Source organism: Muntiacus reevesi, chromosome X (assembly GCF_963930625.1).
Source record: "Muntiacus reevesi chromosome X, mMunRee1.1, whole genome shotgun sequence".
Taxonomy (NCBI): domain Eukaryota; kingdom Metazoa; phylum Chordata; class Mammalia; order Artiodactyla; family Cervidae; genus Muntiacus; species Muntiacus reevesi.
In genome coordinates this window covers 79,334,924-79,407,012 of record NC_089271.1, presented here as the reverse complement: position 1 = coordinate 79,407,012, position 72,089 = coordinate 79,334,924, and the positions used below count along the sequence as shown (strand labels likewise).

Below are 72,089 nucleotides of genomic sequence, written 5' to 3'. Positions count from 1 at the left end.
TTAATGGTTGTTAAGTGTGTGGTTATTTGTTCTGAAGCAATATGACTAATATTAAACTTAATAAAATAATTGAATTAAATTTTTAATAATGCTGACTTTTGGTACTGAGCATTTCTGTGCTGTTTTTTGGAAAGAGTTAAATATTTTACTCATGTACTAAAATAGAATCTATGAACTTCAGCATAATACTGTTTAACACAGTATCTATACTACATGGCCATAAATAAACAAACATCGCATATTCAATCCTAACCAAACTTCTCTGCTACAATATACCTTCTATTCAGAATCTTGTAATACATAAGAAGAAAGATTGGGTAACTCTTTTTCATAAAAACTTAAGCTGCACCAGGAGAGAATATTATGCTGTACTTTTCAATATTACAGTAATTTTTCTCTATTAACTCAAGTTTTACCCAGTTATTTCTGAAATATAGTGTGTGATTTTAGAAAGATCTCTAATTCTTATTAAAGGCAGTGCTCCATAAAAATATATTAAAAGTAAAGATGTTTACATTATTCAGATCATTCTTTCCTTGATGTAGTTTGCTTATTGTAACTAGAATAAATGAAAATCAAGAAGTACCATCAGACTTTCTGAATGTAGCATATTGTAGCATCCTTCTACTCTAAAATAACTCTTTTACTATGCTGTGCTTAGTTGCTCAGTCCTGTCTGACTCCTAGTGACCCCGTGGACTGTAGCCCACCAAGGTCCACTGTCCATGGGATTCTACAGGCAAGAATACTGAAGTGGGTTGCCATGACCTCCCCCAGGGGGTCTACTGAACCCAGTGATCGTATCCAGGTCTCCCACATTGCAGGCATATTCTTTACCTTCTGAACCACTAGAGAAGCCCAAGAATAGTGTAGTGGGTAGCTTATTCCTTCTCCAGGGAGACTTCCTGACCCAGGAATGGAATGAGGGTCTCCTGAATTGCAGGCAGATTCTTTATCAACTAAGCTACCAGGGAAGTCCAATATTTTACTGGGAATACATTTTTGTAGAAACTGAACAAACTTTTTTTTTTCTTTCTGTTACTGCTTAAAGGTAAGTTTTAAAAAGAAAAACTATTGAAGCAGAAGTAACTGAAAACAGAAAAATCAGTAATTTTGATATATTAGAATTTCTTAAAACATTAGAAACCTCTAAGAATACGTCTAATATCACCATCTTATGAAACCTAATTTCCAGAGTCTTTAGCTAAGGTTTTTGTTTATTTGTTTTTGTCTTGTTTTGCTTCCTATTGCATTTTAGAGTTTGTTTCCAAGACACAAAACACATTTTAATTTTCTTCACTGTGCTCTACTTCTTTTCATCTAAATGCCCTTTATCATCAAACTTATCTCTTTAATTGAATGTTTGGATAGCAAGAGTATAAATCTGAACATCACCCTTCCCTTCATTCACTATTCCTTTTTTTCTCAGTATAGATGAGTCAGGATTTACTGCTTCACAAAAATGGGTTTGTTCTAACCATGTAATTGCACACAGATAAAGCAAACAAGTATGAAATATTATTCACTTATGTCTTATGAACTCAGAAGGGAATTATGAGAAACAAAATTTTATTTAGAATCAGTGAGATATGGGTTTGAATCTTTTCTCACAGCCATACTAATTGTGTAACTTTGAAAATGAACTTAATTACTATTAGCTCTGTTAATGTATATTTTGTGAATTTTAAATCAGAAAACCTATGAAAAAATGATTACATATTAAAAAGCATCATTATTTTATATAATAACATATATATATATGTCACATATCATACATCATATAATTAAAGAACTGTGCTTCACATTTAATAGAGTATGTCCCTCTTTTATTTCCTGTGACTCTATCAGCTGCATCTCAAGCTATCTTTTCCTCCTTAATTTGTCCATCAAGGGATATTTCTCATAGAGTGTTCCTTATGAAGTCTATCCTGATTATAGTATTTATATGTTCTTTTAGATATCCTTTTCTGTTTCTATACTACTGAACATAGTATAAGCAAGTGGTTATTTCCCTGGGTTACCTATATACTCTTTCCTGTTACTTATTGTACAGTAGCAATCAAAATACTCATGGTAATCAGTGCCAATCATCCCCTCAATTTAGTAACTCCTTTCTTTGTCTGCTAATGTGCCAGTAATAAGAGCCTAAACAGAAAATCTTCAAGTTAAGAATGTAAGAGTGCTCCCCAGTCCCTCCAGGAAATAGGAATACTAATACAGAATGTATCAACAGGAAAAACAAACTCCACAAGTGGATTATCAGAGATAATATTGAGAAGAACCAATCCTGCCACTATCCATTATTTCTTAGACTGTATTTTTGGGGAGCATATTATCATATTTTAGTCATTGGTTAAGTGTATCTATCACATTCTGGGTCACAGTACACCAAATATAAAGGATTGTTCCAAAATTGTCATATTAGCTGAGATTCTAGTAGGCTATCACATTATTTGATTCAATTTTCTGTTTCTAGTAATACATAGTAATTCTAGGTGTCAAATACTTGTAAGACTGAATCATTCTTCACTCCAGGGTAGAAAAAATTTAATGTAATCAATCATCTTCCAAGTAGCTTTCTTACCTCCTTGAGGGAGAGTATCATAACAAGTACATGGATTTGATCTCTATTGCTGGCAAGTTTAATACTCAATACTAGAAAAAGCTATCAGATTTCGAAAATGGAAGCCAAAATTCTTTGGCTAAGCATAGCCTCCATTCCTTTAGAAGAATTTGCCACCCTGAAATATGTTGTTTTGGCATAAAAATTATTTTCATCTGAAGGCAATTGAGAAGGAAGAGGCACAAAATAAGCTCTCTGGCCTCTCCTTATTTGTCTAATTAGTCACTCACTCATGCCTGACCCTTTGAGATCCCATGGATGGTAGCCCTCCAGGTTCCTCTGTCCATTCAGTTTTCCAGGCAAGATATATGGAGTGGATTGCCATTCCCTTTTCCAGGAGATCCTCACGACACAGGGATGGAATCTGGGTCTCCCACATTGCAGGCAGATTGTTTAACATCTAAAAGCAAGGCAAATTTTCAAAGGGGTTTAATTTATCCTCTCAAGCTGGAAGGACAAAAATTAATCACCAGAGACACCTTTAGATCCTATCATCCTGAAGATGGAACCATAGGAATCTATATAACAAAGTTTTCTAACTAACCTTTGTCTCTGTCCTTGGAAGCTGAAAATTTTTTTCCTCTGTTCTGCCCTTTTTCTACAAATTTATTATTCTCTGTTGAAGATGCTATATAAGCCAGTGCTTTAAGCCAGTTTTTGCGTTGTTCGTTTTCCCCTGGGTATGTCCCACATATGGGCTTCCTAGGTGGCTTGGCTGTAAAGAATCCACCTGCCAATGAAAGAGACGTGGGTTTGATCCCTGGGTCGGGAAGATCCCCTGGAGAAGGGCATGGTAACCAACCCACTCCAGTATTCTTGCCTGGGAAATCCCATGGAGAGAGAAGCCTGGCAGGTTAGAGTCCATGTAGTCTCAAAGAGTCGGATGCAACTGAAGTGACTTAGTATGCTTGTAGGTACTTCCTGTACCTGGATGGAAGTTTCCTTCTTTGGCTTTGGAAAGATTTCAATCATAATTTTTCAAATATATTTTCAATAACCTTCTCTATCTTTCCTCCTTCTGGGGTCCCTGTAATGTGAATGTTGGCTCTCATGTAACTCCAGAGATCTTGAATGTTGCACTTGATTTTATTTTTTTTTTATTTGTCTACTTGCTGCTTTGATTGGGTGATTTCCATTATTATGTCTTACAGATCACTTATGTGTTTGTGTCATTTTGTTTGCTATTCATTGCTTCTTGAGTGCTTTTTATATAGATACTGGATTATTTATTTTTATTGTCTTCTTTATATTTTCTAGTTCCTTGTTAAAATGGTCTATGTTTTGATCAATTCTCTTCTCTAATTCAGTTGGCATTTCTATTACCAATATTTTGAATTATTTTTCTAGTCAGTTGTTTGTTTCTGTTGTATTATTTACTTTGTCAGGCATTTTTTATGCTCTTTCAATTGAAAATAGTTCCTCTGCCCTTTCGTTTTACTTAGTTTTCTCTGTTTATATGAATTTACATAAAGCAGCTACCTATTTTGGTCTCAAAGTGATGTTCTTGTGTGAGAGCATCTCTATATAGAATGCTTTTGTGGGGAGGCTGGATTTGATGAAGTCAGTCACATCTTTCCTCAGTGTGTGTTGGTCATTATCACCTTGGTGTGATACAGGAACTAGAGCCTGCATAGAATGTGAGGCAGGACTTCCTCTCTTCTCAGTGGCCATCACCACCCTGTCAGGCAGTAGTGGTAATTCTGGAAGCTGTTCTCATCTCATAAGCATTGATCTCCCTTTCTTTGACCAATTCTTAATACGATCTTCTTCATACAATTATAGCAAAGATCCAAATGATGCATCAAAAGGAACTGCAAAAAGCAATCTTTTATGGAATTTCCCAAATCATAAAACTGTTTATTTTTACATTTCTGTTAAAACTGTAAAAAATAAAACTGCAGATTGAAGTTGAAGAAACATTATGAGTCCTTTTAATTTATCTGGCAGTTTGCTAAAATTGTAGGTGTTATATAAATCTGCATGTGTTTGTACTGGGTCATATCTGGAGAATTGGCCCTAATTAAAAAGAGTAAATTCTACTTCCTGCTATTTTTAAGAACAATTGGCTCTTTCTAAGTTTTTACAAGGGCTTCCCCAGTGGCTCAGTGTTAAAAGAATCCATCCACAATGCAGGAGTCACAGGTTTAATCCCTGGGTAAGGAAGACCCCCTGGAGGAGGGCATGGCAGCCCACTCCAGTATTCTCGCCTGCAGAATCCCATGGACAGAGGAGACTGGAAGGCTACAGTCTACAGGGTCACAAAGATTCTGACACGACTGCAGTGACATAGCACAGATGCATGCAAGACTTTACAATATTCCCACAGAGCAAGGAAGCTTATATGTATATATGTTATAGACATATATTCCTATTATAATTTGAGACATGAAAGTTTGAGAATAAAGATTTCTAATTTGATGAATTTTACTCATGAATTGAATTTTTATTCAGCGGCAGAGAATTTCTAGGAGTATGGTTACCTACACACAAATCAAATCCTAAAGTGTAAGCTATTTCATTGATTATAGAGTAAATCATTCAGTAGCTCCTTAAGGTAATCTGATTATATGCCACATTCATTGTCCTTCTTTTCATAATTATGCTGCCCATAAGATCTAATCTTTGAGACTGAGTTACAGAAACTATTCTGATTGTGAATACCTCAATCTGTACTCTGCCTGGGTAAAGCAATGTCCATTTCAGTGATGCACTTAATCTTGCTATTTTGGGACAAGGGGTTAATTCCCATGCTTATTTTTTTCCTGATGCTCCTCAATCAAAATTGTCATGGCTTTAAAGTGTATGTTAGAAAGAAAGCAACCTAATAAGATTATTTCAAACAGAATGTACCTTTATGTTGTTTTGCCAGGAATATGTGTAATCTGAATGTTTTTACCAAAAAGGATAATATTTTTAGGTGAAATGAAAACATTTTTAAAGCTTATGGAGATTCTAGGAGAATAACAGAAAAAGGAAGGATCGAAATTTCTTCCAGTATTTTTCAAATCACCCCAAGTAAATGGCTGCATACTCTTCCAATATGAATAAAGTGATACAAATATGCTACAGTTAATGCAGTTATTCTTCAGGAAAATCTTTTAAGTGCAAAGGAAAAATAGCATTATCTAAATGAGGGAAAAATCCACACGTCAGGATGACAGGAAGGCAGAGTGCAGAGACAAATCAATCGTGACGCTAATAATGCTTAAACCTCAGGACCTCTCACATGTTTAGGGCGATTCTAAAAAGTTGGGAAGGGATGGTTAATGAATATTAATGTGGTCATACATTTCTGTAAAAGCTATAATAAACAAACATTATAATTTCAGTTGGTTAATATCTCTGTAGCATTCCACTTTCACTTTCCCTCCACCACACAACCAGTTGGCTGGCACTGAAATAGACATGGACAATTTGGGAATCTTTCTATGGATAGTTGACATGAGATAGTTTAGATTTAATAGGATCTATTTCTGTGATTTGCAGTCATTTTTATGCATGGTTAATTTATTACCAACTGTCCTAATACAAGAACAACTTTCAGAATATACCTATGGGCAGTGAATCAATGTTCCTGGTGTCATCACAGAGCAAGGTGTTCTAAAGTTATATGAATATATCTTACACCACTGAAAGTATGGGAACTGTAGAATTTAAAAGCTAGTAAAATGCAAGATTATGTGTGATGTCACATATTTGTTGGATTCCAATATATCAATTAAGCCTTTGTATCTGAGGTATTTTGCCTGCATGAAGTCTGGTAGTCTCAGGTAAAACGGCAAGAAGAACATACTAAAATATCAAGAAAGGAAAAACTTTTACTCAAAGTAATGAAGTTTTTTGATTTGTAAATAATTTAATTAAAATGGAGGAGAGGATCATATAAGCATAATGGATAAAGGTACACTTCTTCCTCCTTTTGAATAAAATACTACCTGACACAAGTAAGAATCTGTAACACTAAAATGAAGATTAAAAGACTACAATAAAAGTTTAACCAAAATAATAAACCATCCTAAAAGTTTACTTGGTGTTACCAAAAACAAGGTGTTTTTTTTTAATTATGCATATATATGCATATATATATATATATATATAAGTGTAGTTTACTTATAATGTTTCAGGTGCATAGCAAGGAGATTCAATTATACACAATAAACATATAATATTTTTGAAATTATTTTCCATCATAGGTTATTACAAGATATTGACTATAGTTCCCTGTGATATACCAAAAACCTTTGTTGCTTGTTGCATATTTATTTTTTAATTAGTGATCTAGCATTCTATTCATACTAAGTCAAACAAATGGAGTTAAATTATCATAGTTATTTTAGTTAGGTGAAAATTCATAGTTTTCTAAAACATATTTATTATATAAATATATATGTATATGTATACAAAAGTTTTTCTATTACACTTGATGAAGACTTGAGAATGCACATCAAAAGAGAAAAAAAAAGTAGAGATGGAGAAATTGGAAAACATAAACTAAAATAAATGGGAGCACTGAATATGAAACATAAAAAGTGAAACAAACTAGATAAAAGATCATCATATAGTCCAGTTGTTTTTGAAAATGACTGCTCATTAGAAACATATCTGGATACCTGCAAAAAAAAAAGCAATACCTGAGTATTTTTATTTTTCAAAAAAATTCAAGATAATGTTGATATGCATCTGGATTTTAAAAAGTGATTACAGGTTTGTCTGTTTGATCCACTGGAGAAGGGAATGGCAAACCACTTCAGTATTCTTGCCTTGAGAACCCCATGAACAGTATGAAAAGGTAAAATGATAGGATATTGAAAGAGGAACTCTCCAGGTCAGTAGATGCCCAATATGCTACTGGAGATCAGTGGAGAAATAACTCCAGAAGGAATGAAGGGATGGAGCAAAGCAAAAACAATACCCAGTTGTGGATGGGACTGGTGATAGATACCCATGAGGTAAAGAGCAATATTGCATAGGAACCTGGACTTTTAGGTCCATAAATCAAGGCAAATTGGAAGTGGTCAAACAGGAGATGGCAAGAGTGAATGTCAACATTCTAGGAATCAGGGAACTAAAATAGACTGGAATGGGTGAATTTAACTCAGATGACTATTATATCTACTACTGTGGGCAGAAATACCTTAGAAGAAATGGAGTAGCCATCATGGTCAACAAAAGAGTGCAAAATGCATTTGAATGCAATCTCAAAAACTACAGAATGATCTCTGTTCGTTTCTAAGGCAAACCATTCAATATCACGGTAATCCAAGCCTATGCCCCAACCAGTAATGCTGAAGAAGCTGAAATTGAATGTTTCTATTAAGACCTACAAGACCTTGTAGAACTAACACCCAAAAAAGGTGCCCTTTTCATTATAGGAAACTGGAATGCAAAAGTAGGAAGTCAATAAACAACTGGAGTAACAGGCAAATTTGGCCTTGGAGTATGGAATGAAGCAAGAAAAAGGCTAATAGAGTTTTGCCAAGAGAATGCACTGGTCATAGCAAACACCCTCTTCCAACAACCCAAGACAAGACTCTACACATGGACATCACCAGATGGTCAACACCAAAATCAGATTGATTATAATCTTTGCAGCCAAAGATGGAGAAGCTCTATACTGTCAGCAAAAACAAGACCGAGAGTTCACTATGGCTCAGATTGTGAACAGCTTATTGCCAAATTCAGACTTAAACTGAAGAAAGTAGGGAAATCCACTAGACCATTCAGGTATGACCTAAATCAAATCCCTTATGGCTATACAGTGGAAGTGAGAAATAGATTTAAGGGAATAGATCTGATAGACCAGGTGCCTGATGAACTATGGACGGAGCTTCATGATATTGTACAGGAGACAGGGATCAAGACCATCCCCATGGAAAAGAAGTGCAAACAGGCAAAATGACTGGCTGAGGAGGCCTTACAAATAGCTGTGAAAAGAAGAGGGAAAGAAAATGCCCCAGTGCAAGTGAGATGTGGAGGGCATGTTGGGACAGGGTTGGTGGCTGCCTGTCAGGTGGAGGTGTGTGGAAGGCAAGCAGGGATGGAGCCTAGGGCGGGGGAGGGAGAAGAGTACCGAATAGAGTGATGGCCCCTAGGGGCTCCCAGTTTGGGGTGCTCAGGACGAGTCTTTGTGCCCTGCTGAACACTGAGCTCAGGGACCCAGGGACAAAGGTCTCTGCCAGCCCTCCCCTACCCAGAAGTCTGGAGCCAAAAGTCTGTTGTCAGAGGAGATAGTGGCCCTAATGATCCATCAGAGCTGCTTGGTCTTTTTGGGGCTCACTGCATCTTTCATCCACACACAGACTCTTCTAGAAGCTGGATGATCATGGATGTTATTTGCATATCACCTTGGTCCCCTGGCGCTGGACCAAGCCCTCTGGGGGACTGGGCCCATGTCCATCTTCATACTCCCCCTTCTAGGCAAGGCACCTGCCTCCAACAGGATGTGGAGATTCTTTAAAAAACTGGAAATAGAACTGCCATATGACCCAGCAATCCCACTCCTGGGCATACACACTGAGGAAAGAAGATCTGAAAGAGACATGTGTACCCCAATGTTCATCACAGCACTGTTTATAATAGCCGGGACATGGAAGCAACCTAGATGTCCATCAGCAGATGAATGGATAAGGAAGCTATGGTACATTTACACTATGGAATATTACTCAGCCATTAAAAAGAATTCATTTGAATCAGTTCTAATGAGATGGATGAAACTGGAGCCCATTATACAGAGTGAAGTAAGCCAGAAAGATAAAGATCAATACAGTATACTAACACATATTTATGGAATTTAAAAAGATGGCAATGATAACCCTATATGCAAAACAGAAAAAGAGACACAGATGTACATAACAGACTTTTGGAGTCTGTGGGAGAAGGCGAGGGTGGGATGTTCTGAGAGAATAGCATTGAAATAAGTATACTATCAAGGGTGAAACAGATCACCAGCCCATGTTGGATGCATGAGACAAGTGCTCAGGGCTGGTGCACTGGGAAGACCCAGAGGGATGAGATGGATAGGGAGGTGGGAGGGGATTGGGATGGAGAACACATGTAAATCCATGGCTGATTCATATCAATATATGGCAAAAACCACTACAATATTGTAAAGTATTTAGCCTCCAACTAATAAAAATAAGTGAAAAAAAAAAAAAAAGAAATACACTTAGAAAAATATTAAAAAAATAAAGAAAGAAAAGAAGAGAAGTGAAAAGCAAAGGAGAAAAGGAAAGATATTCCCATTTGAATGCAGCGTTCCAAAGAATAGCAAGGGGAGATAAGAAAGCCTTCTTCAGTGATCAATACAAAGAAATAGAGGAGAACAACAGAATGGGAAAGACTAGAGATCTCTTCAAGAAAATTAGAGATACCAAGGGAACATTTCAAGCAAAGATGGGTTCGATAAAGGACAGAAATGGTATGGACCTAACAGAAGCAGAATATATTAAGAAGAGGTGGCAAGAATACACAGAACTGTACAAAAAAGATGTTCACAAGCCAGGTAATCATGATGGTGTGATCACTCACCTAGAGCCAGACATCCTGCAAGGTGAAGTCAAGTGGGCCTTAGAAAGCATCACTACAAACAAAGCTAGTGGAGGTGATGGAATTCCAGTTGAACTATTTCAAATCCTGAAAGATGATGCTGTGAAAGTGCTGCACTCAATATGCCAGCAAATTTGGAAAACTCAGTAGCGGTCACAGGACTGGAAAAGTCAGTTTTCATTCCAATTCCAAAGAAAGGCAATACCAGAGAATGCTCAAACTACCACACAATTGCACTCATCTCACACACTAGTAAAGTCATGCTCAAAATTCTCCAAGCCAGGCTTCAGCAACACGTGAACTGCGAACTTCCAGATGTTCAAGCTGATTTTAGAAAAGGCAGAGGAGCCAGAGATCAAATTGCCAATATCCACTGGATCATCGATAAAGCAAGAGAGTTCCAGAGAAACATCCATTTCTGCCTTATTGACCATGCCAAAGCCTTTGACTGTGTGGATCACAATAAACTGTGGAAAATTTTGAAAGAGATAGGAATACAGACCTGCCTCTTCAGAAACCTATATGCAGGTCAGGAAGCAACAGTTAGCACTGGACATGGAGCAACAGACTGGTTCCCAATAGGAAAAGGAGTACTTCAAGGCTGTATATTATCACCTTGCTTATTTAACTTATATGCAGAGTACACCATGAGAAACGCTGGACTGGAAGAAACACAAGTTGAAATCAAGATTGCCGGGAGAAATATCAATAACCTCAGATATGCAGATGACAACACTCCTATGGCAGCAAGTGAAGAGGAACTAAAAAGTCTCTTGATGAAAGTGAAAGGGGAGAGTGAAAAAAATGTCTTAAAGTTCAACATTCAGAAAACTAAGATCATGGCATCTGGTCCCATCTCTTTATGGGAAATCGATGGGGAAACAGTGTCAGGCTTTATTTATTTATTTATTTGGACTCCAAAAACACTGCAGATGGTGACTGCAGCCATGAAATTAAAAGACACTTACTCCTAGAAAGGAAAGTTATGACCAACCTAGTTAGTATATTAAAAAGCAGAGACATTACTTTGCCAACAAAGGTTCGTCTAGTCAAGACTGGTTTTTCCAGTGGTCATGTATGCACATGAGAGTTGGACTTGAAGAAAGCTGAGTGCCAAAGAATTGATGCTTTTGATACGTAGTGTTGGAGAAGACTCTTGAGAGTCCCTTGGACTGCAAGGAGATTCAACCAGTCCATCCTAAAAAAGATCAGTTCTGGGTGTTCATTAGAAGGACTGATGCTGAAGCTGAAACTCCAGTACTTTGGCCACCTCATGCGAAGAGTTGACTCATTGGAAAAGGCTCTGATGCTGGGAGGGATTGGGGGCAGGAGGATAAGGGGACAACAGAGGATGAGATGGTTGGATGGCATCACTGATTTGCTGGTCATGAGTTTGAGTAAACTCCGGGAGTTGTTGATGGACAGGGAGGCCTGGCGTGCTGCGATTCATGGGGTCGCAAAGAGTTGGACAGGACTGAGCGACTGAACTGAACTGAACTGAATTGAACCTGGTGATATAGAGTTCTATTAATTTTCATTTGGACAGTCATGATGCAATGGTATTAAGTGAGCAATGGTTACCTAATCACAATAGCAAAAGATGTTTATCAGTTTCTACAGTCAGTAGCCAGGCATAAAAATAAAGATAATTATAATTGCTAGCCATAATGGGAACACAATTAACTTAACAATTTAAAATAATTACATGCAATTTGGGAGAGTGGCTTGTCAGGCAGAGTGATGTGGTAAGTGGAACTTCATACATGCACATGTTTTCATTCAACCAGTCAGTCAATGTCTTTTCATTGGTGCATTTAATTCATTTATATTTAAGGTGACTTTCCATACGTTTTATCCTATTACTATTTTCTTGGTTTGGGTTTATTTTCTTTAGGTATTTATCTTCTCTTGGGCTTCTCTGGTGGCTCAGTTGGTAAAGAATCAGCCTGCAATGTGGGAGACCTAGGTTTGATCCCTGAGTTGAGAAGATAACCTGGAGAAGGGAACGGATACCCACTCTAGTATTCTGTCCTGGAGAACTCCATAGACTGTAGAGTCCATGGGATTGCAAAGAGTTGGACATGACTTGTTTCCTGCCTAACGAAGTACCTATATCATTTGTTGTAAAGCTGGTTTGTGGGTGCTGCATTCTCTTAAAATTTGCTGTCTCAGTTCAGCTCAGTCTCTCAGATGTGTCCAACTCTTTTTGACCCCATGGACTGCAGCATACCAGGCTTCCCTGTCCATCATCAATTTCCAGATCTTGCTCAAACTCAAGTCCATTGAGTCGGTGATGACATCCAACCATCCCATCCTGTCGTCCTCATCTTCTCCTGCTTTCAATCTTTCCCAGAATCAGGGTCTTTTCCAATGAGTCAGTCAGTTCTTTGCACAAGGTGGTCAGAGTAGAGAAGTTTCAGCTTCAGCATGAGTTCTTCCAATGAACTCCCAGGACTGATTTCTTCTAGGATTGACTGGTTGAATCTTCTTGCAGTCCAAATGATTCTTAAAGAGCCTTCTTCAACACCACAGTTCAAAAGCATCAATTCTTCAGTGCTCAACCTTCTTTATAGTTCAACTGTCACATCCATACATGAACACTGGAAAAACCATAGCTTTGACTAGAGGTAACTTTGCCGACAAAGTAACATCTGCTTTTTAGTATGCTGTCTACATTGGTCATAGATTTTCTTCCAAGGAACAGAAATCTTTTAATTTCATGGCTGCAATCAGCATCTGCAGTGATTTTTGACCCCAAGAAAATAAAGTCTGTCACTGTTTACATTGTTTCCCCATCTATTCGCTATGAAGTGATGGGACTGGATGCCATGATCTTCGTTTTTTGAATGTTGAGTTTTAAGCCAACTTTTTCACTCCTCTTTCACTTCCATCAAGAGGCTCTTTAATTCTTCTTTACTTTCTGCCATAAGGGTGTTGTCATCTGCATATCTGAGACTATATTTCTCCCTGCAGTCATGATTCCAGCTTGTGCTTCATTCAGTCTTGCATTTTTCATAATGGAGTCTGCACATAAGTAAATAAGCAGGGTGACAATATACAGCCTTGACATACACCTTTCCCAATTTGGAACCAGTTTTGCCATGTCCGGTTCTAACTGTTGCTTCTTGTGCATGCAGATTTCTCAGGAAGCAGGTCAGGTGGTCTGGTATTCCCATATCTAAGAATTTCCCACAGTTTGTTGTGATCAAAGACTTCAGTGTAGTCAATAAAACAGAAGTCGATGCTTTTCTGGAACTTTCTCGCTTTTTCAATATTCCAGCAGATTTTGAAACTTGATCTCTGGTTCCTCTGCCTTTGTGAAATCCAGCTTGAACGTCTGGAAGTTCTCAATTCACATATTGTTGAAGTATGGCTTGGAGAATTTTGAGAATTATGTTGCCAGTGTGTGAGATGAGTGCAGTTGTGTGGTAGTTTGAACATTCTTGGCTATTCCTTTTCTTTGGGATTGCAATGAAAACTGACCTTTTCCAGTCCTGTGGCCATTGCTGAGTTTTCCAGATTTGTTGGCATATTGTGTACAGCACTTTCATAGCATCATCTTTAGGATTTGAAATAGCTCAACTGGAATTCCATCACCTCCACTCACTTTCTTCATAGTGATGCTTCCTAAGGCCCCCTTGACTTTGCATTCTGGGATGTCTGGCTCTAGGTAAGTGATCACACCATCGTGGTTATCTGGGTCATGAAGATCTTTTTTGCTTGTCTGGAAAGCTTTTGATTTCACCATCAAATCTGAAGGAGGAGTCTTGCTGGATACAATATTCTTGGTTGTGGGTTCTCCCCTTTCATCACTTTAAATATATCCTGCTATTCCTTTCTGGCTTGTAAAGTTTCTGTAGAGAAATCAGCTGCTATCCTGGTGGGAGTTCCCTTATATGTTATTTGTCACTTTTTCCCTTGTTGCTTATAATATTTTATCTCTGTATTTAATTTCTGTCAACTTGATTACTATGTGTCTCAGTGTGTCCCTCCTTGAATTTATCCTGCTGGGACTCTCTCTACTTCCTAGATTTCGTTGACTTTTTCCTTTCCCATATTAAAGAAGTTTTCAGCTATTATTTCTTTAAATAATTTCTCTGGTCCTTTATCTCTCTCTTCTCCTCCTGGAACCCCTATAATATGAATGTTGGTGAATTTAATGTTGTCTCAGAGGTTTCTTAGGCTGTCTTCATTTATTTTCATTATTTTTCAATATACTGGGACAGAGATTTCCACCATTCCGTCCTCCAGGTCATTTATTTATTTTTCTGTCTCAGTTATTCTGCTGTTGATTCCTTTTAGTGTATTATTCATCTCTGTTTGTTTGTTCTTTAGTTCTTCTATGTATTTGGTAAACATTTCTTGCATCTTCTCAATCTTTGCCTCCATTTTTTTCCCTGCGATCCTGGATCATCTTCACTCCCATTATTCTGAATTATTTTTCCTGAAGGTTGTCTATATCCACTCCATTTAGCTCTTTTTCTGGGATATTATCTTGTCCCTTCATCTGGGACATAATTTTCTTTTTTTTCATCATGATTAACTTTCTGTATTATGTTTTTTGTTTTAGCCGCTGTAAGACAGTGCTTCTTCTTGCTTCTTCTGTCTGCTCTTTGATGGATGAGGCTAAAAGGCTTGTGTAAAATTCTTGAAGGGAGGGAATGCTGTTGGGAAAAACTGGGTCTTGCTCTGGTGGGTAGGACCTTGATCAGTAGTTTTAATCCAAGTATCTGCAGATGGGTGGGTTGCACAATCTCCCTGGTAGTTGTTTGGCCTGATGCAACCCAACCCTGGGGTCTATGGGCTCTATGGTAGGTTTAATGGTGAATACCAAGAGGGTTTATGCCAAGGGGGTCCTTCCAGTGCCCCATCCCTGTGATGAGCACCTGCGCACCCATGCGTCCACAGGAGGTCCTCCAACACTAGCAGGTAGATTTGGTTCAGTCTCCTGTGGGGTCACTGCTCATTTGCTCTGGGTCTTGGTGTACACAAAATTTTGCTTGTTCCTTCCAAAACTGGAGTCTCTTTCCCTCAGTCCTCTGGAAATATAATCAAATCCTGCTGGCCCTCAAGGCCAGATTTCCTGGGGATTCCCCGTCCCTTTAGTGGATCCCCAGGCTGGGAAGCCTGACATGGGGCTCAGAACCTTCAGAGTTGTTTGAGAATTTGTTTGGTATTGCTCTTTTCCAGTGTGTAGGTTACCCATCCCATGGGTTTTGGGTTTGGTTTTATCATGATTGTGCCCCCTCCTACCGTCTTGCTGAAGCTTCTTCTTTGTCTTTGGATGTAGGATATCTTTTTAGGTGGGTTCCAGTGTCATCCTGTCAATGATTGTTCAACAGCTAGTTGCAATTTTGGTATTCTCACAGGAGAAAATGAGCACATGTCCTTCTACTCTGCCATCTTGAACCCCCAAAACAAGTCTGGAATCTGAAGGAAATATTTATAAAATGCAAATAATGTGCAGTTAGTGTTGATCAACCGTACCAGAGGAATGCTGATTTGTCTTTCTAATCTCTATAAAGAAAATATTATTAAATAACTCTCAGAGATAGTGAAGGATGGGGAAGCCTGGTGCACTGCAGTCCATAGGATCTCAAACAGTCAGACAGAACTTAGCGACCAAACAACAACATAGGAAGGGCCACTCAGAGAATTATTTTTTCTTTTCCTGAATGTTGTGATATTTGTGGTATTTACAGGTTTTTTTTGTAATTTGTAATTTCTTGTTTTCTTTCTTCATCCTATATAAATATTAATTTTTATATTTATTTTTTTAGTAATTTTGCATTCTTTCTCTTAAACTGGACTATGAAAATATATACTCTCAAGCCCTTCAAAATCTTGATCCTCTTTGACAGAATTACATTCTAGATGGAGAAGAGATGAATACTGACTTGGCTTTACTCTGCTGTTAGTTTGGTTTTTGACCTTACCCAGTTTATTGAATTTAACTGGGACTTCTTTACACAGTCATCAAAGTCATGCCATTGTTTTGAAGGATTCTGTTCTTGCTGACAATAGAAAATTTTACCAGTACTTCAGTGCCCCTGGAAGACAGTGAAGGTTAAAGGAATCTCCTGACAAAATATTTATTTTGGAAAATGGTTTACTGCAAATAACCACTTTCATGCATATGACTTAAATAAGTCTCAAGATGATCCTTGTTCATTCCATGGCAAGGTTAAACTCAGACCCTCAAGTTCCCATCCTTTGCTTCTTTTTTTTCCCCCCAACTCCCTCCAGTCTTTAGTTTCTCAAAATATTTGCCCATTCTTTCAGTGAATGATATTAAAGTTGGTTTCTTTTCTTTTCTTTTCAACTTTTTAAATTTATATTAGAGTATAGACAGTTGACATTGTTGTGATAATTTCTGCTACACAGTGAAGTAACTTTGCCTCTTAAATGATGATTAGTTGATCTATCTTATATACACAAGTCAATCAAAACAGTGTATTCATAGCCTAATATATGGTTAAGTTTCTCTTCACTTTCTTTCAGGCCTTGCATTTTGGCCCACAATCAGCCTGAGCCAGCATAAAGTCCTTCCTGAAAATAGTCTGACCTCAGCTAAAATATTTACCCATCTGTTATCCAGCCATGCCACCTTTTCCTCCAATTTGATCTAAATCCAGTTCTTTCTAGCCTTGTTTATTGTTCTTTATAAAAGAAAGTCTTTTTTTGCCTAACTCTTGAGAGGACCTTATGATCACAGCATCATCCCTCTTGCCACAGTCCTTCTCCACCTATCACAGAAGTCCTCCCCACACACATTTCAATAATCTTCTTGAATAAAACTCTCTTTTTACTCAACCTGCTTTTCTTTAATTTGGCGACGCAAAAAAAAAAAAAAAAAAAAAAAAAGAAAGAAAGAAAAGAAAAGAAAGAAAAAAAACAAAAAAATGTATATATATATGCTTGTTAAAGAGTTAAAGAAATGAAGCCAGCATATTATCTGTAAACCCCAAACTCTGTTCTTTCTATAGGTGAAACTATTGAATCAGTTTTCAGTATGGAAGTTCTTTTAAAACCCATATTTAATCACTTTTTAAAATTTATTTATTTATTTATTTATTTATTTATTTTAATTGGAGGCTAATTACTTTACAATATTGTGGTGTTTTTTGCCATACATTCATATGAATCAGCCATGGGTGTATATCTGTTCCCCATATGTAATCACTTTTATGTACTGAAAAAGCCCCATTTGCAGCTGAGTATTATATGAAGCCAATGATCCAATGAATATCCATCAAAATACAATACATTACTCCAAGAAAAGTTCTCCTGAACTGTAAATACTGTGAAGCCTTTATTACACTATTCATGTCTAACTAACATAACATTTGAGAACAGATAGTGAGCTTTTTAAAGACAAAATTCATTTCTTGATAAGGTTTAAATTAAAGAAATAATTTCAGGGATATAATGTTATTCTTGTGAAATTCCCTAGGGATTCTGTAAATAGCATTTCCGACAGCAAATGCTTTTAAAAGCCCCAAGGACCCCTGAGAAGTCAGATCACAAAATTTCCAAAAATATATTAAAACCAACGTTTAATACTTTAGTGTGAGAAGTATATTTTTAACTAGATACTTTTAGATATCTTCTCTGCATGCCATCCACAAAGTGTTTACACCATCTACAGTAACCATGATTGAAAGGTGTTAAAGCCAGTGTGTGAGCAGTCAAAAATAGCTTATGATGCAAATTTTTTAAAAGAAAAATCCAACTTTATTTTCCTATGAAGAATTTATATGCAGTATTAATCTTTTTTGGAAAATACACAGAGACACTGCTTCTTTCTTTCCCCCATGTTTATGAGCATTTGTGTCTACTAGATCAAGAGCTATTTATGGGCAGAAACTAATTCTAATTTCTCTCTGTGACACATCATTGACTAGAGACTGATTAACATTTGTAACAGAAGGACAATGTATTTTATTTCTGTGTATTCATTCTCCCCTTATTTCTCTCTTCATCTCTGTGACCTTTTATTCTTGCGTCTTTTCTTTGTAAATTGTTCCCTAGACACACTGAAGTGCTCATATAAGCAAGTACTTAAAAACAAAACAAAACAAAAAAACACAAAATAAATAATCATGCATTCATCAATGAGTAAAATATAGGATGGACTAGTACATCTAAGAATCCCTGGATGTCCCTCTCCAAAGATCCCCCTTCTGCACCTTCAGCTATAGCATTACTATAAATTTTGCTTTATCCAAGAACCCACCTCCCAGTGCAGGAGACATGAATTGTGGGCTCAGTCCATGGGTCAGGAAGATACCCTGGAGGAAGAAATGACAGCCTACTCCAATATTCTTGTCTGGAGAATCCCATGGACAGAGGAGCCTGACAGCTTACGGTCTATAGGGTTCCAAAGAGTCAGACACGACTGAAGCAACTTAGCACACAATATTACCATAAATTTTGTATTATTCCTTGTTTTTCTTCATAGTTCTTTCACATATAAATGTATCCTTTAACCGTATATTGTTTTGTTTTGCTTACTTTTGTAGTTTCATAAATAAAATAATACTGTATTTATATTATTTTGTTGGGCCTCCCCAATAGCTCAGCAGGTAAAGAAAAGTGAAGTGAAAGTCACTCAGCCATGTGATTCTTTGCGACCCCATGGAATATACAGTCCATGGAATTATCCAGGCCAGAATACAGGAGTGGATAGCTTTTCCCTTCTCCAGCAGATCTTCCCAACCCAGAGATGAAACTGAGGTCTCCCTCATTGCAGGTGTGTTCTTTACCAGCTAAGCCATAAGGGGAGCACAGTAATACTGGAGTGGGTAGCCTATCCCTTCTCCAGCAGATCTTCCAGACAGAGAAATTGATCCAAGGTATCATGCATTGTAGGCAGATTCTTTACCAATTTAGTTATAAGGGAAGCAAGTAAAGGATTCACCTGTAATACAGGAAATGCAGGAGATGTGAGTTCAATCCCTGGTTAGGGAAGATCCCTGGAGGAGGCAATGGCAATGCACTCCAGTACTCTTGCCTGAAAAATCCCATGGACAGAGGAGCCTGGTGGGCTACACTCCATGGGGTTGCAAAGAGTCAGACACTACTGAGGCAACTTAGCACGACACAGCACAGAAAAATATCTATTTCTGTGTCCTTGACTAGGCCTTTGACTGTGTCAATCCCAAAAAGCTGGAAAATTCTTAAAGAGATAGGAGTACTAGACCACCTTACCTGTCTCTGGAGAAACCTGTGTGCAGGTCAAGAAGCAACAGTTAGAACAGGACATGAACAACTGACTGGTTCAAAATTGGGAAAATAATAAGTCAAGGCTGTATATTGTCACCCTGCTTATTTAACTTCTATGCAGAGTACATCATGTGAAATGCCAGGCTGGATGAAGCTCAAGCTGGAATCAAGATTGTTGGGAGAATTATCAGCAACCTCAGATATGTAGATGATTCCACTCTAATGACAGAAAGTTAATAGGAACTAAAAAGTCTCTTGATGAGGGTGACAGAGGAGAATGAAAAAGCTGACTTGAAATTCAACATTCAAACTGCTAAGATCATGGCATCCAATCTCATCACTTTATGGCAAAGAGAGGGGAAAACTTAGAAGCAGTGACAGACTTTATTTTGTTGAGTTCCAAAATCACTGCAGATGGTGACTGCAGCTATGAAATTAAAAGACGCTCCTTGGAAGGAAAACTGTGATGATCCTAGACAGCATGTTAAAAAGCAGAGACTTCACTTTGTCAAGAAAGGTCCATATAGTCAAACCTATGCTTTTTCCAGTGGTCATGCATTTATGTGAGAGATGGACTATAAAGAAGGCTGAGTGCCACAGAATTGATGTTTTTGAATTTTGGTGCTAGAAGAGACTCTTTAGATTCTCTCAGACAGGAAGAAGATCAAACCAGTCAATCCTAAAGGAAATCTGTCCTGAATATTCATTGGAAGGACTGAAGTTGAAGTGAAGTGAAAGTCACTCAGTCTGGTCCGATTCTTTGTGACTCCATGGAGTATGCAGTCCGTGGTATTCTCCAGACCAGAATACTGGAGTGGGTAGCCTTTCCCTTCTCCAGGGGATCTTCCCAATCCAGGGATCAAACACTGCAGGCTGATTCTTTACCAGCTGAGCCACAAGGAAAACACAAGAATACCAGAGCCTATTCCTTCTCCAGTGGATCTTCTCAACCCAGGAATTGAACAGGGGTCTCCTGCATTTCAGGTGGATTCTTTACCAGCTGAACTATCATGAAAGCCATTGAAGCTGAAGCTCAAGTGCTTTGGCCACCTGATGCAGAGAGCCAACTCATTGGAAAAGACCCTGATGCTGGAAAAGTTTGAAGGCAAAAGGAGAAGTGGATGCCACAAGATGAGATGGTTATATAGCATCACTGGCTCAATGAACATGAATTTGAGGAAACTCCAGGAGAGAATGGACCACAGAGGAGCCTGGTGTGCTATAGTCCATGAGGTCACAGAGTTAGACATGATTTAGCAACTGAACAACAACATCAACAACAAACCAAATAAACACAGTGCTATAGAAAAAGATCATGGTAAGATGGATGTGCCCAGAAACTGAATGAGTACAATTTTAAATATGATGGTCAACTTCTTCAGTAACAACAACAATAACAACAAAATATGGTGGTCAAGGTGCATTTCTTTAAGGAGGAATTATTTGACAATGACTTAAAGAAACTAAATAAATTTCATAAGGATACCCGATAGGGAAATTTTCCAGTTACAGTAAATAGTCAGATAAGTATCCTATTGGACAGTGTGTACCTGATGACATATTGAAGGAAAAACAAAGATGCAAATATGGTTAGAGGTAAAGTGAATAAAGGAAAGAGGAGTAATAGGTGGGTTTAGAGAGCTAATAAGACTTTGGCATTTACACTGACTGATATGATTAGCAATTACACAGTTTCTCTGGAAGTGTAACATGATCTGACATAGTTTTTAAAATACTATTCAGGTCGCTATGTAGACAACAGAATGTAGTGAGCTAAAAGATGAAGTTTTAAGACCAGTTAGTACTAAACTACCAAGAGTCAATTAGAAAGATAATATACACATAAGTTATTAATATTAATAATCCTTTGGCTGATAATTTGTTGGAAATATAAACGTTCTGGTTGCCACTTTATTTTTTATTATGCTATTTTAAATTTAAGACTCAATTTAGGCCCCATTACCCTGACAATGGTCTCTGGAATGGATATGGCCATCTAGTGATTTGTTGTACAGTGCAGGGTCTGGGACCCTTTTCCCCAGGTCATAAGGTCTTGCAGCACAGTAGACCTGATGTTTCATGGAACAATCATAGAAGAGCAAACCAATCACAGGGAATGGATTCACTATAATGAAAATATAATAGAAGATCAAAAAGATCATTTCTGTGAGGTTTCAGTGACCTTCATATAAAAATCTATGGAGTATATGTACCACAGCTTCCTTATCCATTCGTCTGCTGATGGGCATCTAGGTTGCTTCCATGTCCTGGCTATTATAAACAGTGCTGCAATGAACACTGGGGTGCCCGTGTCTCTTTCAGATCTGGATTCCTCAGTGTGTATGCCCAGAAGTGGTATTGCTGGGTCATATGGCAGTTCTATTTCCAGTTTTTTAAGAAATCTCCACACTGTTTTCCATAGTGACTGTACTAGTTTGCATTCCCACCAACAGTGTAGGAGGGTTCCCCTTTCTCCACACCCTCTCCAGCATTTATTGCTTGTAGACTTTTGGATAGCAGCCATCCTGACTGGCGTGTAATGGTACCTCATTGTGGTTTTGATTTGCATTTCTCTGATAATGAGTGATGTAGAGCATCTTTTCATGTGTTTGTTAGCCATCTGTATGTCTTATTTGGAGAAATGTCTGTTTAGTTCTTTGGCCTATTTTTTGATTGGGTCATTTATTTTTCTGGAATTGAGCTTCAGGAGTTGCTTGTATATTTTTGAGATTAATCCTTTGTCTGTTTCCTCATTTGCTATTATTTTCTCCCAATCTGAGGGCTGTCTTTTCACCTTACTTACAGTTTCCTTTGAATCAGTTCTAATGAGATGGATGAAACTGGAGCCCATTATACAGAGTGAAGTAAGCCAGAAAGATAAAGATCATTACAGCATACTAACACATATATATGGAATTTAGAAAGATGGTAGCGATAACCCTATATGCAAAACAGAAAAAGAGACACAGAAGTACAGAACAGACTTTTGAACTCTGGGGGAGAACGTGAGGGTGGGATGTTTTGAAAGAACAGCATGTATATTATCTATGGTGAAACAGACCACCAGCCCAGGTGGGATGCATGAGTCAAGTGCTCGGGCCTGGTGCACTGGGAGGACCCTGAGGAGTCGGGTGGAGAGGGAGGTGGGAGGGGGGAACGGGATGGGGAATACGTGTAACTCTATGGCTGATTCATGTCAATGTATGACAAAACCCACTGAAATGTTGTGAAGTGATTGGCCTCCAACTAATAAAATAATATTTAAAAAAAAATCTATGGAAATTTTTCAATCTTGTATCTCTCTTAGAGTATGTATCTTCTCAAACAGATATTTGTCCACTTCAAAGTTGTATAAAATTAATCAAACTTAATCTTCATGGAAATCAGGTAACAGTCTACCAGGTACCAAATTTTGGGGACAGTTGAAGAAACTAGCCTTTTTCTATCTACATGATAGTGGGTTTGCAGAGTTAAAGAACATGCATGTGCTATTTGCCTGTTCAAGCCTCATTGTCCTCCCTATGTTTGATTGTACAGTAAGCCTTAGAAAAAGGATATAGACATGTTCTTGTCAACAGTATATGGCCTCTCAAAGCATTGGAAAATAATGTGATTCCCGATGAAGAAATAATTTAGAACTGGCATCTTCCTGAAAAATTCAAAACCAACTTTAATTTCTGCTCTGCTTTGAAAAAGTAAAAGACCATCATATAGTCCAGTTCTTTTTAAATGTAGCTGCTCATTAGAAACACATCTGGAGCTCTGGAGAAAAAAGTATTTGGGCATTTCTTTTTCTTTCTTTCTTTTTTACTTCTTTCTTCTTCTTCTTCTTTTTTTTTTTTTTTACAGTAGTAACTTTATTCAAATTTGAGATTCGTTTCCAGGATAGTTCTGACATAAATCTGGATTTTTAAAAACTGATTACAGTTTTTCTATTAAATGGTAGTTTTAGTGAAAAAAACAAAAAAAGGCTCAATTTACCTAAATTTTCTTTTATGATTAGCCCTATTTTTGTCTCATTTATGAAATCTTCTTCATTGCAAGGTCGTATAGTTTTTGGGGTTTTTTTTTTTGTTTGTTTGTTTGTTTCATTTGAAAGCTTCGAAATTTAGTTTCATACAAGTAAGTCATTATTACAAATGGAATTGGTATCCGTGTTTGGCTTTAGGTGAGAGAACTGATTTCATTTTATTTTTCAAAATAAATGACCGATTGCCTAGCAGCATTTATTGAAGCAGGATTTAGTGCTCATCTGCAATGCCAGCTCTATTATATGTAAAGTTTATGTATATGCTTGGGGTCTATTTCTCAGATTTCTTATTTGATGTGTTGATTTTCTCTCTGGTGAATTCCATACTATCATAATGAATCTGATTTTAGTAAATCATTTATGGTAGAGCATATTCCCAACTTTGTTCTTCTTTAACATGACTTGGCTATCCTTGTTTCCTTGCATCCATATAAATTTTCCACTATGCCATATGAAAGTTGTGTTTATTAGGTGGGATTTTCTCACTGCAGCATTTGTTACTAGGAATTGACTCATTTCTATCAGTTTGGGTTACAACTAGAGGGTATCAGAGAAGATTAAAAGTGTTATTGAATTCAATGCTTAATTCAATGCTTATTATAGATACTATTGCTTTATAAACATTAAAAATTTATAAAAGCTTAACTTTAACAGTTGAAGGTTCAAAACAAGCTGACGTAAATTGTATCTTTGGCATCATTCTCATTCTCTCATCCTATTCATCTTCATCATTTTATCATATCATTAATCCACTGAAATAATAGCTGACATTTATTGAGAGTTAAGTACTTTTTACTAACAGCAGATATAATTTCATCCAGTAATTACTTCAAATATAATTTCATGCAGTCTATCTATACTTCTAGAAATGCAGAATATTAAGTATTTTTAGCAGAAGACATTAAGAAGAGGTGGCAAAAATACACAGAAGAACTATAGAGAAAAAGATGTTCACGACCCTGATGGTGTGATCACTCACACTTACCTAGAGCCAGACATCCTGCAAGGTGAAGCCAAGTGTGCCTTAGGAAGCATCACTACAAACAAAGCTAGTGGAGGTGATGGAATTCCAGTTGAGCTATTACAAATCCTGAAAGATGATGCTGTGAAAGTGCTGCACTCGGTATGTCAGCAAATTTTGAAAACTCAGCAGTGGCCACAGGATTGGAAAAGGTAAGTTTTCATCCCAATCCCTAAGAAAGGCAATGTCAACGAATGCTCAAACTACCACACAATTGCACTCATCTCACACACGAGTAAAGTAGTGCTCAAAACTCTCCAAGCCAGGCTTCAGCAATACGTGAACCATGAACTTTCAGATGTTCAAGCTGGTTTTAGAAAAGGCAGAGGAACCAGAGATCAAATTGCCAACATCTGCTGGGTCATCAAAAAAGCAAGTTATTTTCAGAAAAACATCTATTTCTGCTTTATTGACTATGCCAAAGTCTTTGACTGTGTGGATCACAATAAGCTGTGGAAAATTCTGAAGGAGATGGGAATACCAGTCCACCTGACCTGCCTCTTGAGAAACCTATATGCAGGTCAGGAAGCAACGGTTAGAACTGGATATGGAACAACAGACTGGTTCCAAATAGGAAAAGGAGTACATCAAATCTGTATATTGTCACCCTGCTTATTTAACTTACATGCAGAGTACATCATGAGAAATGCTGGGCTGGAGGAAGCACAAGCTGGAATCAATATTGCCGGGAGAAATATCAATAACCTCAGATATGCAGATGACACCACCCTCATGGCAGAAAGTGAAGGAGAACTAAAAAGCCTCTTGATGAAAATGAAAGAGGAGAGTGAAAAAGTTGACTCAAAGCTCAACATTCAGTAAACTAAGATCATGGCATCCAATCCTGTCACTTCATGGCAAATAGATGGGGAAACAGGGGAAACAGTTGCTGACTTTACTTTCTTGGGCTCCAAAATCACTGTGGATGGTGATTGCAGCCAAGAAATTAAAAGACACTTACTCCTTGAAAGGAAAGTTATGACCAACACAGAGAGCATATTAAAAAGAAGAGATATTACTTTGTCAATAAAGGTCCGTCTAGTCAAGGCTATGGTTTTTACAGTGGTCATGTATAGATGTGAGAGTTGGGCTCTAAAGAAAGCTGAGCATCAAAGAATTGATGCTTTTGAACCATGGTGTTAGAGACGACACTTTAGAGTCCCATGGACTGCACAGAGACACAGTCAGTTCATCCTGAAGGAGATCAGTCTTGGGTGTTCATTGGAAAGATTGATGTTGAAGGTGAAACTCCAATACTTTGGCCACCTGATGTGAAGAGCTGACTCATTTGAAAAGACCCTGATGCTGGGAAAGTTTGAGGGCAGGAGGACAAGGGAACGACAGAGGATGAGATGGTTGGATGGCATCACAGACTCAATGGACATGAGTTTGGGTAAACTCCGGGAGTTGGTAATGGACAGGGAGGCCTGGCGTTCTGCGGATCATGTGATCACAAAGAGTCAGACACGACTCAGCGACTGAACTGAACTGAAGTACTTTTAAAAATCAGAAATGAGGATCAATCAGCAAGATTAATTATTCTGTCCTCATTCATATATTGGAGAAAGGAATGGATTGCAAATTCAAGGCCAGATTATTTTATCTCAGTGGCTTTGCTTAGTTTTTGTTAATTTTCTTAATTTAAAATAATTAGCTTCAGTTATTGGTTTTTATTCCAATTTTTATAGAAATGTAGTATTTAAGAAGGACAAAAACAAACAAACAAATACTAGAAAAGCACAATTAGTTTCAAAGACATTTCAAGGATTTAATCTTTAGTCATCCACCATCTAAACTTGTATAGTTTCCTACGAGCACCCTCGGAATGTTCTTTTATAAAGATAAATCTTCCCCCCTTCAGAGTACTGACCTATCTCACAAGAATGTCATAAGGATTAACTGAAGATCAAAGAGCTTTTTGAGAATATATCCTACCTTGTAAATACTGAATTTTGAAAACATACATTTTCTAGGTTAGTAAAATACTGAATGTTCAATAGCAGTTTTACTGCTCTTTGTTGTTGTAAGATATGAACTTAAAGATTTGTCATAAAATACAGTCTTGCCTCGAAACCAAAAATGTCAAGCAGATATTAAGTTTTCAAAATTAAATATTTAATTTTAAATCACATTTTTTTCCTGTGAAACCAAGATTATATTCTTCTGAGAATTTACCAAACTCTTTTAGGAAATATAGTTTGCATTTCCTATTGAAAGAGTAGTGCTTATGTTTCTTTCACCATGATTCTTGGCTTTATATTCTGTATGTTATTTGATTATTCTTACTATCATTTAAAAATTAGCCAAATATGTCCATGCTGTACAAAATAATAAGTATTGGGAAATTACAACAAATCATTATAAATTATAAAATACATGATTTCTTGAGTACCTTAGATATACAAGTTTATCTACACTTGCAATATTATAGACAGAAAAAGCAATTATCAGAAAACATAATCACACCATAAGATTATCAGTTTTTAATTTTTGTGGGATTTTTTGAGCATGTGGGATCTGAGATCTTAGTTCCCTGACCAGGGATCTAACCTGCAGCTCCTGCAGCACAGTCTTAACCACTGGACAACCAGGGAAGTCCTCAAGCAGAGATTTTTAAAGAGGCTTAGAAATTATTTCCCCTTTAGTCCTAGAGGGGAGTAGAATATGCTATCTTTGACCAATCAATCATTTTGAATTAAAGTAAACTGAGAAACAGCCAGTGCAAGAAGGACCCTCCAACCCTCTCTTGTCCCCATGAAAACAGGAGATAAATTTCCCATATGAAATGTACCTTCCCGTACCCTATGGAAGAAGACTTTCTTATCACCAGAAATAAGAACTCAGGGTCAAGCAATCTATATTTAATAAATCTTGCTACTTCACTAAATACTGCTTCAAAGTCAAACCCTTTTATCATGTCAGTTCCTCACACATTTATTGTTTCTTTGTCTAAAAGGTATAAAAATTTGGGACTTTGGTCACTTCTTTGAGACTCATACTTTTATGAGACTTCTATATTTATGAAATTAAATTTAGTTTTCTCCTATTTATCTGACTTATGTAAATGTAATCATTAAGCCGGCCAACAAACCTAGAATAGAAGAAAGAAAAATGCTCTCTTCCCTACATTACAAATTATTAGAACCATGTTATCGACATCTGCAAATAGCTGTTTGTTTTGAGACTTCTTATTTAAAAAAATATCAATAACAAATACTCCCTCCAAGGTCTGATGGGATATTTGATTATTTGCTTTGACAAATTCCAATTCAAATTTCAGTAAAAAATACATTCTTTGACACTAGAAATCACAAAATAATATATTTTGTGCAACTAAAAATATTGCATAATCTTAAATTTATAGTGATTTATAAATATATGTATAGGTCAGAAGTCAGATTCTGACTTCCCAAAGAAGAAAAATAAAAGAGGGAATAAGATAGTAAATGTTTAGATTATCATAAAGTAAATAGCCTTATCAAAACTCTTAAAGTAGAAGATTATATTATATTATATTACCATTATGTTAAAATGCAAATTCAACTCAAGCACATGCAATATTATTGTATTATAATAAATATATAAGCTCCATTTTTTTTTACATTTTCTTTATTATGCTTATTTAATAAACACTTTATAGTGACTACAATATGCCATGCACTATTTTTAGTGCCTTACAAATACATATTTATTTGATACTTATGCAATCCAATGAAGTATTAATATTACTATCATTTCCCCCATTCTAGAGATAACTGTTTAAGTAACTTGTCCAAGATCACACACTTGGTGAGTGATAGAACAAAAGCATACAGGTGTTAGAGTCCTTAGCCAGGACTGCTAATATTCCTTTATTGGTAATAGGTAGCAAATTGGAAAATATCTCTAGCTTGAGATCAAAACACCTGTTTAAATTACCTTTTAGTGTTACGGAATAAAAGAAAAAAAGCATAGCAGGTTCCAGATAATTTTTAAAAATCACCATTCTCAATTCTATTCCTTTCAAGATGATGAATTTGTGTCAGCTGCTATCTTGATCCATCAAGAGAAATCCAGAAGAAATAGCTAAATTTAAGAATTTTCCTGGAAAGAGAAACACCAACTCTGAAAAACTTCCTAAGAATATGGAAATCAGTTTGAATTAATGACGTGCATTTTTTTAATCTATGTGTATGGAGGATGTTGAGCTGAATATATTAGGAAAAAAGGTTGAATTCAGTTCTTCAGTCTCTCTTAGGTTAATTGACGCTTGCCTCCTTACTGTGACACACAGTAGCAAAGATCCATACCATTCGTTCAGGTGCTCATGTGGGTAAAACAGAACAAAACCTGTTTCAGGGAGGAGTATGGATAGCCATAAGCATTAACTCCCTTGTTCTCCCTCCAAACTCTCAGTGTTTTATACACACACACACACACACACACACACACACACACACACTGAAACAGGAGTTAAGAAACTTTCTCTATAATGGGCCAAATAGCAAATACTTTGTTTGGGGATTCAGATAAGTTTCTATCATATATTTTCTTCTTTTCTAATGTATAAGCAAACCTTAACTAAGGGCATGTACAAAATCAGGTTAGGCCTGGGGTGAATTTGTCCCACTGTTTTTTGTTTTATTTTGTTTTAGACCATTGATTTAGGACATACCTACTCCAAATGTTTACTTTTCCTTAGGTTCCAAGGTCCAGACATTTTCTTTCAAATTTGCCTAGAGGGAGGATATAAAACTGGAAAGACACAGAGCGATTTACCTGTATTCTTACTCTAGGGACTGGTTCCGTCCTTCTCTTTGAGTTTAACACTAGAGGAAAAGTGTGTCTGACACAGACTGGAGCCTAGGATGGATGAAGGCTGGATGAAGTTAGATCTGCCATATAAGAAATGTTAAAAGGAATTCCTCAAACAGAAGCTAAAGGATGTTAGTCAAACAAAGTCAACTCAAAATGGATTATAGGCTCAAAAGTAAAGCACAAAACTATAAAATGAAAACATAGGAAAAAATGTATATATCTTTGAGTTTAGAGAATTCCCTGGTGGTCCACTGGTTAGGTCTCTGCAATTTCACTGCTGAAGGAATAGGTTCAATCTCACAAACTATGTGGCAAAAAAAGCTTCTCTATAAAAGACACTTTTAAGAGAATGAAAAGACAAGTCACAGACTGAGAAAAACATTTGCAAAAAGCTTATCCAATAAAGTATTTCTATCCAAAATATACAAAGAACTCTTTCTTTTTTTAAATTTCCAGTCTTATTGAGATATAATTGATATACAATACTGTGTAAGTTTAAGGTGTAGAGCATAATGGTTTGACTTGCATACATCATGAAATAATTACCGTAATAAGATTAGTGAACATTTGTAATTTCATATAGATTCAAAATTAAAGAAGTAGAAAAAAGAACAATTTTTCTTGTGATAAGAACTCTTAGGATTGACTCTCCTAGCAACTTTGATATGTATAATAACACACATACAGCTTTGTCAATTATATTCATTATGCTGTACATTACAGCCCTAGTGCTCACTTATAACTCAAAGTTTGTACTCTTTGTCTGCCTTTGTCCAATTCCCCTTCCCACAATCCCTCCTCGGATAACCACAGATCTGATTTATTTTTCTACTAAGTTTTTGAAGTGTAATTGACTTAAAACAGTGTGCTAGTTTCTGTTACACAATAGTTATTTGATATTTCTGTGCATTTCAAAATGACCAACTTGATAAATCTAGTTACAGTAGGTCACCATACTAAGATACTATATACTGACTATAGTCCCCATATGCACATTTCATATCTATAACTATTTTGCAATGGAATTTTGTACCTCTGAATTTCTTTCATCTATATTTTTCTTCCCTTCACCCCATTCTCCTCTGAAAACCTCTTGTTTATTCTCTGTATTAATAATGTTATTTCTATTTGGTTGTGTTCACACATTTGTTTTGTTCTTCTAAATTCCACATGTAAGTGAAATCATATGGCATTTTTCTTTCTTTGTCTGACTATTTCACTTAGTATAATACTTTCTAGGTCCATCCATGTTGTTCAAAATGCCAAAATTTCTCTTTTAATGGCTGATTGTAAACAATGCTGCAATGAACATATGTATGCATATATATTTTTTCTAATTAATTTTTAAATGTTCTAATAAACATCCAGAAATGAAATTGCTGGATCATATGATAGTTCTATTTTGGGGGAAGTTCTGTACAATTTTTCATAATGGCTGCCTACACCAAAATGCATTCCCACTAAAAGGGCATGAAGTTTCCCTTTTCTCTACATCTTCAACAACACTTGTTATTTTTTCTCTTTTTGACAAGAGTAGTTCTGATAGACTTGAAATAATATCTTAATTGTGTTTTTAATTTGAACTCCTTGATGATTCCTGATGTTGAATATCTTCTTATGTGCTTTCTGGACATCTGAAAAAATATCTATTCAGATCTTCTCCCCATTATTTATGTATTTTTTATGTTGAATTGCACAAGTTCTGTACATATTTTTGATACTAACTTTCTATCAAATATATTTTGCAAGTATAATAGCATTTACAAGTATTTTACCCCATTTATTAGGAGGCATGGGTAAAACTAGAGATCTCTTCAAAAAATTAGGGATACCAAGGAAATACTTCATGCAAAGATGGGCTCAATAAACGACAGAAATTGTATGGACCTAACAGAAGCAGAAGATATTAAGAAGAGGTGGCAAGAATACACAGAAGAACTGTACAAAAAAGGTCTTCATGACCCAGATAATCACGATGGTGTGATCACTCATACTCAGCTACAGCCAGACATCCTGGAATGTGAAGTCAGGTGGGCCTTAGAAAGCATCTCTATTAACAAAGCTAGTGGAGGTGATGGGATTCCAGTTGAGTTATTTCAAATCCTGAAAGATGATGCTGTGAAAGTGCTGTACTTAATATGCCATCAAATTTGGAAAACTCAGCAGTGGCCACAGGACTGGAAAAGGTCAGTTTCCATTGCAATCCCAAAGAAAAGTAATGCCAAAGGATGCTCAAACCACTGCACAATTGCACTCATCTCATATGCTACTAAAGTAATGCTCAAAATTCTCCAAGACAAGCTTCAGCAACACGTGAACTGTGAACTTCCAGATGTTCAAGTTGGTTATAGAAAAGGCAGAGGAATCAGAGACCAAATTGCCAACATCAGCTGGATCATCAAGAAAGCAAGAGAGTTCCAGAAAAACATCTATTTATGCTTTATTGACTATGCCAAAGCCTTTGACTGTGTGGATGACAATAAACTGTTGAAAATTCTTAAAGAGATGGGAATACCAGACCACCTGACCTGCCTCTTGAGAAACCAGTAGGCAGGTCAGGAAGCAACAGTTAGAACTGGATATGGAACAACAGACTGGTTCCAAATAGGAAAAGGAGTAAGTACATCAAGGCTGTATATTCTCACCCTGCTTATTTAACTTATATGCAGAATATATCTTGAGAAACGCTGGGCTGGAAGAAGCACAAGCTAGAATCAAGATTGCTGGGAGAAATATCAATAACCTCAGATATGCAGATGACACCACCCTTATGGCAGAAAGTGAAGAGGAAGTAAAAAGCCTTATGATGAAAGTGAAAGAGGAGAGTTAAAAAGTTGGTTTAAAGCTCAACATTCAGAAAACTAAAATCATGGCATCTGGTCCCATCACTTCATGGCAAATAGATGGGGAAACAGTGGAAACAGTGTCAGACTTTATTTTTGGGGAGCTGTAAAATCACTGCAGATGGTGATTGTAGCCATGAAATTAAAAGACACATACTCTGTGGAAGGAAAGTTATGACCAAACTAGACAGCATATTAAAAAGCAGAGACATTACTTTGCCAACAAAGGTCCATCTAGTCAAGGCTATGGTTTTTCCAGTGGTCATATGTGGATGTGAGAGTTGGACTGTGAAGAAAGCTGAGCATCAAAGAATTGATGCTTTTGAACTGTGGTGTTAGGAGAAGACTCTTGAGAGTCCCTTGGACTGCAAGAAGATCCAACCAGTCCATCCTAAAGGAGATCAGCCCTGGGTGTTCATTGGAAGGACTGATGTTGAAGCTGAAACTCCAATACTTTGTCCACCTCATGCGAAGAGTTGATTCATTGGAAAAGAGCCTTGTGCTGGCAAGGATTGGGGGCAGGAGGAGAAGGGGACGACAGAGGATCAGATGGCTGAATATATATATATATATATATATATATATATATATATATATATATATATATATATAACTTTGTTTCTCTTGACTGAGGAAATAGATTTAAAAAAAATTAAAAATTCCAAGACTGACGTCAAAGAATTTACTTCTATGTCTTCTTCTAGAAGTTTTATTGTTTCAAGTCTTACATGGAAGTCTTCAACACATTTTGTATTTATTTTTGTACAAGCATGGTGTGAGAGATCAGTTTGATTCTTCCCTTCAGGGAAGCATTGGGGGCAGGAGCAGAAGGGGACGACATCGGATGAGATGGCTTGGTGGCGTCGCCAACTCGATGGACGTGAGTTTGGGTCAACTCCGTGTGTTGGTGATGGACAGCGAGGCCTGGCATGGGGTCGCAAAGAGTTGGACAAGACAGAGTGACTGAACTGAACTGATTAACTCATCTGATTTGAAAATGCATGTCCATATTAAAAAACAAAAACAAAAAACGTGTGAGCAGATGTTTATCACAATCTTATTTATAATGACCAAAAAATTTAAGAACAATTTCTTCAACAGTGAATAATTGAACAAACTCTCATACATTCATACAGTGAAATATTCAGTTCAGTTCAGTTCAGTCACTCAGTCATGTGTGACTCTTTGCAACCCCATGGACTGCAGCATGCCAAACTTCCATGTCCATCTCCTGGAACTTGCTCAAACTCATGTCCATTGAGCCAGTGATTCTATCCAACCATCTCATCCTCTGTCATCTACTTCTCCTCCTGCCTTCAATCTTTCTGAGCGTCAGGGTTTTTCTAATGTGACAGACCTTCCCATCAGGTGGCCAAAGTATTGGAACTTCAGCTTCAACATCAGTCCTTCCAATTAATATTCAGGATTTATTTCCTTTAGGATTGACTGGCTTGATCTCCTTGTAGTCCAAGGAACTCCCAAGAGTCTTTTGCAGCACCATAGTTCAAAAGCATCAATTCTTCAGCAATCAGCTTTCTTTATGGTCCAACTCTCACATTCTTACATGACTACTGATAAAACCATAGCTATGATTATCTGGACCTTTATTGACAAAGTAATGTCTCTCCTTTTTAGTATGTTGTCTAGGTTTGTCATAGCTTTTCTTCCAAGGAGCAAGTGTCTTTTAATTTCATGGCTGCAGTCACAATCTGCAGTGATTTTGGAGCTCAAGAAAATAAAATCTTTCATTGTTTCCATTGTTTCCCCATCCATTTGACATGAAGTGATGGGACCAGATGCCATGATTTTAGTTTCAATGATCTTTGTTTTTTCAAGCCATATAAAAATATGACTTAATCCTAAATGTGCATTGCTAAGTGAAAGTTGTTTGTCTGAAAGCAACTTCTAGTGATGGTAAAAAAGATCAATTCAGGAGAAAAGGATGGTTGAATAGGTAAAATTTAGGGAAAATTTTAAGACAGTGAAACTATTATGTGTTATATTTGTGGTATATAAAATTTGTATTTGGTCTTCCTTCCATTTTCTTGGGATTCCCTAGCTAATGTCTTTGTTATGTTAATAATGTGACTTAGAGTAGGACCCTAGTAGTTTTAGTATGGGTGTGGTCTTTAGAAAGGTGAATCATTTGTTTAGAAGGTTGGAAATTTGGGCCAGCATGGCATCTAGGGAAGGCAGAAAAGGAGGAGGAATTTGAATTTCATTGTATGGCCAGTAGTTTAATCATTCACACGTATATAATAAAAGCCCAATAAAACATGTGGACATCTGGGATCAATGGAGCTTCCTGACTGGAAAAAACATTATCATGCCAGGAAGCTAATGTGCTCAGATTTTTGAGGAAAGTACAAAGAAGTACTGAATTCCTTCCCAAACTTCATTCTATGTGTGTCTTCATTTGAGTGTTTCTGATTTGTGCCCTTTGTAATAAAACTATATTTCTTAAGTATAGAAATTTCATGAGTCTTTTTGAGTACTTACAGTGAATTATCAAATCTGAGAAAGTCATGGAAACCTCTGCATTTTAACCAGTTAATCAGAAGTGCCTGTGACCTGGGGAGCCCCTCAAGTGTGGCTGTTGTCAGAAGTAAGAGCAATCTTGTGGAGTCTTTATGTATGTGGAGTTCAACATTTACTCCAGGTAGTTAGTGTCAGAATTGTAATGCAATCTACCCCACTGAGGATGAAACAGAATAACACTGTAATGGTAAAAAATGACATATGCATTTATTAAAACCCATAGAATTATATACTTTTTTCACAAAGTGTAAACAGTAAGGAATGAACATTTTTAAATTATATAGTAGGTCAAGATATTCCATGATTAAATACAGAATATGACAAAGCAACCTATCTGTATTGTAAAGAAATGGTAGAATCTCATTAAAGGGAAAGGAGAAAAATATGTTGACCTATGTAACCTTGAAAATGAGTGGAATATATAATGTTTAAAGCAAGCAAAACTGTATATAAGCACTGTACTGTAGTTGACAAAATGGTTTTGCTCAGGATGCGAGTTAAAAATTGTCATACTGCTATAAATGTATTCTGGGGCTTCCCTGGTGGTTCAGAGTGTAAAAAGTCTGCCTGCCATGACGGGGCATGGGTTCTACCCCTGGGTCAGGAAGATCCCCTGGAGAAGGAAATGGCTACCCACTCCAGTAGTCTTGCCTGGAGAAATTCCATGGAAGAGAAGCTTAGCGGGCTACAGTCCATGGGGATCACAAAGAGTCGGGCATGACTGAGAAACTGATTCTTCTTACTTATAAATATATTCTAGAAGTAATTAATGAAATGTTTGAGCTGTTGTGGGACTATGGTTCTTCTTGCTTCTTCTGTCTGTCCTCTGATGGAGGAGGCTAAGAGGCTTTTGTAAACTTCCTGATGGGAGGGACTGATGGTGGGAAAAACTGGATCTAACTCTACTGGGCAGGGCCTTGTTCAATAAAGCTTTAATCCTATTGTCTGCTAATGGGTGAGGTTGTGCTCCCTCCCTAGTAGTTGTTTGGCCTAAGTAGACCCAGCCCTGGGTCTATGATAGGGTTAATGGTGACTTCTAAGAGGGCTTACACCAAGAGGGACCATTCCAGAATGCTGCTGCCAGTGCCTCCATTTCTGTGGTGAGCCCCTGCTGATCCACGCTGCCACAGGAGACCCTCCAACACTAGTAGGCAGTTTTGGTTCAGTTTCTTATGGGAGTCACTGATCCTTCCCTCTGGGTTTTGGTGTGCACACGATTTTGTATGTGTATTCCAAGATAGGAGTTTCTGTTTCACCCAGCCCTGTGGATATTCCCAATTCCTTTGTTGGATCCCCAGGCTGGGAAGCCAGATGAGGTGTTCAGAGCCTTCACAACAGTGGAAGAATTTATTTAGTATTATTGTTCTCCAGTTTGTGGGTCACTCATCCAGAGATTTTGTCATGATTGTGCCCCTCCTACCATCTCGCTGTTGCTTCTTCTTTGTCTTTGGACCTGGATATCTGTTTTTGGTGTGTTCTACCATTTGTTAAGTAGTTGGTTGAGGTTTTGATGCTTTCATGACGAAATGAGCACAAGTCCTTCTGTTTCACCATCTTAAACTGGAAGCCAGAAATAACAACTAATTATATGGAGATAAAGTGAAGTCAAAGTTGTTCAGTCTTTGCAACCCATGGACTATAGAGTCCATGGAAATCTCCAGGTCAGAATACTGGAGTGGGTAGCCATTCCCTTCTCCAGGGGATCTTCCCAACCTAGGGATTGAACCCAGGTCTTCCACATTGCAGGCAAATTTTTTACCAGTTGAGCCACCAGGGAAGTCAATGGAGAGAAAGGTAGAATAGAATTTCTCTGTGTTGGAGTGGATTTACAAATAAGCAAGGGGTGGATGCTATAGTGATCCATTTGGTAATAGAGTAGGAAACATAAGTAGAAACTCATGTGTGCAATTTAATATAAATACAGATAATTATATATAAAAATATTTATAAGTATTTGTCTGTACAGGTTAGCTTACACACATACATACATTTTTGCTATTACAGCTGAAGAGGCCTAAAAAGTGATACTCCAGTAGCAAAGATCATGCTTAGTTCTAAGATCTTGCTTTACTTTTACTTTTACTTTTATCTACTTATTTTATTGGGATATAATTGCTTTACAAAATTGTATTAGTTTTTGCTGTTCAATGAAGTGAATCAGCTATAAGCATACCTATAGTTCCACCCTCTTGAACCTTCCTCCCATATTCTTCCCATTCCACCCATATAGATCATCACAGAGCAGAGCTGAGCTCCCTGTGCTATACACCAGCTTCCCACTAGCTATCTATTTTACACACAGTAGTATATATACGTCAATCCTACCCTTTCAATTTGTTCCACCCTTCCTTTCCTTCCTCCCAGGTCCACATGTCTGTTCTCTACATCTTGCCCTGCAAATAGGATCATCTATAAATTTTTGTAGATTACATACATAGGCTTTAATATGTGATATTTATTTTTCTCTTTCTGACTTACTTCATTCTATATGAGAGACCCTAGGTTTATCCACATTGCTAAAAATGATCCAATTTCATTCCTTTTTATGGCTGAGTAATATTTCATTGTATATATGCACCATAACTTCTTTATCCATTCATCTGTTGATGGACATTTAGATTGGTTCCATGTCCTTTCTATTGTAAATATTCCTGCAATGAACACTTGGGTATATGTATACTTTCGAGCTGTGATTTTCAGAGTAGATGCCCAGTAGTAGATTTGCTGGATCTTATGATAGCTCTATTTTTAGATTTTTAAGGAAACTTCATACTGTTCTCCATAGTGACTGTGTCAACTTGCATCCCCATCAACAGTGGAAAAGGGTTCCCTTTTCTACACACTCCTTCCTGCATTTATTTATTGTTTCGAGATTTTTCGATGATTGCCATTCTGATCACTGTGAGGTGATACATCACTATAGTTTTGACTTGAATTTCTCTAATAATGAGAGATGTTGAGCATCCTTTCATGTGTTTTTGGCCAGCTGCCTGTATATTTTGGAGATTAATTTTTTGTCAGTTGCTTCATTTGCAAATATTTTCTCTTATTCTAAAGGTTGCCTTTTTGTCTCATTTATGGTTTCCTTTGCTGAACAAAAGATTTAAAGTTTAATTAGATTCCATTCATTTATTTTTGTTTATATTTTAATTACTCTAGGAGGTGGATCAAAAAGGATTTTTTATGATTTTTTTCAAAGTTGTGTTCTGCCTATGTTTTCCTCTGAGAGTCTTATACTGTTTGGCCTTATAATTAGGTATTTAATCCATATTGAGTTTATTTTTATGTTTAGTATTAAAAAGTATTCTAATTTCACTCTTTTACATGGAATTGTTTAGTTTTCTCAACACCACTTATTGAAGAGGCTTTCTTTTCTTCATTATATATTCTTGCCTCCTTTGTCAAAGGGTAGATAGCCATAACTTCATGGATTTTTCTCTAGGCTTTCTATCCTATTCCATAGATCTATATGTCTGTTTTTGTGCCAGTACCATGCTGTCTTGATTACTGTATCTTTGTAGTATATTTTGGAGTAAGGGAGTTTGATTCCTCCAGCCCCGCTTTTCTTTCTCAAGTGTACTTTGACTATTTGGGGCCTTTTGTGTTTTCATACAAATTGTAATTTTTTTTTTTTTTTTGGTCCTAGTTCTATGAAAAGTGCTATTGGTAACTTGAGAGAGATTGCATTGAATATGTCGGTTGATTTGGATAATATAGTCATTTTCACAAAGTTAATTATTCCAATCTAGGAACATGGTATATCTTTCCATTTGTTTTGTGTCATCTTTGATTTCATTCATCAGTGTCTTATAGTTTTCTGAATACAGGTCTTTTGTCTTCTTAGGTAGGATTATTCCTAGGTATTTTAGTTTTTTTGTTGCAATGGTAAATGGGGTTGTTTCCTTAATTTCTCTTTCTGATCTTTTCTTGTTAGGTTTTATAGGAATTTAAATGATTTCTGTATATTAATTTTGTATCCTGAGACTTTACTAAAAGAATTGATTAGCTCTAGTAGTTTTCTGGTGACATCTTTAGGATTTTCTATGCATAGTATCACCACATCTTCAAATAATGACAGTTTTACTTTCTTTCCAATTTGGGTTCTTTTTATATCTTCTTCTTCTTGGATTTCCATTGCTAGAACATCCAAAAGTATGTTGAATAATATTACTGAGAGTGGGCACTCTTGTCTTATTCCTGATCTTAGAGTAAATTCCTTCAGTTTTTCCCCATTGAGAACAATGTTTGCAGTTGATTTGTCATATATGGCCTTTATTATGTTGAGGTAGGTTCCCTCTATGCCAATTTTCTGGAGAGTTTTTCTTTTTTTTGGTCTAAAAGTATGTTGTATCCATTTTGTATAAATGGATGCTGAATTTTGTCAAAAACTTTGTTTTTGCATCTATTGAGATTATCATAAGGTTTTATCCTTCAATATGTTAATATGGTATGCTGCATTGATTGATTTAGGGATGTAAGGGATGTAAGGATTGAAGAATCCAATCCTTACATCCCTGGGTAAACCCCACTTGATCATGGTGTTTGATCCTTTTAATGTGTTGTTGGATTCTGCTTGGTAGAATTTTGTTGAAATTTTTGCATCTACATTCATCAGTGATATTGGACTATAACTTTCTATTTTGATAGACTTGTTTGGTTTTGGTATTAGGGTGATGGTGTCCTCATAGAATGAATTTGAGGATGTTCATCTCTCTGCAGTCTTTGCAGAGTTTGAAAAGTGTAGGCATTAGCTCTTCTTGCCTCTTGATGAAAATGAAAGAGGAGAGTGAAAAAGCTGGCTTAACACTCAACATTCAGAAAACTAAGGTCATGGCATCCAGTCCCATCACTTCATGGCAAGTAGATGGGGAAACAGTGAGAAATTTTATTTTGGAGGGCTCCAAATCACTGCAGATGGTGACTGCAGCGATGAAATTAAAAGAAGTTTGCTCTTTGGAAGAAAAGCTATGACCAACCTATACAGTATGTTGAAAAGCATTGACATTACTTTACCAACAAGAGTCCATCTAGTTAAAGCTATGTTTTTTTTCCATTAGTCATGTATGGATGTGAGTGATGGACTATAGAGAAGGCTCAGCAGTGAAGAATTGATGCTTTTGAACGGTGGTGTTGGAGAAGACTGTTGGGAGTCCCTTGGACTGCAAGGAGATCCAACCAGTCCATCCTAAAAGAAATCAGTCCTGAATATTAATTGGAAAGACTGATGCTGAAGCTGAAACTCCAATACTTTGGCCACCTGATGTGATGAGGTGACTCATTTGAAAAGACCCGTATGCTGGGAAAGATTGAAGGCGGGAGGAGAAGGGAATGACAGAGGATGAGATGTTTGGATTGCGTTACCAACTCAATGGACATGAGTTTGGGTTAAATCTGGGATTTGGGGATGGACAGGGAGGTCTGGCATGCTGTAATCCATGGGTGATAAAGAGTCGGACATGACTGAGTGACTGAACTAAACTGAAATATTTGATAGAATTTACCTATGAAGACATCTGGCCCTGGGCTTTTGTTTGTTTAAAGATTTTAAATTACGGTTTCAATTTTAGTGCTTATGATTTGTCTTTTCATATTTTCTATTTCTTCCTGGATCAGTCTGGGAAGGTTGTGCTTTTCTAAGTATTTGTCCATTTCTTACAAGTTATTCATTTTATTAGCTTACATTTGCTTTTAATAGTATCTTATAATCTTTTGTATTTCTCCAGTATCAGTTGTAAGTGCTCCTTTTTCTAATTTCTAATTCTACTGATTTGAGTCCTCTCCCATTTTTTATTGATGAGTCATGCTAATGACTTGTCAATATTTTTTTCTTAAAGAATTATCTTTTAGTTTTATTGATCTTTGCTATTGTTTTCTTTGTCTCTATTTTATTTATTTCTGATCTAATATCTATGGTTTCTTTCTTTCTATTAACTTTGGAGTTTCTTTGTCCTTCTTTCTTTAATTGCTTTAGGTATAAGGTTTTTTTTTAAGGTTAAGTTGCTTATGTGAGATTTTTCTTGTTTCTTGAGGTAGGATTTTATTGTTATAAACTTTCTCTTAGAACTACATTTTTTGCACCCAATAGGTTTTGGGTCTTCATGTTTTCATTGCCATTTGTTTCTAGAAAATCTTGGATTTTAATACTATTCTCAAAAAAAAAAAAAAAAAAAAAAGACCAAGGATCCTTGGAGAATTGGTTGATTCTAAGAGTGAGGAAGGAACAGTACATGATGAGCCTGGAGCATCTTGCAGGGCCAAAAGTGAAAGATGTACTCAATAGTAAACCAATAAAGTACATTAATGAGAGCATACCAAAGGGATAAATAAGCTCACTGAAAGAATTCTCAATCACCAATGGTGGAACAATTTGAATAACACAACAAATTAGGAATAGATTCCATGATTTCAAACAAATATTTAAAAATGCTCAAATTAATAAATGGAGGAAATAAAACAAAGCTTCCACACAGTTAAATTCCAAATATTGTATTCTGATTATCCTCTCTAAAGGAGGAGAACACAATTCCTCACTCCTTAGGAGTTGGCTATGCATAATGACTTCTTGAAGACCACAATATGGAAGGGAGCAGAGAGTAATTCTAAAGTGAAGAAAATTAACAAATACTACTTCAGCAAGATGATCAAGATCAACATCAGTAATCATATAAACCATTTTGATAGCATCTACCTTTGATGTGATGTGAAGAGTGTGACATTTTATCTCTGTTATCTGCTCCCCCATACTTAACACATTATTTCAGTGTAATTATAATAAGAACATCAGACAAATTCTAACTGAGAGAAATTCTATAAAATACCTGATCAGTACTCTTCAAGCTGTCAATATTATCAAAATAAAGATAAGTCTGGGAAATAGTCACAGTCAAAAGAAGCCCATGGAGACACTATAACTAAATGCAATTAGTATCTTAGATGGGATCCTGTAAGTAAAAAGAAAGGGTATTAGGAAAAAGAGGAAGAAATCTAAATAGAGTAATAATGTATCAGTGTAGATTCATTAATTGTTACAAATAAGATGTTAATAATGAGAGAAACTGAAGTTGCAAAGTATGGAACCTCTATGTATTACTTCACACTTTCTTGTAAATCTAAACTTTGTTACAATAAAAGGTTTATTAAAAAAATAAGCAAGAATTTAATAGAGGCCATCATGGTTGTAAAAAAGAATACGTTCTGCAGGAAAATATATAGATATCTAAATATGTAGATATGAAAATCTATTTTTAATAAAAACAAGAGAATGATAGAATGATAAATATAATAATATGAAAGTGATTATCTCTTTTGGAGGAAGCGAAGAGACATTGAGAGATACGTATAGCTAGATGAAGATATTGTTCATATTTTACCTCTCTTATCTGTGGTGAATTTACAGGCTTTCATTTTATCAGAAAAAATACATACAGAATTATCATTCATTCATATATACATACCTGTGAAATAAAAGAAAATCATATCACAGATCAATGCTGATAGAGCAGCATGGACAAGAAGTCTAATTCTACATGACCAACATCAATCAATAAATAAGTGCAGTGAGATATTAGCCATGCATTGGACCTCTAGGGCAAAGGCTAATTTATAAAGAGTCTTATTTCTTAGGATTTGTCATGGATGTGTGGGAATAAAAATGAGGAAAAAATATGATTAAAATATTGAAATCATAAAGTTATTAGGAAATAAAGAGCCAAGTTTTAGAAGTATGAGTGGATGCAATTCATGTTTTCCCAGTGTTGTGTCTAAGGATTTCTGATAAATTTGAGGCTATAAAAAAGGGGGAATATAATAAAGAGAGATAAATTTGGAGTTAATAACAACCAGGAGAGAGGCAGTATAGAATTAATTCTGGGAAACTGAGTTTGAGGACATTTAATAGCTAGAGATCCTTGAGAAAAAGAATAGCTGTTAGATACTGAGAGAAAAAAAAAATCAACTCAATGATCACAACAGAATTTCTCCCAGAAAACTTTTTTTTTTTTTTTTTTTTTTTGCTGCCATTGGAGAAAGTTAAACCAGAGGAACCAAAGAACAACTGGGTTGCTGTGTACAAAGACTGAATCAAACGAGTGTCAAAATTCTACTGAGATGGATCAAGGAAATTATAAGACTGAAAACTTCAAAATAACAATTTTTACCTTTCTATTGTCCCCACTCCTCCTTATATTTTTGCCTAAATTGATGAATGTTGAAAACTTCAATACTTTGGCCACCTGATGCAAAGAACTAGCTCATTTGAAAAGACCCTGATGCTGGGAATGATTGAAGGCAGGAGGAGAAGGGGATGACAGAGGATGAGATGGTTGGATGGCATCACCGACTCAATGGATGAGTTCGAGTAAGCTCTGGGAGTTGGTGATGGACAAGGAAGCCTAGCATTCTGCAGTCCATGGGGTCACAAATAGTCAGACACAATTGAGCAACTGAACTGAACTGAACAGTGGGGAGGGGGCTATCCTGGTTAGTTCCTAAAAAGGAAATCTGTGTCCTTAAGGGCTTGTGATGACTGTGATACCACTGACTCAAAGCTGACTCAAAGAAGGACTGAAGGATCAAAGCCTGTGAGGAAGACCTGAAACTTTCCTATTATATTTTTGAACTCAATTACTTAGAAGTCTGTCTTAAAAAAATCTAGAAACAATTCAATTTGGGGTCCTCTGGAATATGCATTAAATCATAATAATAGCAAAAGAGTAAAAAAAAAAAAAGAAAAAAAGAAACAATAACCTTTCTAACAAAAGGCTAGAAAGAATAAAAAGATGAGAGCTAATTCATCATATGGAGTCAAAATTTTATCTTTGGTGCCAGGTACATAATAGGAGTTTACTAAATATTAATTAAATCATTCAGTCTTTGGAGTTTTAGTCACAGAGGTAAACAAAGACAGATTCATTTGCTCTTATATTTGTTCCACCTTTAAGAATAAGAGTTTTATGTTTTCCCACTATGTATTGCATATAAGAATTAGTTTAAGTGATCATATCTCCTTTCTTTGGCAGAATATCCATAATTTCTTTGATCTAGAGTACCCATTTTATAACTTCTGATTGGCATTTTGGTTGCCTAAATCAACCTTTATTAGTTTAAAGTGTGGGTGTGCCATACACATAACAGTTGTCTCCTTATTCAAACCAGATGCTCTTCATTGAATTGAGGTACTTTTAGACAAAACTTGCCAATATAGCTATTAAGTATGACTAAGAGCCCTCAATCTTTTTACATTGGAAATTCCACATATGGAAGCAAAATAAATTCCTTTTCAATCCCTTTCTCTTCCCACTTGCCTATAGTGAATCTTGAACAGACTTTAGAAGTGGTTATTTTGTCATAATTTATTAAAGCTGGCCATAGCACAATATTTTCTGAATGAAATGTGCTTTCTAAATCCTATTATGCCCTAGGCACTTGGGCCGCCTAGAAGGCATGAGTCAGAGACCCTTCCCATCTGTACTTTGACTAAGGAAGTCCTAAGAGAAATTCAGAGGGATGACTAAATCAAGATTGATTTAGTGGTTATATATGCAGACAGATGTTGGTCTGTTAATTTTATACTGAGACAGAAGGCTCAGACATGCTTACTTAAAATCTGACATTTTATTCTTAAAACACTCTGAAGAGTTTAAAAATTTGTCAACAGTTTTATAATCTTCAGCATGGACTCAAAACCTAGAAGCACTCTCTGAAATGACATTTCCTTTTGGCTTTTTCTAGACTGACTATCAGTTTAGATGGGGGGATTATGGCAAGAAGTTGTCAATTGATCTAATAAATTCATATGTCGTGTTTTACTACAGTTCTGATTTCAAGAATGTACAAATAATTTCCCTTTAAAGGAAAATGACAAATTTTCCTTATGTTTCTTCTCCCCTCAAAGGAAAGCCATAACCTGTGTAAACTGACAGATTCAGAAACAAACAAACAAAAAACAGAAAAGGGACTGGACACCATTTTGTAATATATGTAATAAGCAAAACACTATTTTTTTAATCACCCTGCTAGTTTTTCTAAGTTGGCCATTGTATTAATTTATCAGTTTAGCAAACTAACAAAAATATTGCAGTTTAAAACAAGACCTCTTTCGCAGAAAGCTCAGTAAATCAGAAGTTCAGACACAATATGGTTCTTTGCTCAGGGTCTCATAAAACCAAAATCACTATTTTGAAACAGTTGTAATCTTAACTTGAAGCTTCAGAGGAAAATCTGTCTCTAGTCCCATTTAGGTTGTTGGTAGAGCTCAGTTTCCTGTGGTTGTAGAAGTTTCCATTTCATTGCTGGCTGTAGGCTAGAGGAAGGCTCTCATTTCTTAGGTTTTAGTGTGAACTTTCAAAAACAGCAATGATGTGCTAAATTTTCATGTTTTCATCTCTCTGGATTTTTTCTTCTATCAGCTAGAGAAAATGTTTTCCTTTCACAAGGCTCATGTGTTTAGATTAGATTTTTAACTCAGAGTCACTAATTAGTAAACTTACTTGCATTTGCAAAATGTATTTTGTCATGTAAAATAATTCAATCATGTGCATTTTATCACATTCATAGTTTAGGAGATTTGAGTGTGTGTTGTTAGGAAGTCATTTTGGAATTCTGTTTACCACAACCATCTACATTAGATCTGGATGACTGCCATTAGAAAAGATTTATTTCTCATGTAGCTAATTGTAACCACTTATTCACTTGTCGAGTAATATACACTGTATTAAAAATGCAACACTATTTGGCACACATTCTAAGAGTTTTTTTTTATTTTTAATATCTAGACTTTGGTGAATAATTTCAAAGCTCTTTTTGTTTGACAACCAAAGTATAAACATATCACATCCAAATACTATCTCTGTTCTGATTTTAGCTTATTAACTCCTTTATTGCTTTATGTAAGCACTGTACTATGGCAATCAAAATGAGTCATTGATAATTTATTTCAGTGAAAAATCTTTTTAAAAGGATGTACAAAGATAGACACATCATATAATTTTTATAAACCTATTATCAATTTTTATTACACATGATAAAAAATTATGTGTAAATATTTAAGCTTAATATATTTCAGTCATAAGAATGTTACCCAGGTATGCAAAATGCACTTTTTGTTTTTCAGTTGCAAAAAATTATTGTAAAATATTTCCTATATAAATTCTTACTTGAAGATGTCAGTCATAAACTTGAAAGTTACATTGTTAGTTCTGCAGTATCCATTGGCTGGTATGTCTGGCCTTCCCCAAACCACCAAAATGATAGACATACAATTGACTCTAGGTTAACCAAGGAAAATTGTATGACATGGAATTTACAGTGGTAAAAAATAATAAAGTGCATTTGTTAAAAAAAAAAAAACCTGAAAGTACTATGAATCAAAAAGAAAATGTTCTCATGGTTATTTGAGACATATTTTCACTAGAAATTATTCATTGTTTTTCTGTAATTAAAATTTAATTATGTTTTGTATTTTAGCTGGCAATCTTAATTGAAAAGATTAAGCAAAAATGTTAGTAACATTACATACTATATTTCCTCCTTAACTTTCTTCTACTCCAAATGTATATCTTGAAGCCTGCAAAGTTTTATGATGGTGCAAGTCTAGGTGAGTTTTATTGCAATTGTAGTTTTAATTTCCTAGAAAGCAGGAAAATATTGAATAGAAAAAATAATTATGAAGTACTAAATTTAGAGAGAATGAACTTCTTTATGTTCAGTAAGCTATAGAACCTAAGACACCTAAAATTAATAAAATAACTAATTCAATCAATTTACAGTATTTGGTTATTTTGTACCTTTATAAAAATACTTACTAAAATAGGAAGCTTTACCTGGAATACTCACATTCTTCATCATAGCCACAAACTACACTATGAATGATCCTAACCCCTCTGAGTATTTATTATGTCTTCAATGAGCTTGAAATATCTTGAAGATGGAGACTAAATATCCTTGTATTTGTCCATACTCAATCTTCAAATGTCACGGCCAGTCTGTATAGTCTGAGACAGAGCTCAGAGTCTGAGCTCTTAACCACTGTTCTATAATATTTCATACAACAATGGTGGGTAATATCTTTGAAGCAAATTTATCTTTCTACTACACATGTCTCCCTTAAGTTAGCTGAACCAGTTTGGGGATGGCTGGTTGTGCCATTGTGTCTATTTTAAGCAGTGTATGGGTAGACCATGAACCATTACTTACTAGGATACTTAACTTACTTTAAATGTTCTTAAAAACCTTTGTGATTACTTTTAATGGTACTTTCAGAAGTTCAGCTTTACTGTTTATTTTTTGCTTACTACTTCACTCTTGAAAAAGTATTGGGGAACTTAGACATAGTCATGTGAATTTGAAGAGCTACACTAGTTTGATACTAATTATAGCTTAACTTGAGCAATGATACTGACATATTTTATTCCTGTTTGAACTAAATAAGTCATTTGAATAGTTTAGCTCTTTTCACAATTTTTAAAAATACCGTTTCAAAAGAAAATTATTTTCATTTAGAGGGTAAATATGTATTCTCTTTGAAAGTATTTCTAATAGCTTTGTGCCATAAAAAGCAATTACATAAAAATACTGACAAATTATTGACTAGGAAGTGCAGTGTATTTCCAAAAAGGGATAATCTATTTAAGTCTTAATTTCCTCTATGGAATTTCTTGTGAGATCTATGCTCTATAGAAAACTAAATTGTGTTCCATGGCTTTAACATACCAAGGTAAATACCATTATTAAAATGAAACTTAAACTAGATTCTTAAAACAGTAAATGTTTTTACTATCTCTTACTCTATTATTCAGCATTTCTAATGATTATTCTGAAGCCTCAAAACTTCCCAACTCAAATAAGAAATATTAATACATATTCTTAGTATATATTTTTGGTAAGTTTTGTTTTAAATATTTCAGAATGGCTGTATATACTCACTTCCTTCATTTATTGCCCTACAATTATCTCTTAAACTCACTGCAATCCAACTTCCTTTTTTTCTTGTTGTTGCTGCATTGGATCTTTGTTACTGCATGCAAGCTTTCTCTAGTTGTAGTGAGCTGGGGTTACTCTTCATTGTGTTGCGTTGGCTTCTAATTGCAGTGGTCTGTCTTGTTGAGGAACACAAGCTCTAGACACACGAGATTCAGTAGTTGTGACACCTGGGGCTCAGTAGTTGTGGCTCTGTGGGCTCTAGAGCATGGCTCAGCAGTTGTGGTGGGTGAGTTTAGTTGTTCCTCTTCATGTGGAATCTTCCCAGACCAGGGACTGTACCCATGTCCCCTGCATTGACAGGAAGATTCTTATCAAGAAGCCCTCCAATCCAATTTTTAATCCAACCATTTCACTGAAATTGCTCTTGTCAAGACCACAAGTGATCTCAGTATTGCTAATTCCAATGGCTCAGTTCTCATTCTATCAAATCGTTAGCAGGATTTAACACAATTGTTACATTTTACTTAGTTTCCCAGACACAACATTGTCTTCGTATTCATTTTACCTAATTATTGCTCCTTCTTAGACATTTATGCTTATTTTTGTTCTCTTCAGTGGCATAGTGCTTACTGCATAAAAAGAAGGAAAGGACTCCTTTCCTTCTTTATATGCATTAGTATTCTCAGAAATGTAATCTAACATTATGCATTTATATAACATCTGCATACTTCCACTGTCCAATTTTTATATTCATACTAAGTAACAAATTACTTTGTAGACTCTTTTACACTCAAATATTATTCTTTTTCTGCTTCTTTTCATGTGAGTAGAAACTGCCTGAAGGCAAGGTTCTCTGTTTACTTTACTAATGCATTCAAATTCTTGACTAGGAAAAGATCTGGAATAGAGTAGTGGCTTGATATATAGTGATGATGAAAGAATGATTGACTGAACAATTGTATGTACCTATGTATCTGTATGCATACACACATATGAGAGAGAGGAGGAGGGGGAGAAAGAGAAAGAGAGTAACATTCTACAGATATTAGATTAGAACCCATAATTTCTTTGTCATGTCATATCACAACTTGCTCTGGGAGTGATGTCATCAAGATGATGACATAGGTCATTACCAACTTCAATTCCTCTCACAAGAAGAGCAATTAGTAACCATCCACAGACAAGACACCATTTGAAAATCCCAGAACCTGGGAATGAGGATGAAGCACCATCATGGACCACAGAGACTGAGAAAGACCACATTACAAAAGTAAGAGGAGTTAAAAAAAAAAAAAAAAAGTAAGAGGAGTGACCACACTCTGACCACATTACCTATTCCTTAGGCTGACACAACACTGCACCAAGTGGGAACCCCTGGGCCTATGGTTTCACCAGTGGGAAAATCAAAACATAAGGTATAAATTCAGCTCCATTAGAGTTAAAGGATATTTCCCAGGAAGTCCACTCAAGTCTCACCACACAGGGATCATGAGAGGAATCTGGGGACTCAACCACTGGGAATCAAAGAGCTAGAAAAGGGAAGGTGGAGCTTGTAGCAACCAGACTGTGGATCTTGACAGACCACATTTCTGCTCACAATGGCACACTGACAGAGATGCCAGGAAGCAGTTCTGCCATCTCCAAAGCCAAGGCTGTGGCCCTAGCTAGCCAAGTAAATTAATTGGCAGTTTGGCCTGATTTGGGCCCCAAGCTAAGTAACTGTAGTTGCCATAGAGACCATTTTATGGCCTATCCTGGGGAGGAAGTAAAACTGCGGCCTCATTCAACTGCTGAGTACAGTCTCCAGTTCTGCTCGAACAAGAAGCTTTACCAGAGAACCTGGGAAGCTATAGAACTCATCCCACAGCCCTTCCTGGGCAGGGTGCTAAAGTCCTTCTGTTCAGTTCAGTCGCTCAGTCGTGTTTGACTGCGACTCCATGGACTACAGCTTGGCAGGCCTCCCTGTCCATCACCAACTCACAGAGTTTACTTAAACTCATGTCCATTGAGTCAGTGATGCCATCCAACAATCTCATCCTCTGTTGTCCCCTTCTCCTCCCACCCTCAATCTTTCCCAGCATCAGGATCTTTTCAAATGAGTCAGCTTTTCACATCAGGTGACCAAAGTATTGGAGTTTCAGCTTCATCCTACCCAACTATCAAGTATATCCTCTGAGTATGCATAATAAGGAAACTCAAACAGTGATATCAGGCACCCTCAGAGCCCACCCATGGTACCACCTAGCCATGAAGCCCAGCATATAGCCCAACCTGACTTCAGAGCAGTTTGTAGCCCACTCAACAGTGGGATATAACTGGAAGTCACTTCTGGCGAGTCACCCTGCCCAGTGAGTTTTTATATCAGTAAATAAAAGTCAGTAGCCAGTCTCATCATGAAGCCTAGCGTGCAATCCTTCCTAATTTGGGGGCACATCTTGTAGCACCACCCAAGAGCAGAGCACAGCCTAAAGCCCTATCTGACTGTGAAGCCCTGTCTGTGGCCCTTTCTGAATACAAAATCCATCCTGAGGCACATTCTGTTAAGGGTATATAGCTTGAAACTCATAGGATCAGGAGCAGTTGTGAAACACAACCTATACCCCTGCCCAATCCTGGAGTCCCACAGGTGGCACCAGTCTTCCAGGGAAAAAGTCCTGTGGTCTTGCCTGACCAGAACTGATTGTACAGCCCAACTAGCGACCCCACCTGACCATAAGCAAAACCAGAAACCCAATCCAATTAGGGAACCCCCTCAGTGGCCCCAAATTAGTCTGGAGACCAGATTAATATGGAATACAGCCAATTGCATGATTCCTGACCTTAGAGCACATGCAGTGATGTCATGCAACTAAAGAGTATAATAGAAAACTCTGCCTGTGTTTGGACTTTACTAGTAGTCTCCCCCAGTATTCCAAGTTGTGATGACAGATAAAGGTCTTTTCCTGTCAAAGTAAACCTGTCAAGTTTGGAAGAAGAGACTGCTTTCTCAAATGCCCAGATAACAATGCAAGAAACCAAGGATGATGACATATAGGGAACATGTAAAACCACCAAAAAAGGATAATAAAGTTCCAGTAACTGAACCTAAAGAAATTGAGATCTGTGAATTATTTGACAAATAATTCAAAATGATCCACTTAAAGAAGTTTAGTGAACTATAAGAACATACAGATATATGCAAAGTACTTTAAGAGAAATGCTGGGCTGGAGGAAGCACAAGCTGGAATCAAGATTGCCTGGAGAAACATCAATAACCTAAGATATGCAGATGACACTACCTTTATGGCAGAAAGTGAAGAACTAAAGAGCCACTTGAAGAAATTGAAAAAGGAGAGTGAAAAAGTTGGCTTAAAGCTCAACATTCAGAAAACTAAGATTATGGAATTTGGAAAGTTTTGGCCAACCTAGACAGCATATTAAAAAATAGACACATTACTTTGTCAACAAAGGTCCATCTAGTCAAGGCTATGGTTTATCCAGTAGTCATGTATGGATGTGAGAGTTGGGCTGTGAAGAAAGCTGAGCGCCAAAGAATTGATACTTTTGAACTATGGTGTTGGAGAAGACTCTTGAGAGTCCCTTGGACTGCAAGGAGATCCAACCAGTCCATTCTAAAGTAGATCAGTCCTGGGTTTTCATTGGAAGAAATGATGTTGAAGCTGAATCTCCAATACTTTGGCCACCTCATGTGAAGAGCTGACTCATTTGAAAAAACCCTGATCCTGGGAAAGATTGAGGGCAGGAGGAGAAGGGGACAACAGCGGATGAGATGGATGGATGGCATCACCGACTCAATGGACATGGGTTTAGGTGGGCTCCTGGAGTTGGTGATGGACAGGGAGGCCTGGCGTGCTGTGGCTCAGGGTGTCAGAAAGAGTCAGACATGAATGAGTGACTAAACTGAACTGAAACAAAATTAGGAAAACAATGCAGTTAAAAATGAGAAATTGAACAAGGAAATGCAAACTATCTAAGAAAATCACAAACTGAACTCCTGGAGTTCAAGCGTGCAATAACTAATTGAATAATTCAATAGAAAGCATCAATAACAGACTTGAATAAGCAGACAGCAGAAGTTGTGAACTAGATCAGTCATTTGAAATAATTCTGATAAGCAAAAATAATAATAATAATGGAAAAGACTGAAGAAAGCCTATGGGAATAATGAGATAGCATCAAAAGAAACAGAAAAGCATTATAGGAATCCCAGAAAGAGAAGGGAAAGAAACGGGAAAAAAAAAGGTGTTTTTGTTTGTTTGTTTGTTTTGCTTATTTGTTTTTAAATCAATAATGGCCAAAAACTTCCCAACTTAAGGAGGGAAATTCACATTCAGATTCATGAGGTTCATTTTTGGATTGAGTCCCAAAATGGCTGTACTGTGACACATTAAAGTCATATATAAAAGACAAAGAGAAAATTCTGAAAGCAGCTAGAGAAAATAACTTATAAACAAAGGAGTTTCCAATAGACTAAAAGGGCATTTCTCAGCAAAACATTGTGAGCCAGAAGAGAATGGGATGACACTATCTGAAATATCTCGGGGAGGGAGGGGAGAACTATCAAAAAAAGATTATTATACTTAACAAAACCATTCTTCAGACATGAAGGAGAGATAAAGACCTTCCCAAACAAACAAAAGCTGAGAGTTCATTATCACTAGAACTACTTCATAAGACATGTTAACAGGCATTTCAAGCTGAAATAAAAGTATGACAATCACCTTCTTACAAATACATGGATATTTAAAACTCGCTGCTAATGGCAAATATTTAGTCAAATCAGAATCAATAAAATTGTAATGCTTTTGTGTAATTCACTTAATATAGACTTAGACTGAATTAAAAATAAACTTATTAAATATAATGATAATTGCAATGATTTTTGTTTGGTATGCATTTCTTAGAAGATGTAAATATAACTCAATAACAGAAACAAATAAACAACAACAACAAGAAAATGGCACAGGCAGAAGATCTACATAATTATTTTTCAAAAGAGATATACAGATGAATGGACGATAGGTACATGAAAAGATGCTCTATATTGTTATTCATCAGAGTAACATAAATCAAACCCAGAATGAGGTATTACTTTAAACACATTAGAATGGCTATTATTAAAAAACATCTGGAAATAACAATTGAATGTAAGGAAGTGGAGAAGTAGGAAACCTTGTGGATCATTGGTGGGAATGTAAATTGATGAATCCACTAGGGGAAAAATGATGATTCTTCAAAAAAGTTAAAAGTAGAACTACCATATGATCCAACAATTCCATTTCTGGCTATTTATCTGAAGAAATTAAAAAAAAAAAAAAAACTAGCTCAAAAATATGTGTGCATCACTATGTTTTTTGCAGCATTATTTATACTATCCAAGATATGAAACAATTTAGTTCAATGAATGAATTAAAAAAAGAATGTATTATTCACACATACAACATATGTGTACACATACAGAATGGAGTATTATTTAGCCATAAAAAATAAAGAAAGCTTGTCATTTGTGACAACATGGGTAGACCTCAAAGGCATTATGCTAAGTGGAATATGCCTGACAGGATACAACTATTATGTAATCTCTCTCATATGTGAAATATATTAAAAAGAAAACTAAACCACAGAACAAAGACAGGCTAGTAGATACAGAGAACAGATTTAAGGATGCCAGAAGCAAGGGAGTTTAGAGTTGGGAGAAAAGAGAAAAAATGATCAAAAGTAAAACCAAAAACAAAACAAAAAAAGTAATACCTGGAATTATTTAGTGACAATTAAAAAAAAAATGTGTACACTATTTGTGTATGGAAAGTAAAAACTATTGCTGAGAAAAGTTAAATAAGACCTAGATAAATATAAAGCTGTCTACTGTTCATGAATTAGAAGGTTCAGTATTGAGAAACATCAGAATTTGAGTTATTGTCTAATCAGTGGTAATTGTACTGATCATTTTTTTCCCTTTAATTCTTCAGTCTTGAAGGAGAACCTAGTAATGGCCATTGCCGCAGGGAAAGAGAACTCCAGAAGAACTGTAATTTATTTCTGTGGAAAAAAATAGGAATTTTCTGTTTGCGATGGGGTGGCAGCAACTTGACAACAAGCACTGAAATCTCTGATGGAATAAAATTTTTTCTAACTGGAAGACCTGTGGGTTTCAAGCGGGTAAAGACAATACCCTTTACTTCTCTCTGGACACAACTGTCTTTGCAGAAAGTATGTGACAGATAAAAAAATAAATTAATTAAATCACACCTTTCAAGGTAGGAGACGAAAAAGGGGAGTCGCAGGAAACTCAGAAGTAGTAGGCAGTTCATGGAGAGGGAGGAGCTCAGGGAAACAATCTTACAAAGTTGTTTATGAACTTTTCCATCTCCCAAGTTGCCCTTGCATAGATTCAATCTAAAACATTATGCATCCCGATCCCCCCTCCCACCTCCCTCTCCACCCGATTCCTCTGAGTCTTCCCAGTGCACCAGGCCCGAGCAATTGTCTCATGCATCCAATGGTTTGGGTTTATTTTCTTTAGGTGTTTATCTTCTCTTGGGTTTCTCTGGTGGCTCAGTTGGTAAAGAATCAACCTGCAATGTGGGAAACCTAGGTTTGATCCCTGGAAGACTGGTGCCACCTGTGGGACTCCAGGATTGGGCAGGGGTATAGGTTGTGTTTCACAATTGCTCCTGATCCTATGAGTTTCAAGCTATATACCACCTGTAAAAGAATGAAATTAGAACACTTTCTAACAGCATACACAAAAATAAGCTCAAAATGAATTAAAGATCTAAACGTAAGGCCAGGAAAACTGTTTTAAATTACAGCAGGATCCTCTGTGACCCACCTTCCAGAGCTTTGGAAATAAAAGCAAAAATAAACATAATGGCACTTTATTAAACTTAAAAGCTTTTGCACAATGAAGAAAACTATAAGCAAGGTGAAAACATAGCCTTCAGAATGGGAGAAAATAGTAGCAAACAAAGCAACTGACAAATAATTAATCTAAAAAATATACAAGCATCTCCTGCAGCTCAATTCCAGAAAAATAAACGATCCAATCAAAATATGGGCCAATGAACTAAACATATATTTCTCCAAAGAATATGTGCAGATGGTTAACAAACACATGAAAAGATGTTCAACATCACTCATTATCAAAGAAATGCAAATCAAAACCATGATGAGGTACTATCTAACACTAGTCAGAATGCGAAACTGCAAGAGACACAGATGTATAGAATGGTCTCTTGGACTCTGAGGGAGAAGGCAAGGGTGGGATGATTTGAGAGACTAGCTTTGAAACATGTGTATTATCATATGTGAAACAGATTGCCAGCCCAGGTTCGATCCATGAGACAAGGTGCTCAGGGCTGGTGCACTGGGATGACCCTGAGGGATGGGATGGGGAGGGAGGTGGGAGGGGATTTCAGGATGGGAAACACATGTACACCCATGGCTTATTCGTGTCAGTGTATGGCAACATCGACTACAATATTGTAAAGTAATTAGCCTCCAATTAAAATAAATAAATTAAAGGAAAAAAAACAGATTAATGATATCAAGTGTTAACAATGATGATGAGAAACTTAAACTCTCACATTGATTTTGGAACTCTAAAATGGTACAAACATTTTGAAAAACTGGCTGATGGTTTCTTAAAATGTTAAACATACACTTAGCCCCTAGTATTAATATAATACAGATAGCGATTTAAATCTACTTTCTAAGACAAAAGTTGATAAAATATGGTTTACGAGCCAAATCTGAGCAATAGCTGACTTTAGTATGGCCCATAAGCCAAAAGTGGTTGTTAATTTTTTAAAGTGTTATTAAAAGAACAATGAAAAATATGCCTCATGGACTATGTGTAAGCTGCAAGACCGAGTATATCTACTATGTGGCCCTTTATAGAAACGGTTTGTCAACTTTGTTGAAAGTCAGTGGCTTTCACTTTGGGGATCATAATGCACAGAAATACATTATACATCTATCCCAATACTTTCATCTGTCTTTCTATGTATAAACATATAAAATTCAAAAGTACATTTATTTTGTTAGATACATATTTTTTAAAGATTTAATTGTTACATCAATAACCAAAAATATGTAGGGGAGAAATGAAAGCATAAAGCTTTTGTATGCTATCTGAAATAAACTGCTATCAGTTTAAAATAGAATTAAATAAATATTAGATATTTTATGTATGCCTCATGGTAAACACAAACGAAAAACCTATAGTAAATACACAAAATATTATAATAAAGGATTCAAAGCATATGATCACAAAAAGTCATCAAATCACAAAGACAGTAGGAAAGGAATATAGAGCAATGAATCAACTACATAGTCAGAAAAAAAAAAAAACAACAACAAAATGTCAATTGTAAGTCCTCATTTGACAATAATTACTTTATATTCAAACTGATAGAATTATCCTATCAAAATACAAGGCATGTCTTAATAGACAAAAAAAAAAAAAAAATCCAAGATGCGCAGCTTATAAGAGGGTCACTTTAGTTCTAAGAAAAGACATAGATTGAGAGTAAAGTGATGGAAAAATTATATTTCAAGCAGATGGTAACCCAAAGAAAGCAAGAGTAACTATTCCTCATTCCCAGAAAAAGAGAGTTTAAGCCAAAAATGGTAACAAAAGACAGAAGGTATTGTTATTGTTCAGTCCGTAAGTCATGTCTGACTCTTTATGACCACATGGACTGCAGCATGCCAGGAATCCCTGTTCTTCACTATCTTCCTGAGTTTGCTCAAGCTCATTCATGTTCATTGAGTGAGTAATTCCACCCAACCATTTCATCCTCTGTTGCCCCCTTTTCATCCTGTTCTTGATCTTTCCCATCATCAGGGTCTTTCATATGAGTCAGTACTTTGCATCAGGTGGCCAAAGTATTGTGGTTTCAGCTTCAGCATCAGCCCTTCTGATGAATATTCAGTGTTGGTTTCCTTTAGGATTGACTGGTTTGATCTCCTTGCAGTCCACAGGACTCTCAAGAGTCTTCTCCAGCACCACAATTCAAAAGCATCAATTCTTTGACACTCAGCTTTCTTTACATTCCAACTCTCATATCCATGCGTGACGACTGGAAAAATCATAACTTTGACTATATGGACCTCTGTCAGTAAAGCAATGGCTCTGCTTTTTCATATGCTGCGTAGGCTTGTCATAACTTTTGATTTTGTGGCTGCAGTCACTGTCCACAGTGAATTTGAAGTCCAAGAAAATAAAATCTGTCACTGGTTCCATGTTTTTCCCATCTATTTGCCATGAAATGATGGGACCAGATGCCATGATCTTAATTTTTTGAATGTTGAGTCTCAAGCCAGCTTTTTCACTCTCCTTTCACCATCATCAAAAGGCTCTTTAGCTCTTCTTCATTTCTGCTATTTGAACGGTATCAACTGAATATCTGAGGTTGTTGACATTTCTCCCACTAATAAAGGGGTTAATTCATCAAGAATCTATGATAGATAGAATCATATCTATCATAAATATGTATACACCAAGCATATATCTAAACATAGATCTGAGGAAAGTCATAGGCAACAGGACAGTGATAATTGTGGACTTTAATAACGCAATATCAAGAGTAAATATATCTGAACAGAGAATCAATAATGAAATGAGGAATTTGAACAACACTGTAGACCAAATAGACCATACAGATGTATACAGTACATGTCATCCAACAGTATCATATTACACATCCTTCCAAATCCCATATGAAATATTTTCTGGAATATATTATCTATTAGGTCACAATACAAGACTCAATGAATTCAAGAAGATATAAATTACACTGAAAATTTTTCTCAGAGCACAAATTTATAAACTAGAAATCAATAACAGGAGGAAAGCTGGACACGTCACAAATATGTGAAAATTAAACAACACACTCCTGGAAAACTGATGAATCATAGAGGAAATCAATGGGAGAAAAATACTTTGAAGCAAACAAAAGCGGAAACACAGCATAGCAAAGCTTGTGGGATGCATTAAATGCAGCTCTGTAGGAAAGTTTGCAGAAGTGTGGCAGCTGAGACAGACCGTGCAGAAGTGCGATGACAGTGACGGAACATGCAGAAGTGTGGCCGAGAGGAGCTACCCCTTGGCTGAAGTCAGGGGCAGAGACCGAGAGAAGCTACCCCACGCACGAGGTCAGGGGCCGTGGCTGAGAGGAGCTACCCCAAGCCCAAGGTCAGGGGTGGCGGCGGAGAGGAACAGCCCCATGTCCAAGGCAAGGAGCAGCAGCTGCGCTTTGCTGGAGAGTGGTGAAGAGATACCGCACGTTCAAGATAAGAGAAACCCAAGTAAGATGGTAGGTATTGAAAGAGGACATCAAAGGGCAGAGACACTGAAACCAGAATCTCAGAAAACTAGCTAATCTGATCACACGGAAAACAGCCTTCAATGAAGCTAAGCCATGCCGTGTGGGGCCACCCAAGACGGATGGGTCATGGTGGAGAGGTTTGACAGAATGTGGTCCACTGGAGAAGGGAATGGCAAACCACTTCAGCATTCTTGCCTTGAGAACCCCATGAACAGTATGAAAATGCAAAATGATTGGATTCTGAAAGAGGAACTCCCCAGGTCAGTATGTGCCCAATATGCTACTGGAGATCAGTGGAGAAATAACTCCAGAAAGAATGAAGGGATGGAGCCAAAGCAAAAACAATACCCAGTTGTGGATGGGACTAGTGTGGAAGCCAGGTCTGGTGCTGTAAAGAGCAATTTTGCATAGGAACCTGGAATATTAGGCCCATGAATCAAGGCAAATTGAAAGTGGGCCTCAAGTTCCATTCTTTGGTCTCAAGATTGCTTTGGCTATTCGAGGTTTTTTGCATTTCCATACAATCAGGATACGGCAAGAGTGAATGTTGACATTCTAGGAATCAGAGAACTAAAATGGACTGGAATGGGTGAATTTAACTCAGATGACAATTATATCTACTACTGTGGGCAGGAATCCCTTCAAAGAAATGGAGGAGTCACCATGGTCAACAAAAGAGTCTGGAATGCAGCACTTGGATGCAATCTCAAAAATGACAGAATGATCTCTGTTCGTTTCCAAAGCAAACCATTCAATATCACGGTAATCCAATCCTATGACCCAACCAGTAATGCTGAAGAAGCTGAAGTTGAGCGGTTCTATGAAGACCTACAAAGACCTTTTAAAACTAACACCCCAAAAAGATGTCCTTTTCATTATAGGGGACTGGAATGAAAAAGTAGGAAGTCAAGAAACACCTGGAGTAACAGGCAAATTTGGTTTTAGAGTATGTAATGAAGCAGGGAAAATGCTAATAGAGTTTTGCCAAGACAGCACACTGGTCATAGTAAACACCATCTTCCAACAACACAAGGGAAGACTCTACACATGGACATCACCAGATGGTCAACACCGAAATCAGATTGATTATATTCTTTGCAGCCAAAGATGGAGAGACTATATACAGTTAGCAAAAACAAGACAGAACTGACTGTGGCTCAGATCATGAACTCCTTACTGACAAATTGAGACTTAGATTGAAGAAAGTAGGGAAAACCACTAGACTATTCAGGTATGACCTAAATCAAATTCCTTATGACTATACAGTGGAAGTGAGAAACAGATTTAAGGGACTAGAACTAATAGACAGAGTGCCTGATGAACTACGGACGGAGGTTCAGGACATTGTAGAAGAGACAGGGATTAAGACCATCCCCAAGGAAAAGAAACGCAAAAAGGCAAAACGGTTGTCTGAGGAGGCCTTACAAATAGCTGTGAACAGAAGAGAAGCGAAAAGCAAAAGATAAAAGGAAAGATAAACCCATTTGAATGCAAAATTCCAAAGAATAGCAAGGAAAGATAAGAAAACCTTCCTCAGCAATCAGCACAAAGAAGTAGAGGAAAACAACAGAATGGGAAAGACTAGAGATCTCTTCAAGAAAATTAGAACATTTCATTTCAAGGGAATATTTCATGCAAAGATGGGCTCGATAAAGGACAGAAAGGGTATGGACCTAACAGAAGCAGAAGATATTCAGAAGAGGTGGTAAGAATACACAGAAGAGCTGTTCAAAAAAGATCTTCACGACCCAGATAATCACGATGGTGTGATCACTCTCCGAGAGCCAGACATCCTGAAATGTGAAGTCAAGTGAGCCTTAGAAAGCATCTCTATGAACAAAGCTAATAGAAGTGATGGAATTCCAGTTTAAATATTTCAGTTCCTGAAAGATGATGCTGTGAAAGTGCTGCACTCAACATGCCAGCAAATTTGGAAAACTCATCAGTGGCCACAGGACTGGAAAGGGTCAGTTTTAATTCCAATCCCAAAGAAATGCAACCTCAAAGAATGCTCAAACTACCACATGGTTTTACTTATCTCATATGCTAGTAAAGTAATGCTCAAAATTCTCCAAGCCAGGCTTCAGCAATACGTGAACCGTGAACTTCCAGATGTTCAAGCTGGTTTTAGAAAAGGCAGAGGAACCAGAGATCCAATTGCCAACATCTGCTGGATCATCATAAAAGCAAGAGATTTCCAGAAAAACATCGATTTTTGCTTTACTGGCAATGCCAAAGCCTTTGATTATGTTGATCACAATACACTGTGGAAAATTCAGAAAGAGATGGGAATACCAGACCCCCTGACCTGCCTCTTGAGAAACCTATATGCAGGTCAGGAAGAGACAGTTAGAACTGGACATGGAACAACAAATTGGTTCCAAATAGGAAAAGGAGTATGTCAAGGTTGTATATTGTCACCCTGCTTATTTAACTTATATGCAGAGTACATCATGAGAAACGCTGGGCTGGAAGAAGTGCAAGCTGGCATCAAGATTACTAAGAGAAACATCAATAACCTCATATATGCAGATGACACCACCCTTATGGCAGAAAGTGAAAATGAACTAAAAAGACTCTTGATGAAAGTGAAAGTGGAGAGTGAGCAAGTTGGCTTAAAGCTCAACATTCAAAAAACTAATATCATGGCGTCTGGTCCCATCATTTCATGGCAATTACATGGGGAAATAGTGGAAACTGTGTCAGACTATGTTTTTGGGCTCCAAAATCACTGCAGATGGTGATTGCAGCCCTGAAATTAAAAGACACTTACTCCTTGGAAGGAAGGTTAAGACCAACTTAGATAGCATATTAAAAAGCAGAGGCGTTACTTTGCCAACAAAATTCCATCTAGTCAAGGCTATGGTTTTCCTAGTGATCATGGATGGATGTGAGAATTGGACTGTGAAGAAAGCTGAGTGCCAAAAAATAGATGCTTTTGAACTTTGGTGTTGGGGATGACTCTTGAGAGTCCCTTGGACTGCAACAAGCTCCAACCAGTCCATTCTAAAGGAGATCAGCCCTGCGTGTTCATTGGAAGGACGGATGTTGAAGCTGAAACTTCAATACTTTGACCACCTCATGTGAAGAGTTGACTCATTGGAAAAGTCCCTGATGCTGGGAGGGATTGGGGGCAGGAGGAGAAGGGGACAACAGAGGATGAGATGGCTGGATGGCGTCATCGACTCGATGGACATGAGTTTGTGTAAACTCCCCCAGTTGCTGATGGACAGGGACCCCTGCCTTGCTGTGATTCATGGGGTCTCAACGAGTCAGATATGACTGAGCAACTGAACTGAAATGAACTGACTGTGGAAGAAAGTTTATAATGATAAATGCATACTTGAGGAAAAAAGAGAGTTCTTATATAAGCAACCTAACTTTACATACCAAGGAAGTAGTAAAAGAAGAAAAAAATAGTCCCAAGGATAGCAGAAATAGGGAAAAGATAAAGTTTAGAACAGAAATACGGGAAATAGAGGCTAAGAAAACATGGAAAAATTAGTGAAACTATAATTCTTTTTTTATGGTAAAACTGACAAAACTAACTATTCTAACAAGGAAAAGAAAGAATGAACATGAAGAAATAAGTTTTTTCAGGAAAAAGGAAACTTTTTAAGCAAATAATATAAATAAAAATGACTATAAGAGACTTCTATGAACAATTGTACACCAACAAGAAATTAACATATATTCCTAGAAAAATACATTCTATCAATATTGAATCATGAAGAAACAGAAAGCTGGGACAGACCTATAACAAGTAAGGAGGTTAAATAAGTAGTCTAAAATCTTCCAACAAAGAAAATTCCAAGAAATAATAGTTTCACTGGTACATTCTACCAAACATTCATAAAATAATTAACACAAATCATTCACAAACTCTTCCAAAAAATAAAAGAGGGAACATCTCCATAATTATTGTATGAGGTCAATATTACCCTGATACCAAAGCCTAGTAAAGACACGTATAAGTAAAGAAAATTACCAACCTTAATGAATTTAGATGTACAGATTCTCAACAAACTACTAGAAAATATAAAAATCCACCCAGTTTTTATAAACTAAAAGAATAATTACCTAGAAAAATGACTCCATTTACAATAGCAACAAAAACACTCAAATACTTAGGAATAAATTTAACCAAGCAGGTGAAATATTTGTATGCTGAAAACCAAGACAGTTTCTTAGTGAAAGAAACTGATGAAAATAAGTAACTTAAAATATTTCCTATGTCCATGGATTGGAAGAATTAATATTTTGTTAATGCCCATACTATTCAAAGCCATATACATATTAGGTGCAAACCCTATCAAAATACCAAGGGTAACTTTTACAAAACTATGAAAAAGAAATCCTAAAATTTCTGTGTAACCATAAAAGTACTGAATAAACAAAATAATTTTTGAGAATGGATATCAAAGGTCAAAGTATTATACGTTCTGATTTCAAACTGCATTACAACGGTATAGTAGTCAAAATAGTACCATATTTGCTTAAAAGTAAACATATAGACCAATGAAACGGAATTGACAGCCCAGAAATAAACTCATGCATGCAGGGTCAACTAATACTTGAAAATGGAACAGAGAATACTCAAAGAGAAATGCATCCTTTTCAATAAATAGTGCTGCGACAACTGGATATCTACATGCAGAATAATTAAGTGGAATCCGTATCTTATACCAGCCACACAAATAAACCCAACGTGAGTTAAAGACTTAAATGAAAACCTAAAACTTTAAAACTTCTAGAAGAGAATATAGAGGAAAAAAGCACCTTGAGATTTGCTGTGGCATTCATTTTTTGGATAAGATACTGAAAGCCCAAGCAACAAAATTAAAAAAAAAAAAAAAAAAAAAAGAACAACTATTTTTACATCAAACCAAAATGCTTTTGTGTCATAAACCAAATGATCAAGAAAGTGAAAGGGAAACCTAAAGAACAGGAGAAAATATTTGTAAATCATGTTATCAGATAAAGTTTAATGCATAAAATAAATAAGGAAATCATATAACTTAATAGAAAAACTCAAATAGTCTGAATTTAAAACTGGGCAAAGAATCTGAACAAACCCTTTTTTTTTCAAATAAGAGAATCTAAACATCACAAATCATAAAGAAAATTAATGTGAGATATCACCTCACATCGGTTAGAATGGCTATTATGAAAATACAAAAAATAATAAGTTAGGCAAGGATGTGGATTTAAGGAAACCCTTTACACTGTTGGTTGGAAAGTAAATTGGTAGTCATTATGGAAAACAGTGTAGAAGTTCTTCAAAACATTAAAAATAAAACTATGTTATCATCCAGCCATTCTACTTCTGGGCATATACCTAAAGGAAATGAAATCATTATCTCAGAGAGGTATCTGCACCCCAGTGATTTTTGTAGCATTGTTCACAAGAGTCAATACATGGAAACAATGTGTCTATTGAAGTATTGATGGATAAACAGATAAACAAAATGTGACTTTGCCAGCACCCCCCCCCCCCGCCCCACACACACACACAGCTCACTGGAATACTACTCAGCTATTAAAGAAAAGAAAATGCTGCCACTTGAGACAATTAGATGAATTCTGAGGTCATTATACTTAGTAAAATAAACAGAGAAACCTAAACAATATAGGATATCATTTTTATGTGAAATATAAACCATCTAGCAGAATCAGAGAACAGATTGATGATTGCCAAGGAAAGATGGAAGAATTGTGTGAAGCTAGTTAGAGGGTATAAACTTCCAGTTATAAGATGAATAAGTTTGGGGGGATGTAAAATACACCATGGTGACAATGGTTTGCAATAAAATATTGTATATTTAAAAGCTGCAAAGAGTGATCTTAAAATTTCTCACCAGAGTAACAATGATAAATATGTGAGGTGATGGATGGCTTAAATCACTGTGGTAATAATTTCACAATACATATAAGTATTCACAATATATATTATTTTGTTCATGTTAAACTTATACAATATTATGTCAATTATATCTCAGTACAGATGGTAAAAGAAATAGTCTTCCAAAAATAACTTGTTCCTTTCAGCATTTGGATATCTTGCAGAAGAATATGAAGTTGCAAATGTTTTCAGTATAAAATCAAAAGAAATTATCTCTTCATTTCCAAGGGAAACCATTCAATATCACGGTAATCCAAGTCTGTGCCCCAACCAGTAATGCTGAAGAAGCTGAAGGTGAACGGTTCTATGAAGACCTACAAGACCTTTTAGAACTAACACCCAAAAATATATATCCTTTTCATTATAGGGGACTGGAATGCAAAAGTAGGAAGTCAAGAAACACCTGGAGTAACAGGCAAATTTGACTGTGGAGTACAGAATAAAGCAGGACAAAGGCTAATAGAGTATCTCCAAGAGAATGCACTGGTCATAGCAAACACCATCTTCCAACAACACAAGAGAATACTCTACACATGGACATCACCAGATGGTCAACACCAAAATCAGATTGATTATATTCTTTGCAGAGAAAGACAGAGATGCTCTATGGTGTCAGCAAAAAGTCCAGGAGCTGACTGTGGCTCAGATCATGAACTCCTTATTGCCAAATTCAGACTTATATTGAAGAAAGTAAGAAAAACCGCTAGACCATTCAGGTATGACCTAAATCAAATCATTACGTTTATACAGTGGAAATGAGAAATAGATTTAAGGGATTAGACCTGATAGAATGCCTGATGAACTATGGATGGAGGTTCAGGACACTGCACAGGAGACAGGGAGCAAGATCTTCCCCAAGAAAAATAAATGCAAAAAAGCAAAATGGCTGTCTGAGGAGACCTTACAAATAGCTGTGAAAAGAAGAGAAATGAAAAGCAAAAGAGAAAAGGAAAGATATACCCATTTGAATGCAGATTTCCAAAGAGTAGCAAAGAAAGATAAGAAAGCCTTCCTCATTGATCAGTGCAAAGAAATAGAGGAAAGCAATAGAATGGGAGATACTAGAGATCTCTTCAAGAAATTTAGAGATACCAAGGGAATATTTCATGTACAGATGGGCTCAATAAAGGAAAGAAATGGTATGGACCTATGAGAAGCAGAATATATTAATAAAACGTGGCAAGAATACACAGAAGAATGATACAAAAAAGATCTTCATGACCCAGATAATCATGATGGTGTGATCACTCACCTAGAGCCACACATTCTGAAATGTGAAGTCAAATGGGCCTTAGAAAGCATCACTATGAACAAAGCTAGTGGAGGTGATGGAATTCCAGTTGAGGTATTTCAAATCCTGAAAGATGATGCTGTGAAAGTGCTGCACTCAATATGTCAGCAAGTTTGGAAAACTCAGCAGTGTCCACAGGACTAGAAAACGTCAGTTTTCATTCCAATCTCTAAGAAACGCAATGCCAAAGAATACTTGAACTACCACACAATTGCACTCATCTCACACACTAGTAAAGTAATGCTCAAAATTCTCCAAGCCAGGCTTCAGCAATATGTGAACCAAGAAGTTCCAGATGTTTAAGCTGGTTTTAGAAAAGGCAGAGGAACCAGAGATCAAATTTCCAATACCCGCTGGATCGTCAAAAGAGCTAGAGAGTTCTAGGAAAACATCTCTTTCTGCTTCATTGACTATACCAAAGTCTTTGACTGTGTGGATCACAGCAACCTGTGGAAAATTCTGATGGGATATCAGACCACCTGATCTGCCTTTTGAGAAATTTGTATACAGGTCAGGAAGCAACAGCTAGAACTGGACATGGAACAATAGACTGATTTCAAATAGTAAAAGGAGTACATCAGGGCTATATATTGTCACCCTGCTTATTTAATTTATATGCAGAGTACATCATGAGAAGCTTTGGGCTGGATGACACACAAGCTGGAATCAAGATTGCCAGGAGAAATATCAATAACCTCAGATATTCAGAAGACACCACCCTTATGGCAGAAAGTGAAGAAGAACTAAAAAGCCTTTTGATGAAAGTGAAAGAGGAGAGTGAAAAAGTTGGCCTAAACCTTAACATTCAGAAAACTAAGATCATGGCATCTGGCCATGTCACTTCATGGCAAATAGATGGGGGAACAGTGGAAATAGTGGAATATTTTATTTTGGGGGGTACCAAAATCACTGCAGCCATGAAATTAAAAGATGTTTACTCCTTGGAAGGAAAGTTATGATTGACCTAGACAACATGTTAAAAAGCAGAGGCATTACTTTACCAACAAAAGTCCATCCAGTCAACACTATGGTCTTTCCAATAGTTATGTATGGATGTGAGAGTTGGTCTATAAAGAAAGCTGAACACTGAAGAATTGATGCTTTTGAACCATGGTATTGGAGAAGACTTTTGAGAGTCTCTTAAACTGCAAGGAGATCCAGCTAGTCCATCCTAAAGGAGATCCGTCCTGAGTCTTCATTGGAAGAACTGATGTTGAAGTTGAAACACCGATACTTTGGCCACCTGATGCGAAGAGCTGACTCATTGGAAAAGACCTTGATGCTGGGAAAGATTGAGGACAGGAGGAGAAGGGGATGACAGAGGATGAGATGGTTGAATAGCATCACTGACTCGATGGACATGAGTTTGGGTTAACTCCGGGATTTGATGATGGACAGGGAGGTCTGGTGTGGTGTTGCCCATGGTCTCGCAAAGAGTCAGACATGACTGAGAGACTGAAATGAACTGAACTGAACTAAATATAAAAGGTCCTTGCATTAGAAATATATATGCATTAGTCTTATTTTATTCAAAATTCTGATAAATTCAACATGACAAATTCCATATATATTAGTGTTTTTAAATATACTTTTAACTGTGCAAGAGGTTCACACAATTTCTGAAGGGGAGATCATCTTTTCGTAATTACAGCTCTGACAACTTAGTTCTTCATTCTTTTCATACTTCAAACTGAGATTTTAGGAGATGGATGAGAAAAATAAAGCAATCTTGAGTCTTCCGGTGGTCTATGTAAAAAGGAAGAGAAAGAAGCAAAGGTGAGAAAGCTTCTTATAGCTGGCGCCTTTCAGAACTTAAGTAGAGTCTTGTTTTTGAAGACTGAATTGGACTTCCTGGTGTCAACCTTAAAAATACATACAGAATACAAATTGTATCGAGTTATTTAATGTGCAGAGGGTGAAGGGCTGTTGTTAATTGAAGTTCTCCCAGAAGACAATTCTATATCAAACAGAGTTTGATTTTTATGAAAGGTTAACTTCTCAGCACAAGTATGACACTATGGAGCTAATCATCAGTTTTCCTCTTTCCTGAAAGAACTTTCATCCACAGCTAAACTTTTTTTTTCTTTTTCTTTCAAAATACATTTAGTTGTAGTCCCTGCAGGAGAGGCAGGTACCTGCTGATTTTCCTTAGCTCAAGAAAATCGGTTTAATCTTTATTTATAGCATTTGTTAAGTATCCACAGGAAATAGTGGGGTCAAGGATTTAGCTAAGACCTAAGGTCTGTCCAAGGTGAAGCAAACTTTGCATTCTTGGGAAACTTTTATTCTAAAATATAGATTCAATGTTATTTTAAATTGAAACTATTGGGAATTAAAAACCCAGAGAAACAATATCTAAGAAATAAGTGCTTTGCATTGCATTAAATTGATCTACTGAAAAAAAAAAAAAATTCTAGTATGGTAGCATGGAAGCATACTTAGCCCAGCTTGTAGCAATTATGAGTTTGTATTCTTCCAGTCTTGTGAAAGAGTGATTCTCAGCCTTGACTACACATTATTATCATCTCGGCAGCTTTAAAAACTCTTAATAGACTTTAACTTCACAAAGCAAAATCTCTGGGTCTAAGGTGTATTTTTTTTTGTGACTCACCAATATGCCTCCAAGTTTGAGAACCCATATTATAAAAGATAACTGCTTCATTGACTGGAACCACATTGTATATTTTAGACCATATATGACTGAACTATATTGTACATTTTAGACAATATATGACAGGAGATTCAGTAACATCAGTGGTCAAAAAACCATAATCATACCAATTTCTTCATCAGTTGTTATTCCACTGGCTCTTTTGTTGCTTTATGAATTAGTTTATAACTGATCATCTAAGAGATTCATAAAACTCAACTGTAACCACAAATTAGATGCTTGTTACCAAATTCAAAATTTGTGGAGGAATCTTACTAACATTCTTAAGGAAAAAGTAATACATCTTTATCTAGACAGGCTATAAAGAACTAGAGTGAGAGGAGTGATTTCATTTCTATTCTCAAATACTTTAAGTGAATTTTATCCATCAATAGACCATATGCATTTGAATCTCCAAGCATATTTATTAAACATAAAGATTCTTCAGATCTACTGAATTAGAATCTCTGGGTTAGGACAGTTATCCCTATTTTTTATAGCCTCCCTGATAACTCTAATTTACAGTAAAGTGTAAGACTTGTTTTATTCAAAGCAATAACAAGTAAATAGGGGAAATTCAAAATCCCTAAAGACTGTTCTAACAAAAATGATACAAAAGAAATTTTAAAAGATTAACTCAAGAAAGAACAGTGACACTTGTCTTGGTCTTTTTCTTGGAAATTTAGATGGGAAAACAAGTAACAAAGAAACAATATTGAGAGTAGTTTCATTGTGAATTTTCATTTCTATCAGTAAGAAAAGTCATACATAAATGCAAATTGTAATTAAACTAATAATAATGACTTAAAAGCAGTTTTCTTTGAAAATTTCTGTCATTTGATTAATTGTAAGAAGTAAGTTATACAATTTTCAGTAGGGTTAAAAACACTCTATATCTGTTCCTACTAATTAAGTACAGATGCAATATGATGGTATGACATTTTTAAAAAGCACATTTCAAAGAAAATATTTTTCTTTAAAAGTAGCTTAAATAATTATAAAAATATTGTCTCTTCACTGTAATATTCAAATGCCAAAATTAGTTCTATCAAAATAAACATCATCAGAAATTTCATCACTTTTGCATAAAAGACAAGAAATTTGTAGGAATTTACATAGATAAGACAACTGATGTACTGTAGCTTATTTTTCTTTACTCAATGATATGGTTTGTACATTTTTTCAGGAACTGGAAGTATATATTATGATTTTAATGACTATAATGAAAAGTGATGCACTAGAATTACTTTAATAAATCCTCTTCAAGGGATATTTAGGTGGTCTTTCAAGTTTTCTCTACTATAAATTGTGTCTTAAGGTGAATCTCATGTGGGCATATTTTCAAACATGTTAAAATTGTCCCTTTTGTGTAAACTCCTAAAAGGCATTTTTTATGTATCAAAAGTAATCAGCATTTTACATATTGATTTATATTATTAACAAAACCCAGAAAAATTGCACCATAACATCTGAGGTTATCTTTTATTTTGCACCTTTTCTCAGATTTATTAAAGTTTTTCTTTTCATATTTTAAATGATTATCTAACCATTGCTTTACTTTTATTTTAAAGATACTAGTGAAATAATAGTTTTTGTGTATTAGCCTTCATGAAAGGAAGTTCAGGTTTATTATTTCATACCTTTCCCTGTCACCAACAGACACTTGGTTTATGATCTCATTGAATAGAATGCCAGGGTGGGTAGAAAGGCAACTGACGTTCCAGATAGGTCATCATGTTCACCTGATTAAAAATCATGTTCTATGGTGAAATTCTTCAAGTAGGAGATTATGTGGCCTGTGTTTATATTTACCCTATGTACCTTTTCTGAGGGAATCTGTCAACATACCTCACTCACTATTGCTCTTTCAATCCTATTTTTAAAAATTATTTGATCAAATAGGCAAATTATTAACCACTACCTGTGAATAATTGAACAACCATACTTGAGGTAATCTCTCCCTCCATGCAAATATAAAGCTAATTTCTGCCCACCGGAAGATAATTGTTTCAACACTGTCTTTCAAAGCCACATATAAAGGAAACCACATATTAATGGGACTGTAATTCAGTGCCATCCATGGTGCTGGTCTGTCATTCAAATCTAAGTTAGTTACTCAGTCCTGTCTGACTCTTTGTGACCCCATGGACTGTAGCCCAAAAGGCTTCTTTCTCCATGGGATTTCCCAGGCAAGAACACTGGAGTGGATGTCTACTCTGTTTCCAATGGCTCTTCCCGATCCAAGGATACAACCTGGGTCTCCCATAATAAAGGCAGATTCTTTACTGTCTGAGCCACCAGGGAAGCCCACATGTCTTTAAACCAGGTCTTAAGTTTTTTAAACCCTTCATTAATTGGTGAAAAGGGGGCCTTCTATGACTTCATTGATAGGAGTTTTAGGTGAGATAGCAAAGCAGCAAGAACAGTAGTCTGAGCCTGGTATTGAATTATTTAACTTTTGCCATCTGGACTTCCACAGGCCTGTTCTTATAGATATCTTATCCTTTTCAAAAAGTTATGATATTGTGCCAATCCAACTGTATGATTTTTAAATCAGACCACAGAAAATTCAGGGTGGTCAAAGAGTCAATTTTGGTCTAATTTATTTCCTGTCAAGAGGATTATCTCTGAGGTCCTCAAATATGTGAGCAAGTCAATTCTGGAACTTAATTTTGAGAACCTGTTTCCTGGGGCCAATTCTGTTGCCTATTACTGTATTAGACATCTCAGCAGGAAACATGTTACACTTAAACTGAATTTAAAAGAGAGAATAATTTTTAAAGTACAGATACAGTTTAGGGAAATCTAAGTGGGAATGATTACTATCCATAAGAATAAAGGAAAAAGTCAGGGAGCATTTACAAAACAGAACAAAACAAATTGGGAAAGAATGAGAGAAAAAGAATTTACGTTTTTTGATAGAGGCAAAAAACAACCTGCTGTAATCAAATAGTGAAGAAAGTAAGGATATAAGTAGCTCATTCACATTCTCTAATCTCCAATTTTCTGGCAGAACCCTCCATTGGCTAAATCCAACCAAGTGCCAGAAGTCAAGGGGGCCCATTAAATATAGTAAGCATATCAATTTTCCTCTGATTTGATTTTAAAATGCATCTAATGCCATCCAAGGTAATAATTCATTTTTTCCAATTTTTGGAACATAGCAAATTATGCTAAAGTTCTTAAAGAAAAATACCTAATAACATCCAAGAATGTTTTACAAAGTAAGCAATGAAGGGATATTTATTTATTTTCTCTTTGAATTTCCAGTTATACAATCAACCTATCTGTATCCTCTTGTACCTCCTTGGAGGCTAACCTGTATGAACTACTTTACAATGTTTAGTGCTTCTGTTTAAAGCAAGAAATTTCTATTTAACCAAATTATTGATACCTTCCAGTAGCATTTTAGAGTTTTATAAAGAACTTAAACATTTGATATGAAGTTTATTGCTCAGTATTATATGAATTTTCTATTATCAACAGCATTTTCTTCCACTGTTTTTTCTAATGTTTATTATATATATATAGACCAAAATTACAGAAAACTATATTTGTTATTTTTGTATTTTAATTATACAATGTGCAAGTGCTAGGGACTAATGATTGACTCTAGTAGTTTATAAGTTGATTCTCTGGGTTTTGTGGGTTACAATGTATTCTATAAATGTTAATTATTTTGCCTACTCCTTGTCCATATTTATATTTCTCATATAATTTCCTTGTCTCGCAAAAACAGCTAGAAAAAATGTTAAATAGTAGTGGACATAGCTCGAGCTTTTGTATTTTTTCCTGATCTTAATTCACCTTTAATCGTGAAACTGACTTTTGATTTATTTATTTTTTATTTTTAAATATTATTTTATTAGTTGGAGGCCAATCACTTTACAACATTTCAGTGGGTTTTGTCATACATTGACATGAATCAGCCATACAGTTACACGTATTCCCCATCCCGATCCCCCCTCCCACCTCCCTCCGCACCCGACTCCTCAGGGTCCTCCCAGTGCACCAGGCCCGAGCACCTGACTCATGTATCCCACCTGGGCTGGTGGTCCGTTTCACCATAGATAATATACATGCTGTTCTTTCAAAACATCCCACCCTCACGTTCTCCCCCAGAGTTCAAAAGTCTGTTCTGTACTTCTGTGTCTCTTTTTCTGTTTTGCATATAGGGTTATCGCCACCATCTATCTAAATTCCGTATATATGTGTTAGTATACTGTAATGTTCTTTATCTTTCTGGCTTACTTCACTCTGTATAATGGGCTCCAGTTTCATCCATCTCATTAGAACTGATTCAAATGAATTCTTTTTAACGGCTGAGTAATATTCCATGGTGTATATGTACCACAGCTTCCTTATCCATTCATCTG

General features: G+C 36.3%; 1 pseudogene; it reads left to right on the top strand.

The window, feature by feature from the left end:
* The first annotated feature begins 21,464 nt into the window (after nt 1-21,464).
* On the top strand, nt 21,465-57,924 carry LOC136154546 (leucine-rich repeat and IQ domain-containing protein 3-like; annotated as a pseudogene).
* The last annotated feature ends 14,165 nt before the right edge of the window (nt 57,925-72,089 follow it).